Raw genomic sequence first — 63,557 nt, 5'->3', positions numbered from 1 at the left:
TCGAGATACATGGGCCTATGGGAGGTCATGTGACACTTTTTTCATCGCACGGTCGCCGGCTTTGGCATGTTTATTCTTCATGTCAGGCCAAGCAAGAAAGCTTATCGTGTCCCGGTCGTGTGACCAGCAGGAAGTCCACCAGCTGGGAGTTTATCTCGAGGTCACTGAGTTCGTTGACTTTGCTCACCTCGTATTCTTTCGAACTGCTCCTTGGGCTTTTGTCCGATTGAGCTCATCTTTGGCCGGCGTCACCGAGACCCATGGGGCTGCAAAAGTTATCCAAATTCTTTGAATAAGTATTACGGTTTTCCTTTGGCAGGCGCTGCAAGTTGGCCCGGGTTTTTGGCTCGCCGCCAGTTCTTCAACTTGTAATAACTCTCACACGCATGGTCGGATTGGAATCGGACCAATTGATGAATTGTAGACCCCGGGGGCCTGAGTCCAGGTGATTGAACAAAATCACTGTAGGCCCTATAGCGCCCCCTATATAACAATGTGAATATTTTTACACATTTGTATTGAGAAATACACATTTAGTTTGTCAGAAATGGACCAAAGTTTGCACACAAATCCTTTAGGCCATTCTGAGCAAAAAGCCAATGAGAGCCATGCTCTATTTTCCATGCTGTTGCCTTGGAGATGACACACACCCACCATTCATTTCCTAAGGCTGTTTTACACTTAAAGATGCAAATGCTGCAGCAAGATCTGCAGCTGCTGTGTTGTCACATTTGAATCAATTACACTCCCCGCAGGCCTGAACCCACGTGACCGATCAAAGTCACAGCGGCAGTGGCGCTGCCTTTGTAAGGGCCTTCAAGTTTGAATGTGTGTCTGTATGTGCCTGTATCACTGTGGCCACAGAGATGTGACCTTTGCAGCAGTGAAAATCCCACACACACCTCACCTTTCCAGGAGACTGCTGCCTTCCTGCATTTCTGTGTGTCTGTATGTGTGTCTGTATGTGTCTGTATCACTGTTGCCGTAGAGATGTGACCTCTGCAGTGGTTAAAATCCCACGCACCTCACCTTTCCGGGTGCAAATTGTCCTCTCACTTAAAAGGCTCCCAGTGGATCCACAGTTTGACTTTGGCATTGAATAAATCTTGTGTTTTCTGAGAGACAATACTCTTTTCACTGTGATGTTGTGGCATGTGAGCTATTCATTTGTACTGTGGCCTTGGGATTATTCTGTTAATGTCTTAATATGTGTGTCAGTGTGTTTTTGTGTCTCAGGACATCTGGAAATGTGTGTTTACAACTGTTTAACTGTAAGTTTCTGTGCAGCGGTTTCACTGTTTTGAACAACAGACTTTTGACTTGAGTGTTGTTTGGGAGCACGTCCTCTGTTTTGCCAAAAGATGGCAGTAGAGCTCCATGTACCACATTCTTTCTGTGACAATGAATCAACAGACTTGACTTGAGTGTTGTTTGGGAGCACATCCTCAGTTCTGCCACCAGATGGCAGCAGAGCTCTATTTTCCACACTTTCTGTGACATCCAGCATTGCTTTTCAAAGGGAGTTTTAAACCAATGGACCAAATTTGGCACAGACATCCTTTAGGGCATCCTAATCATAAAAGCCAATCGGACCCATGCCTTCTGAAATCAGCCATTGGCCACTCAGGATCACAGTTTGGTCTTGCTATTAAATAAATCTTGTGGTTTTATAAGAGACAAGACTCTTTTCACTGTGATGAGGTGAAACATTTCACTTTTTCATCTGAACTGTGGCCTCTGCATCCTGTGACTTAAAGTGACACAGTAGAAGGCAATACGGCCAATATGCAACATTGTACAATATCAAAATGATTTCATGTTAAAAATGACAGACTCCACAACAAGTTCAACTGTTTCACTAACTCAACTTTATTATGTACAAAATACAGAAACAAAAGTAACTCATTTATTCCTTCAGCAGAGACTACTGGTGTAGAGGAAAAACTCCCTTTTACAGAAGAAAATCTCTGAGAAACCCAGGCTCAGGAGATGGGCTCCGATGCTGTGTTGTCACATTTGAATCAATTACACTCCCCGCAGGCCTGAACCCACGTGACCGATCAAAGTCACGATAGGCTGCCCTTGTAAGGGCAATCAAGTTTGAATGTGTGTCTGTATGTGCCTGTATCACTGATGTGACCTCTGCAGCGGTTAAGATCCCACACACCTCGCCTCCGTGTCTCGGTACGTCTGGAAATGTGCAACTGTGCTTTCAACTGCTGCTGTTTCAGGTCGGCTGCGCGGTTTGAGCTCGGCTTCGGCCGCGGGTCGCTCGCGGGGGCGGCGGGCCGGGGGAGGCGTTTCGTTCGGGGGGGCCGTTCGCCGGGGGAGGCGGTTCGTTCGTGGACGCGGCTCGCCGGGGGACGCGGTTCGCTCAAGGGGGCGGCGCGCCGGGGGGGGCGGTCCGCTCGAGGCGAGGGCCGATCATCGCCGCTTGCGGCTATATTTAGGCCCGAGCAGGGACCAAGGTCCCAGCGCAGGGACTATTATAATCGCTGAATGGGCAAGGGACGAATAAGCGGGGGGGGCGGTTTCTGGCATCATTTTCTGTCTCCCCGCACCCCACCATGACGTTACTGGGCGTTAGACGTTTCCGAAAATGTATAGTGTGTCGCTGTCGCGCGGCCGTGGGCCTGGAAACTGCTAGGATTATTATTATTTTTTTTTTTTTTTTGTTATTATTCTTCTTTGACCTTTACGGCCTTATTTGACCCCCTGAACGTGTGTGAAAACTCACCAAACTTTGCACCCCCCTCAGAATCGCGTCACAATTTGATATTTTATGGGTTTCATGAACGACCTCAAAAGAATGGCTCTGCGGCGCCCCCGACAGAGGTCGAGATACATTGGGCCTATGGGAGGTCATGTGACACTTTTTTCATCGCACGGTCGCCGGCTTTGGCATGTTTATTCTTCATGTCAGGCCAAGCAAGAAAGCTTATCGTGTCCCGGTCGTGTGACCGACAGGAAGTCCACCAGCTGGGGGTTTATCTGGAGGTCATTGAGTTCGTTGATTTTGCTCACCTCGTATTCTTTCGAACTGCTCCTTGGGCTTTTGTCCGATTGAGCTCATCTTTGGCCGGCGTCACCGAGACCCATGGGGCTGCAAAAGTTATCCAAATTCTTTGAATAAGTATTACGGTTTTCCTTTGGCAGGCGCTGCAGGTTGGCCCGGGTTTTTGGCTCGCCGCCAGTTCTTCAACTTGTAATAACTCTCACACGCATGGTCGGATTGGAATCGGACCAATTGATGAATTGTAGACCCCGGGGGCCTGAGTCCAGGTGATTGAACAAAATCACTGTAGGCCCTATAGCGCCCCCTATATAACAATGTGAATATTTTTACACATTTGTATTGAGAAATACACATTTAGTTTGTCAGAAATGGACCAAAGTTTGCACACAAATCCTTTAGGCCATTCTGAGCAAAAAGCCAATGAGAGCCATGCTCTATTTTCCATGCTGTTGCCTTGGAGATGACACACACCCACCATTCATTTCCTAAGGCTGTTTTACACTTAAAGATGCAAATGCTGTGTTGTCACATTTGAATCAATTACACTCCCCGCAGGCCTGAACCCACGTGACCGATCAAAGTCACAGCGGCAGTGGCGCTGCCTTTGTAAGGGCCTTCAAGTTTGAATGTGTGTCTGTATGTGCCTGTATCACTGTGGCCACAGAGATGTGACCTTTGCAGCAGTGAAAATCCCACACACACCTCACCTTTCCAGGAGACTGCTGCCTTCCTGCATTTCTGTGTGTCTGTATGTGTGTCTGTATGTGTCTGTATCACTGTTGCCGTAGAGATGTGACCTCTGCAGTGGTTAAAATCCCACGCACCTCACCTTTCCGGGTGCAAATTGTCCTCTCACTTAAAAGGCTCCCAGTGGATCCACAGTTTGACTTTGGCATTGAATAAATCTTGTGTTTTCTGAGAGACAATACTCTTTTCACTGTGATGTTGTGGCATGTGAGCTATTCATTTGTACTGTGGCCTTGGGATTATTCTGTTAATGTCTTAATATGTGTGTCAGTGTGTTTTTGTGTCTCAGGACATCTGGAAATGTGTGTTTACAACTGTTTAACTGTAAGTTTCAGTGCAGCGGTTTCACTGTTTTGAACAACAGACTTTTGACTTGTGTTGTTTGGGAGCACGTCCTCTGTTTTGCCAAAAGATGGCAGTAGAGCTCCATGTACCACATTCTTTCTGTGACAATGAATCAACAGACTTGACTTGAGTGTTGTTTGGGAGCACATCCTCAGTTCTGCCACCAGATGGCAGCAGAGCTCTATTTTCCACACTTTCTGTGACATCCAGCATTGCTTTTCAAAGGGAGTTTTAAACCAATGGACCAAATTTGGCACAGACATCCTTTAGGGCATCCTAATCATAAAAGCCAATCGGACCCATGCCTTCTGAAATCAGCCATTGGCCACTCAGGATCACAGTTTGGTCTTGCTATTAAATAAATCTTGTGGTTTTATAAGAGACAAGACTCTTTTCACTGTGATGAGGTGAAACATTTCACTTTTTCATCTGAACTGTGGCCTCTGCATCCTGTGACTTAAAGTGACACAGTAGAAGGCAATACGGCCAATATGCAACATTGTACAATATCAAAATGATTTCATGTTAAAAATGACAGACTCCACAACAAGTTCAACTGTTTCACTAACTCAACTTTATTATGTACAAAATACAGAAACAAAAGTAACTCATTTATTCCTTCAGCAGAGACTACTGGTGTAGAGGAAAAACTCCCTTTTACAGAAGAAAATCTCTGAGAAACCCAGGCTCAGGAGATGGGCTCCGATGCTGTGTTGTCACATTTGAATCAATTACACTCCCCGCAGGCCTGAACCCACGTGACCGATCAAAGTCACGATAGGCTGCCCTTGTAAGGGCCTTCAAGTTTGAATGTGTGTCTATATGTGCCTGTATCACTGTGGCTGCAGAGATGTGACCTCTGCAGAGGTTAAAATCCCACACACCTCACCTTTCCGGGTGCAAATTCTCTAAATAAATGTCTCATGCTGCTGCCGTCCTGCATTTCTGTGTCTGTATGTGTGTCTGTATGTGTCTGTATCACTGTGGCCGTAGAGATGTGACCTCTGCAGCGGTTAAAATCCCACACACCTCACCTTTCCGGGTGCAAATTGTCCTCTCACTTAAAAGGCTCCCAGTGGATCCACAGTTTCACTTTGGCATTGAATAAATCTTGTGTTTTCTGAGAGACAATACTCTTTTCACCGTGATGTTGTGACACGTGAGCTTTTCATCTCTTCTGTGGCCTGGGGACTTATTCTGTTAATGTCTTAATATGTGTGTCAGTGTGTTTTTGTGTCTCAGGACATCTGGAAATGTGTGTTTACAACTGTTGCACTTTGGTTTCACTCTTTTGAACAACAGACTTTTGACTTGAGTGTTGTTTGGGAGCACGTCCTCTATTTTGCCAAAAGATGGCAGTAGAGCTCCATGTACCACATTCTTTCTGTGACAATGAATCAACAGACTTGACTTGAGTGTTGTTTGGGAGCACATCCTCAGTTCTGCCATTAGGTGGCCGTGGAGCTCTATTTTCCACACTTTCTGTGGCAATGGCTCACATCAGCATTGGATGTTTTAAAATTAAAAGTGTTTTAAACTTAAGGCCTTCTACTTTTGCTCCTGCATTCATGTGTCTCTGTACGTGTGTCTGTATGTGTGCCTGTATGTGTGGTTGTATGTGGTCTGAATTCTGCATCCAGTCAAATGAACTTTTACAATGATAAATTTGGAGCTTTGCTGCTCTGTCTGTGTCCAGGGGTGTATGTGACGTTTTGTGTGGCTGAATATGTTTGTTGATGTGTTAATATGTGCCTCTGTGTGCTTTTGTGTCTCCGTACGTCTGGAAATGTGCAGCTGTGTTTTCAACTGCTGCTGTTTCAGGTCGGCCGCGCGGTTTGAGCTCGGCTTCGGCCGCGGGTCGCTCGCGGGGGCGGTGTGCCGGGGGAGGCGGTCCGCTCGAGGCGAGGGCCGATCATCGCCGCTTGCGGCTATATTTATTATTCTATTTTTACCGAAATAACCTCAAATTTGACCCCCTGAACGTGTGTGAAAACTCACCAAAATTTGCAGGGCCCTCAGAATCGCGTGAAAATTTGATATTTCATGGGTTTCATAAACGACCTCAAAAGAATGGCTCTTCACCGCCCCCGACAAAGGTCAAAATACATTGGGCCTATGGGAGGTCATGTGACACTTTTTTCATCGTACAGTCGGAAAAACCTGGCACACATCTTCTTCATGTCAGGCCAGGCAAAAAAGCTTATCGTGTCCAGGTCGTGTGACCGACAGGAAGTCCACCAGCTGGGGGTTTATCTGGAGGTCATTGAGTTCGTTGATTTTGCTCACCTCGTATTCTTTCGAACTCCTCCTTGGGCTTTTGACCGATCGAGCTCATCTTTGGCCGGCGTCACCGAGACCCATGGGGCTGCAAAAGTTATCCAAAATCTTTGAATAAGTATTACGGTTTTCCTTTGGCGGGCGCTGCAAGTTGGCCCAGGTTTTTGGCTCGCCGCCAGTTCTTCAACTTGTAATAACTCTCACACGCATGGTCGGATTGGAATCGGACCAATTGATGAATTGTAGACCCCGGGGGCCTGAGTCCAGGTGATTGAACAAAATCACTGTAGGCCCTATAGCGCCCCCTATATAACAATGTGAATATTTGCAGAAATTTGTATTAGGAAATACACATTTAGTTTGTCAGAAATGGACCAAAGTTTGCACACAAATCCTTTAGGGCATTCTGAGCAAAAAAGCCAATGACAGCCATGCTCTATTTTCCACGCTCTTGCCGTGGAGATGACACACACCCACCATTCATTTCCTAAGGGTGTTTTACATTTAAAGATGCAAATGCTGCAGCAAGATCTGCAGCTGCTGTGTTGTCACATTTGAATCAATTACACTCCCCGCAGGCCTGAACCCACATGACCGATCAAAGTCACAGCGGCAGTGGCGCTGCCTTTGTAAGGGCCTTCAAGTTTGAATGTGTGTCTGTATGTGCCTGTATCACTGTGGCCGCAGAGATGTGACCTTTGCAGCAGTGAAAATCCCACACACACCTCACCTTTCCAGGAGACTGCTGCCGTCCTGCATTTCTGTGTGTCTGTATGTGTGTCTGTATGTGTCTGTATCACTGTGGCCGTAGAGATGTGACCTCTGCAGCGGTTAAAATCCCACACACCTCACCTTTCCGGGTGCAAATTGTCCTGTCACTTAAAAGGCTCCCAGTGGATCCACAGTTTGACTTTGGCATTGAATAAATCTTGTGTTTTCTGAGAGACAATACTCTTTTCACTGTGATGTTGTGACATGTGAGCTTTTCATTTGTACTGTGGCCTTGGGATTATTCTGTTAATGTCTTAATATGTGTGTCAGTGTGTTTTTGTGTCTCAGGACATCTGGAAATGTGTGTTTACAACTGTTTAACTGTAAGTTTCTGTGCAGCGGTTTCACTGTTTTGAACAACAGACTTTTGACTTGAGTGTTGTTTGGGAGCACGTCCTCTGTTTTGCCAAAAGATGGCAGTAGAGCTCCATGTACCACATTCTTTCTGTGACAATGAATCAACAGACTTGACTTGAGTGTTGTTTGGGAGCACATCCTCAGTTCTGCCACCAGATGGCAGCAGAGCTCTATTTTCCACACTCTTTCTGTGACATCCAGCATTGCTTTTCAAAGGGAGTTTTAAACCAAAAGATGCACATGTTGTGTACTTCCACTTACTTTGTCAGAAATGGACCAAATTTGGCACAGACATCCTTTAGGGCATCCTAATCATAAAAGCCAATCGGACCCATGCCTTCTGAAATCAGCCATTGGCCACTCAGAATCACAGTTTGGTCTTGGTATTAAATAAATCTTGTGGTTTTATAAGAGACAAGACTTTTCACTGGAAATGGAAAATGGAAAATTTCACTTTTTCATCTGAACTGTGGCCTCTGCATCCTGTGACTTAAAGTGACACAGTAGAAGGCAATACGGCCAATATGCAACATTGTAAAATATCAAAATGATTTCATGTTAAAAATGACAGACTCCACAACAAGTTCAACTGTTTCACTAACTCAACTTTATTATGTACAAAATACAGAAACAAAAGTAACTCATTTATTCCTTCAGCAGAGACTACTGGTGTAGAGGAAAAACTCCCTTTTACAGAAGAAAATCTCTGAGAAACCCAGGCTCAGGAGATGGGCACTATATGCCTCAACAAGACAAAGAAAAACACTGTAAATGACAGAGTCCACAACAATTTCAACTATTTCATTAAGTCAACTTCATTATGTACAAATACAGAAACTAAAGTAACCAATTCATTCCTTGAGCACTGACTATTGGTGTAGAGGAAAAACTCCCTTTAATGGAAGAAAACCTCTGACAAAGTAGAGGAAAAACTCCCTTTAACGGAAGAAAACCTCTTGACAAAGTACAGGAAAAACTCCCTTTAACGGAAGAAAACCTCTTGGCAAAGCAGAGGAAAAACTCCCTTTAACGGAAGAAAACCTCTGACAAACCCAGGCTCAGGAGATGGGCTCTGATGCTGTGTTGTCACATTTGAATCAATTACACTCCCCGCAGGCCTGAACCCACGTGACCGATCAAAGTCACGATAGGCTGCCTTTGTAAGGGCAATCAAGTTTGAATGTGTGTCTGTATGTGCCTGTATCACTGATGTGACCTCTGCAGCGGTTAAGATCCCACACACCTCACCTCTGTGTCTCGGTACGTCTGGAAATGTGCAACTGTGCTTTCAACTGCTGCTGTTTCAGGTCGGCTGCGCGGTTTGAGCTCGGCTTCGGCCGCGGGTCGCTCGCGGGGGCGGCGGGCCGGGGGAGGCGTTTCGTTCGGGGAGGCCGTTCGCTGGGGGAGGCGGTTCGTTCGTGGACGCGGCTCGCTGGGGGACGCGGTTCGCTCGCGGGGGCGCCGCGCCGGGGGGGGCGGTCCGCTCGAGGCGAGGGCCGATCATCGCCGCTTGCGGCTATATTTTTTTATTCTTATTGTACTTCAGCTGCAGAACGTATGAGATTATTAACTTAGTAAAGAACACATGTTTCCATGTCTTATCCATTAGGCCACTGGGGTTACATAGCACCCAGTTTGAATATTGTAACCATAAAGTTCCATTACATTGTCAGCCTGGATTGAATTCAGAGCCTCTGAATCTCAAATGATTTAAGAACATTAGCAAAATATTTTGTGGTTTGACTATTACAGAGATGCATTTTTACTGGAGAATCTAGTATAAACAGTTTACTGCAACGGTAACTCCGTCTACTTACATTCTAATGTTACTGCACTGATTCATAATCTGTCACCATTTAACCACCACATGAACATAATTCAAGTTAAACTGAGCTCTGCCCTATAACTGTGTATATAACTGTTGTATGACCTGCATAAAATCTAAATCTCAGTATTTCCTGTTTGACATAGATTTGTGTCCATGATGGTCCATGATGGTGTTGATTGTTCTGGTCACTGAATCAATGGCACTGACCCTACATCATTTTGTACCTTTTTTATTTTGGAACAGATTTTTAGAGATTGACTTTTACTGGAGAATTTAGTTCACTGAACAGGAGCTGACAAACATGAATCCTTTATGAAACAGGAGAATGGAGAGAGGAGACAGGAAGGAAACAGAGACAGTCCTTCTAAACTTTCCAGACTCAAGACCTAAAATTTGTTCTTACATGTTCCTGTCTATATGAAATATAAATATAATAGAAATAAAAATATATATAAAAACTCAGACAATGTAGAAAAATGCTATTTTAACTTTATTTTGCCACAGGTGGTGCTTAGTTGGTTAAAGTGTCTGTCTAGTAAACAGGAGACCTTGGCTTCAAATCCCAGCAGTGCCTCAATGTTAACAAATGATAAACAGGTTAATGCCTAATTTTCTGTTACCATGCACTGACATAACACTGCAAGTAGGAAATGCTGCAAAACATGTTTACAGAAATAGTTCCTGTTGCTAGCTTGTGACATCTGAGCAAATCCAGCTTTTTCTAAATAGCCATGTTACTGCTCTTTTGTCCCTCTAGACACTCTTTTTTATACTAATATACTTACACATTTTTATAGTTATTTTATAGTCCTGACAAGACAACTTTGTTGTGGAGCAGTGTCTGTACTGTACTCTATCACCATGTCTTTCATCAGAGGTGGAGTCACATACAGTCATGTGAATCCCCTAAAGAAAGGGTTAGGTGTTAGAAGGTGTTTCTGTGTCATTAAATAAACATAGATCAGTGACTGTATCATAAATGACTATTGTCAGTTGTTTCCAAATTGAAACAGCATTGACAAAGTGGAACTTCCACATATACATTATTAACCTTAAACACCAGCTGTTCTGGTATTTGCTGAACACACTCCACAGCATTTGGGTAGTCTAAGGAGATGCTTGGCTCTAGAGTAATGTTAGGCTTATTGCTCCTGTCTGTCCATAGTGACACCTCAGAACATGGTCAGAGGCAAAGTAAATCTTACTATTGAGTTCAACGTTCTGATTAAGCGTCAAGTTTCTATTTTGAAACAGGTACCACCCAACATAGGGCTGAAACCCATGGCCCTGAGATTACCAGAGAGAATCATGCTCTACCACCTGAGATAATCAGGCATAAGACATGTGCTTTGCGCACTGTAATCAAGGTCATGACTTAACACTGTCATCCAGACTTGGAAATAATTTTGTATTTTAAAAAACAGCTAAAATGAAGAGCAGAGTGGTGCAGCAGAAGCGTGCTGGGCCCATAACCCAGAGGTTGATGGATAGAAATCATCTCTTGCTACACCTCAATGTTGCAAATGTGCTGCTGCATATCTCTGTTGAACTTGTTAAGTATGATGGGCTCTTCATCCTCTCTGGTCCGTCCTTGTAACTAAACAAGCACATTACTCAGTATACAGTATTGTTCAAAATAATAGCAGTACAATGTGACTAACCAGAATAATCCAGGTTTTTAGTATATTTTTTATTGCTACATGGCACACAAGTTACCAGTAGGTGCAGCAGATTCTCAGAAAACAAACAAGACCCAGCATTCATGATATGCACGCTCTTAAGGCTGTGCAATTGGGCAATTAGTTGAAAGGGGTGTGTTTAGGTTAGTCAAATTGTACTGCTATTATTTTGAACAATAATGTACGTGAATTCTGCATTAATGTTGAAACTGTAAAATGAGTATTCAATGTGTAGTTTGTGTCTTCACTTTAACCTCATAACTATAACCATTTAAGACTAAATAACAACTTTCTCGATGAGAATGTGATTCCAACCCACGATGCAGAGCATAGTGGATTAGGAGTCCATCACCTTAACCACTTGGTCACCTCATCAGAGTGCTGCTGCTCAAAGTAAATTATCTGTGCAGAACTCCTAGAAGAACTTCCAGCTGATCTTACTATGGTTGGGATCTGTTCAAGAACCCAGCTTTAAGGACATAGTTATTGTGCCAAAGGACTTCACTAGTCTCTTTTGGTTTCACACTGACTGTCTAAACAAAGCACAATACATATGACTGCACATAATTTCATATGAACATTAACAGGAAGACCTGTGTGAGGTTTGAACTCACACCCTTCAAATTATGATACTGACACAATGACACACAGATGGGAAGAAACTACTACTTACTTTAAGGTGTTTGGGGGACTGTCTCTGTAGATTTAACTGTGGCGAGACCATCAGGCTGTTTATTCTTGGGTTGGGTCACAGCCAACATTGGTAAGCTCAGGCTGTTTTCTGCAACTGAGATGCACTTTAATGTTTTGTATCAATTCTAAAATACTGCAGGTTCTACCATGGAACTAGCACGTCAGACAGCAAAGAAACAGCTACTTACCTGTCCCTGCCATCAGAGGGCAAGAGGTAAATCCTTCTAGAACTGGTGCCATTGAAGTTATAGGACCTCCATGCTCTAACCATAACCCTAAGTGTGTGGCAGTGGAGCAGATTCTAGAGCAACTGGTTGGGCAGAGCTGGAGAGAGACTGGAGCAGTTTACTGTTGATAAGCTGCTTTGGAGTTACAGTTAAGTCTCTATGTCCAGTTGTTCCTTGTACCTGGAGACATAACTGTACCATTAATAAACAAGTGGACCTCCATCATCAAGCTTTCAGACCATGATCAGCTACCTTCATCTTTTTCATAGAAATCACAAAAACACTTGACTCTTCTTAGCTTCAGTCCATGTCAAGTTTTCCACTCACTCCAAATTTTCCTTCTGCTGCAGTTTAAAAGACAGGTACTTTAACCTTAACTAAATTAACTAAACTTGACCTTAACCTAATTCTAATGTGTAAAGCGAATCACTTTGTCTTGCAAGCGTATCGTGTTGTGTGTGTTGCATAGTTCGTCTACAGACTAGCAACAGACTAGCTATAGTTTAACACACCTAAAAACTAACTAAACTCTAAACAATTCATTAACTGCTACATTCCGGTACTAGTCAAGTACCTTTCTATTTTGACCGGTATTTAGTGCTATTTCCTGACTTAGCGTTCGTTAGCCTACCGGTTAGCTTAGCTAGCTAGTTAGCTTAGCTAACATGGCCTCTCCCTCTCTCTCTCTTTCTTGCTCAGTGTGCCACATGTTTAGTTATTCCTCTGCCTCCTTTAGCGATAATGATACCTGTAATAAGTGTAAGGTTCTGTTAGCCTTGGAGGCGAGGATCACTGATTTGGAAGCGCGCCTCCGCACCTTCGAACAAAAGCCAGCTAGCCTAGCCCCGTTAGCTGGTGTGGAGCCACCGAGCTCAGGGTCTGTTAGCGGTCCAAGGGCAGCTCCGGAGCAGCCTGGAGAATTAGCCTGGGCGACGGTCCGATGGAAACGTACTCCTAAGCAGAAGCCCACGGCTCATCACCTGCCTGTTCATGTTTCTAATAGATTTTCCCTGCTCAGCGACACACCCGCTGAGAAACCGACTCTGATAATTGGCGATTCCATAGTCAGGAACGTGAAAATAGAGACACCAGCGACCATAGTCAAATGTATTCCTGGGGCCAGAGCGGGCGACATCGAGTCAAATCTGAAGCTGCTGGCTAAGGCTAATCGTAAATATGGGAAAATTGTTATTCACGTCGGCAGCAATGACACCCGATTACGCCAATCGGAGGTCACTAAAATTAATGTTGAGTCGGTGTGTAACTTGGCTAAATTAATGTCGGACTCCGTAGTTTTCTCTGGACCCCTCCCCAATCTGACCAGCGATGACATGCTTAGCCGCATGTCGTCGTTCCGTCGTTGGCTGTCTAGGTGGTGTCCAGCAAACGATGTGGGCTTCATAGACAATTGGGCCACTTTCTGGGGAAAACCCGGTCTGGTAGCGAGAGACGGCATCCATCCCACTTTGAATGGTGCAGCTCTCATCTCTAGAAATTTGGCCGAGTTTATTAGCCGACCTAAAGCCTGACAATCCAGGGTGGGGACCGGGACGCAGAGACTCAGTCTAAAACGCCTCTCTGCAGTTTCCTTAGAGCCGCCGCCCCCCTCAAACCACATAGAGACTGTGTCTGCCCCTCGAACATATAAATCAAATAAATCAGAAGTTAACAGAAGAGGAGTTATTCATAAAAACTTAATAAAAATTAAGACCACTCCTCTTATTGAACAGAAAAACAGAACTGTCAAATGTGGACTATTAAATATTAGGTCCCTTTCATCTAAATCTTTGTTAGTAAATGATTTGATAACTGATCACCAAATTGACCTACTTTACTGAAACCTGGTTACAGCAGGATGAATATGTCAGTCTGAATGAATCAACCCCCCTCAGTCATAAAAATTATCATGTTCCTCGAAGCACAGGTCGAGGTGGAGGAGTAGCTGCAATCTTCCAGTCAAACTTATTATTAAACTTTCATCCTCAGAACAGTTATAACTCATTTGAGAGCCTCATTCTTAGTCTCTCACATCCAAACTGGAAAACACAAAAACCAGTTCTACTTGTCATTGTGTACCGTCCACCTGTCCCTTACTCAGAGTTTTTAACTGAATTCCCTGACTTTCTGTCTGATTTAGTGCTTAGATCAGATAAAGTCATTATAGTGGGAGATTTTAACATTCATGTAGATGTTGAAAATAACAGCCTCAGCATTGCATTTAATTCTATATTAGATTCAATTGGTTTCATTCAAAATGTTAATAAACCCACCCACTGTTTCAATCACACCCTTGATCTTGTTCTGACCTATGGCATCGAAATTGAACATCTAATAGTTTTTCCCCCAAATCCTGTTTTGTCAGATCATTCTTTAATAACTTTTGAATTTAAGATGATGGATCATGCAGCTTTTGGAAGAAAATTCCACTACAGCAGATGTTTATCCGACAACGCTGTTAATAAATTTAAGAAAATGATTCCATCTTTATTTACATCTATGCCAAGTATAAACATAGTGGAGGGCAGCTGCTTCAATCCCATTCCCTACCAAATTGATCATGTTGTTGACAGCGCTGTAACCTCACTGCGTGAAATGCTTGATTCTGTAGCCCCTCTGAAAAAGAAGTTAGTGAATCAGAGAAGACTAAGCCCATGGTATAATTTACATATTCGTACCTTAAAGCAGGCATCACGAAGGCTGGAAAGGAAGTGGCGTTCCACAAACTTAGAGGAAATTTTTCTAGCCTGTCTACTAACATATAACAAAAGCTCTCCGTAAAGCCAGAACTGCATACTATTCATCACTAATCGAGGAAAATAAGAACAATCCCAGGTTTCTTTTCAGCACTGTAGCCAGGCTGACAAAAAGTCACAGCTCTGTTGAGCCCAGTGTTCCCTTAGCTGTCAGCAGTGATGAATTTATGAGTTTCTTTACAAATAAAATCACAACTATTAGAGATAAAATTCAGCAGATGCTTCCTATACCTGCAACAAATGAATCTTCTACTACAGTAGCTCTTGAATCATCTGTAGGACCTCAGTTATGTTTAGACTGCTTCTCTCCCATAGATCTCTCTGAATTTACATCAGTAGTTGCTTCATCGAAATCATGAACGTGTCTCTTAGACCCCATCCCGACTAGACTGCTTAAAGACACCCTGCCATTAATCAATTCATCTTTATTGGACTTGGTAAATTTATCTCTAGTATCAGGCTACGTACCACAGGCCTTTAAGACTGCAGTAATCAAACCTTTATTCAAAAAGCCTAGTCTTGATCCAGGAGTCTTAGCTAATTATAGACCAATATCCAACCTGCCATTTATTTCTAAAATCCTAGAAAAAGCTGTTGCTAAGCAGCTATCAGACCACTTACAAAGGAATGAAGTATTTGAAGATTTTCAATCAGGATTTAGAGCACATCATAGTACAGAAACAGCACTGTTGAAAGTTACCAACGATCTTCTCTTAGCCTCAGATAATGGACTTGTTTCAATACTTGTCCTCCTAGACCTTAGTGCAGCATTCGACACCATTGACCACAACATCTTATTACAGAGACTGGAGCATGTGATTGGTATCAGAGGAACAGCGTTAAAGTGGTTCCAATCCTATTTATCGGACAGATTCCAGTTTGTTCATGTCCATGATGAACCTTCCACACGAACAAAAGTTAGTTATGGAGTTCCACAAGGCTCCGTGCTAGGACCGATTCTGTTCACCCTGTACATGCTTCCTTTATAATATATATTATTAGGAAGCACTCTATTAATTACCACTGCTATGCAGATGACACTCAGTTATATCTATCTATGAAACCTGTTAACACAAACCAGTTAACCAGACTTCAAGCCTGTCTAACTGACATAAAGGCCTGGATGACCAGTAACTTTTTACTTTTAAACTCGGAGAAAACAGAAGTCATTATATTTGGGCCAAAAAATCTCAGAAATAACTTTTCTCAAATAATAGCTACTCTAGATGGCATAACCCTGGCCTCTAGCACTACTGTAAAAAACCTTGGAGTTATTTTTGACCAGGACATGTCCTTTAACTCACACATAAAACAAATCTCTAGAACTGCATTCTTTCACCTGCGCAACATTTACAAAATTAGGAACATCCTGTCTCAAAATGATGCAGAAAAACTAGTCCATGCATTTGTTACCTCAAGGCTAGATTACTGTAACTCATTACTATCTGGATGTCCCAATATCTCCATAAAAAGCCTCCAATTAATCCAGAATGCCGCAGCTAGAGTCCTGACAGGAACTAGCAGGAGAGATCATATTTCTCCTATATTGGCTTCTCTTCATTGGCTCCCTGTAAAATACAGAATAGAATTTAAAATCCTTCTTCTCACAATCAAATCCCTTCATAATCAAGCTCCTTCATACCTTAAAGACCTCATAGTACCATATTATCCCAATAGACCACTTCGCTCTCAGAGTGCAGGTCTACTTGTGGTTCCCAGAGTTTCCAAAAGCAGAATGGGAGGCAGAGCCTTTAGTTATCAAGCTCTTCTCCTATGGAACCAGCTCCCAGCCTGGGTTCAGGAGGCAGACACTCTCTATACTTTTAAGGCTAGACTTAAAACCTTCCTCTTTGACAAAGCGTATAGTTACGGCTGGCTTCAGGCAACCCTGAACCATCCCTTAGTTATGCTGCTATAGGCCTAGACTGCCCGAGGACCATCAGTGCACTGAGCTCCCCTACCCTAACCCCCCCCCCCTTTCCCTTCCCCTCCCCTCCCCTCTCTTCTCTCCTCCCACCTCATGTATATTCCACCATTGAATCTTACTAACCTTGTGCTCTCTCTCTCCCCTAGTTTGTGCTCTCTCCCTCTCTCTCTATTCTCTCTGTACCTTCTGCAGGTGTCCCTGGTCCTGGACCTGTATATCGCTGATGTGCAGTTACTGGTCCCACCAACCTGCAGTGTCTATTTGTTGTTTATTGTTGCTGTTCTTTTCTCTCTCCTCTGGAGGTTTTTTCTTCCGTTAAAGGGAGTTTTTTCCTCTCCACTGTCGCCAAGTGCTTGCTCATAAGGGAATTGTTGGGTTTTTAGTTTTAGTTTTTGTAAAGTGCCTTGAGATGATTTGTATTGTGATTTGGCGCTATACAAATAAAATTGAATTGAATTGAATTAAATTACCCTAGATCTAGGTTTTTGCAGCTAGTAAGTCGCTATTAACACACTTTAACCTGCACTTATGTGCTAGGAAATAATTTTTTAAGTAAACTTTTTAAAAACATTTTTTTTGTTTCAAATATATCAAAATAAACTGATCAACTGCTGTACAGGCAAGTTGTTGTGACTGAGTGGTTACGGTGATGGATTAGAAATCCAGTGGGTTCTCCCTGTGCAGGTTTGAAACCTGCTGACAATAAGTTGTTGTGGGTAACTCATCCCACCAGTGCTTGATACACTTGGTGGACTATGAGGATTAAACAACTGTGCTGTTTGTTCAGGTAGGAAAGTTTACTGTTGACATTATGTTTGCTCCAAATTGAAGGGAACACACTCTCAGGTTACATCAGTGTAAACAGCACCATCATGTGGCCACATTATAGTATTGACATATACGTTATTAAAAAAGGGAAAAAACGAGCTGGATTTGTTCAGGATGTCTGCCATCAAAGGACTCACAGAGCAGCCAGGTGTTCAACTACTACATAGATCCAGAAACTGACACCATACCACACATCATGTATCATCAGAGCTTGTTTTTACATTCATCCATCCAATGTCAGTAGATACATAGGACACCAAACCAAAACCACATTCCTTCAAGCCAGAGTTGAACCAGCAACCTAAGGATAACTGATACACTAACTTACAGTCCTCCGCTCTACCAATTGAGCTATTGAAAGAAGCACACAGTGGTTTGGTGTTGAACTTTTCCACACACTTACAATACATATGACCACATTATTTCAGATGAACATTAACAAGACCTGTGTCAGGTTTCAAGTCTCAGTTGAGGTGTGGGTTCAAATCCCACCACTGCCATTATGCTGTCCTAGTTCTTCCAGCATTAGTGTGAGCTTTAAGACAATGACACCAACTTGTGAAAACTCAATAGAAACATCGTTGTTTGAAGCTCCAAAGCATAAAATCCAAAAAGTCATGTCATCATGCTGTACACATAACCATTAGGTTGATAGGTCCATCTGTGTCCATCTTCTGCTACTGCTGGATGAAGTGAAGTGTAAGATACTCGGTCAGTACAGCTGCACTAGTCTATGTTGATGTAAGTAAGTAAGTAAGTTTTCTGTATGATGGGCTTCATGTACAACAAATGTAATTATTAGAATAGAGTTGTCCCTACACCTTGTTCAGTCAACCGGGTGCCTGTGTCAGACTGATCTGCATGTAGGTTTTTCTGAATGTAACAGTTCGTATATATAAATATAAACCTAAATATAAATACAAACACTGTGAAACAGGATTTGTGAGATTTTATATGAAAGACAGCAGGCCCCTATGTTACTGCTATGTTGATACTTGTTGGTGTTTCTTGGTTAGTGTGTAAGAAGTTCTGGGTTCAAATCTCAGATGAGCCCTTTCTTGTTGGAACAGTAGCAAATGTTGTAAGGACCTTGGAATCTTTGTATCTTTTCTTGTGGTGCCCTGCACATCTAGTCTCTGTTAAAAAGCAGGACATAAAATAAGTTTTTATGGCAAATCATCTTGTAAAGCTTATGGTGTTGCACTTGTTCCTTGGACCTGGAGACGTAACTGAGCCATTAATAAAACAGGTGGACTGGTTTCTCCAGTTTACATCAGTGTAAACAGCACCATCCTGTCGCCAAATTACAGTATTGACAAATAAATTATAAAAACAACGAAAAAAGATAAACACAAATAAAACACAGCCCTGAACATAAAATCAGTAAAAATTTAACAATTCAATTAAAGATATTTTAATATTGAAATTGAAAAAAATTCCACTATGATTAACCACAAACTGTGAGCTCTGCAGCCAGAAAGCAGCAGGAGCTACAGAACACGTATGCTTCAAGATCTCTGTGGCTTTATTTGTCATGTGAAAATGAGCGGTCATTGAAGTCTGCCTCTGTGGCAATACTTGTCTATACATCTGTTGTTAAACAGACCATGGAGCTGGATGAGGAGAGGACAAGTTTTCTCTCGTGCTCGTGCTCGTGCTCGTGCAAAGTGCTGGTGTTGCTGTGCTATGTCAACAAAACGTACAGCTCTCTGAAAAACGTTTATACTGAACCTCTTCCACAAACGAGTCTTTTCCAACTTTGCTATAGCTGCTATGATTTTATGAAACTGTAGTATTCGGCAGGGCAGCACGGTAGCTGAGTGGTTAGCACTGTTGCCTCACAGCAAGAAGGTTGTGGGTTTGCAACCCAGCCTTTTTGTGTGGAGTTTGCATGTTCTCCCTGTGCTTGCAGGGGTTTACTCGAGGTACTCCGGTTTCCTCCCAGAGTCCAAAAACATGCATGTTAGGTTGATTGGTGAATCTAAATTGCCCGTAGGAGTGAATGTGTGAGGTTGTCTGTCTTTGTGTGTCTCTATGTGGCCCTGTGATGGACTGGTGACCTGTCGAGGGTGTACCCCTGCCTTCCACTGGTTCATGTCCCTGGTTCATGAAAAAGTGGGTATAGAAAATGGATGTAGTAGACCAATTAAGGAGCCAAATATGACTGTTGAAAGCACACAGTGGATACATAGCAATATAGACAGAAACATTTGAATTAAGGAACTGACCCCCTGTTATAAAACAACCATAGGTAACACATCCGTTGATGTAAAATGTTGATGCATATTTGTCATCAGTGTCATCAATGAAACAAAGTAAATGCAGCAGCCCTAAGATTTTATCCATGATGACTGCAAGTGTTGAGCAAAACCAGTTTGTGTGCCTCTAACTAAGAAAGTAGAAGGAATATATAAATAGTTTATGAACCCAGAAACACCAGGGTTCTAAAACTAATTTTCTATTAGTAAAAATGTGGAGGCAGTTTGTGTTAATAAAGACTCACACACCAGAGAAATGTCTTTCTGAATTTTATTTACACACTTACTGACATCCAGCTACATCAAGTGAGGAAGATCATGTCAGAGTGGGATTTTTACACCACATTTCCCCTTTGAGCATTTCAGTGAATTTTGTAATACATCATCCATGACCTGAATAACTATTTAAGACAAACTGAACAACCACCACCAGTTTGAACAAGTGACTTAATCCATTATAACCACATCATCAATTAATACTTCAAATCAGAACAAGAATTGAAACAGAGAAATATACTAGATAAAACTCACAATAGCAAATAATTATATAAAGTAAGAATAAAAGTTTAGAAAATATCACATTACATGTCTGCATGTCACAGCATTCAAAGGTAATAAAACAGTAAATAAACTAAACTTATTTTCATTAGTAGATTAAAGGAATTTATGAAACAGTGATAATGAGTCTTAAGTTAAAAAATAACAAATTGGTAAATGGTCTTAAACTTGTAGTGGACCTAAGGCAGGAGTGTGTTCATATTCCAGGACAGAGAAAGGAACATTATTCTTTATCACTGTCAGATGAACTCCCTACCCAGTGCAGCAAGACAAAAAGACAGAGAGACAGACCTAGTTTTTATTCTTTATTGCTCGCAAACTACAGTGTGATATAGAAGCTGTGCTATTGTTTATCTCTCACTCATCCTTGTATGTCTGTGTAGATTCTCACTAAGTGCTTAGCCCACACACCTAGTTTTTGTAGAGTTTTTGAGGATTTACAGATTCGCTGACTCCTCAAGACCCTCTCGCTCTGAGGAGAAAGACCCTAAGAAAGAGAGCACCTACAGAACAGTGAGGCAGAAATTGCTTTTATTGCCTATGTGGAGGAGAGTCCCAAACACATCCGCCCGATATGTGGTTGCCCTGTAGCCAACAGCTCACCTCCAGCTGACCATCTCACATCAAAAAACTCTATGGGACAGCCCTGCAGCAACCAGACGGAGAGCGACGAAAGGCGAACGGATTCCAGGCCTGCAGCCGAGAACTTCGGGGAATGCCAATGCTGGTTGTCTCACACTAATCTCAGTTGGTCTCTGTAGATACTTACAGTTTCCTCCTAAACTGCTGTTTAGACCTCAGACTCAAACACAGAACATGAACTAATTTCAAGATTTCTTTTTCTCCACTGCAAACAACCTATGGTTATACTGTTACAATATTTTGTTAATTCATCTAGTTTCTCTGACCAGTTCTCCCTCTGTTTCCCCCTATGTAAATAGCATGTATCTACCATGTAAATAGTTGAATAAATCTTAAAAAGGCATCTGTGACTGGCATCATCTATGTTATTTCACACAGTAAATATGTCACTGAATCAGGGAACTCTCACTGACTGTAGACTGATATCCTGTAGTACTCATTAATTGACTGGTTGATCTGCCATCAAAGGATCTGGTGCTCCAAAATTAGGATTAACAAATTAGCTCCAAAAGTATTCAGCCCCCCTGAGTCAATACTTTGTGGAACCCCCTTTTGCTGCAATTACAGCTGCAAGTCTTTTGGGGTATGTCTCTACCAGAGTCACCATGGGTCTATTGGCTGCATCTCTGCTCAGTGCTCTCCTTGTTCGGCCTGTTAGTTTAGGTGGACGACCATGTCTCGGTAGGTTTGCAGTTGTGCCATACTCTTTCCATTTGTGGATGATGGACTGAACAGTGAGATGTTCAAAGCTTGGGAAATCTTTTTATAGCCTAACCCTGCTTTAAATTTCTCCACAACTTTATCCCTGACCTGTCTGGTGTGTTCCTTGCACTTCATGATGCTGTTTGCTCCCCAATATTCTCTTAACAAACCACAGAGGCTGTCACAGAACAGCTGTATTTGTACTGAGATTAAATTACACACAGGTGGACTCTATTTAGTCATTAGGTCAACATTCGATCAGTCAGCAATCATCAGGCAACTTCTGAAGGCAATTGGATGCGCTCAGAGAAAAGGGGGCTGAACACTTTTGCACACTGCACTTTTCAGTTTTTTATCTGTAAAAAAAAAAAAAAAAAAAAATTGAACTCATGTATAATTTTCTTTCTACTTTACAATTGTATGCCACTTTTTGTTGGTCTTTCACTTAACATTCCAATAAAATATATTTATGTTTGTGGTCATAATGTGAGAAAATGTGGAAAAGTTCAAGGGGTATGAATACTTTTGCAAGCCACTGTATATTTAATTTCACTACATTGTAGAGAGCTTTTAAACTTTGCCAATTCGCCCATCCGCTCACACACCGATGGAACTGCCGCCAGGGGCAACTTGGGTTGGGTTTTCTTGACCAAAGACACTAAAATAATAATAATAATAATACATTTTATTTCATGGCACCTTTCACAGTCTCAAGGTCACCTTACAGAGAGAAAAAGGAAGCATACAGCATGAAATACATAGAGTGCATTAAAACAATGATAACAACAATACATAAACAGAGGGCCAAAATGTAAAAGCAAAAGTGTAGAGTATCTAGGAAGTGGGCGATGTACAGTAAAAGTAAATTGAAACACAGAAACCCAGATGACAGAACAACAAATATGAAACAATATGAAATAGGTGGAGGGTGGTAGAACATCACGGGCTGCTTTGAGAGAGTTAGGTGGAAAACGCTATACGGAACAGATGCGTTTTGAGTGATGATTTAAAAGTTGATAAGTCTGGAGGCGACCAGATGCGATGAGGGAGAATGTTCCAAAGGCAGGGCGCAGTGTGGCTGAAGGATCTAGCGCCCATGGTGGCCAGGCGCGCTGTAGGGGTGCAGAGGAGAGTGGAACTGGATGAGCAGAGAGTACGAGGCGGAGAATAGATATGAAGTAGATCAGTGATGTATGGTGGGGCAATAGAGTGGAGGGCTTTGTAGGTGAGAAGGAGGATTTTATAGTTTATACGGAAGGGCACAGAGCCAGTGAAGTTGTTTAAGGACAAGGATGATATGATGTGAGGATGGAGTTCTGATGATGATTCGGGCAGCAGAGTTCTGGACAAGTTGGAGTTTGAGAAGTGATTTGAGAGGAAGACCAGTGAGGAGTGAGTTACAGTAATCCAAACGAGAGGTGACAAAGGCATTAACGAGTATGGCCGCGCTATCGGTGGAGAGTGAAGAACGGATGCGGTTTGTGTTACGGAGATGGGAGTAGGCCGACCGGGTAGTGGTATTGATATGCTGAGTGAAGGAGAGAGTACCGTCTAGGATGACACCCAGGCTTTTAACTTGGGGGGGGGGGGGAGGACAGTATTGTTATCAAGTTGAATGGAGAAGGTGCTGGTTTTAGAAAGGATGGATGTGGTACCCACGAGAATTTCAGTTTTATTGGGGTTGAGTTTCAAGAAGTTATGGGTGAACCAGGATTTGATATTATGTAAGCAGGTAAGAAGGGAGGGAGGGGGGAGGGTAGAAGATGGAGCAGCAGAGAGGTAGAGCTGGGTGTCATCTGCATAACAGTGGAAAGTGGTGTTACGTTGCCTAAATATATTACCGAAGGAGAAAAATAATAAAGAGGAGGGGCCCCAGGACAGAGCCCTGAGGCACGCCACAACTGACAGTAGAGGGCTGGGAGTGGACGTTCTGGAGATGGACGGACTGGGTGCGGTCAGAGAGGTAGGAGGTGAAACCATGAGAGGACCGAGCCAGCTATGCCGATGGAAGCAAGGTGATGGAGGAGAATATTGTGTGAGATGGTGTCAAAAGCTGCAGTTAGGTCAAGGAGGATGAGGATGGAGACAAGGCCAGAGTCTGTGGCTAATAGGAGATCATTGGTAATTTTGACCAGGGCAGTTTCAGTGCTGTGAAGTTGGCGAAAACCAGATCGGAAGTGTTCGTATAGGCTATTGGCGGAAAGGTGGGTATGGACCTGGTGGTGAACAACTTTTTCGAGAATTTTGGAAAGGAACGGGAGATTGGAGATAGGGTGGAAGTTGTTAAGGTCGGCAGGATCGAGACCAGGTTTTTTTAGAATTGGTGTGATGATGGCTGTCTTGAGTGATGGGGGTACGATACCAGAATTGAGGGAAGTGTGAATAATGTGGGTAAGATGAGGAAGGAGAGAGGGGAGACAGAGCTTGACAAGGTTGGTTGGTAGGGGGTCGAATTTGCAGGTTGAGGGTTTGGATTTGAGGATCAGAGAAGAGATAACCGTGATGGGTGGAATAATAAAACTCGAAAGCAGGGAGGATACTGATAGACAGGGTAGGGTACAGTGGAGACAGTTCGCAGTATCACAGATGGGGGGAAATTGCTGGTGTATATTTTTGATTTTTGATGAGAAGAAATCCAGGAAGTTATTGCACAAGGTGGTGGAGAGTGAGGGGAAGAGAGGAGTATCGGGAGGGCCCAATAAATTTTTGACAGTGGAGAAGAGGGAACGCTTGGAGCCAGAGGCGGATGCAATAAGAGAGGCATAGAAGTCAGATTTTGTTTGAGTAATGGTTTGCTTGTACTTCAGTATATGGTTTAGGTATAAGTCCTTGTGGGTGGATGAACCGGTTTTTTTTGAAGAGACGTTCAAGGGTTTGAGGAGGCGGAGTTCGGGTGTGTACCATGGAGCAGAGTGCGAAAAGGAGACAGCTCTAGTTTTGAGTGGGGCGAAGGTGTCGAGTAGATTACGTAGCTCACGGTTGAAATTGGATAACATGTTGGAGAGGGACGGTGTATAATTAGTACATGAAAGGTTACTGAGAGCAGCAGAGAAGGAGGGGAGGTCGATGTTCTTTAAGTTACGGAAGGTGATGGTGCGGGAGAGGTGGGTTTTGAAGAGAGGTAGTTTGGAGTTAAAGCAGACTAGTTTGTGGTCTAAGAATAAGGTGTCGAGGGTAGTACATGACTGAGCTGTGATGCCAGAGCAGCAGACTAAGTCGAGGGTGTGTTGGGGAGGTGATATATTGTTGGAGCCCAAAGCTGTCCAGACAGGAAATGAAGTCTTTTGTTGTGGTGTTGTTGGGATTCTCGAAGTGGATGTTAAAATCACCAAGAAGAATTATGTTGGCTGACAGAGAGATGAGGTTAGCTAGAAGATCAGACAGTTCGTCCAGGAAGGTCGGGTTAGGTTTAGGTGGGCGGTAGATGGTGGCCAGGAAGGTTGATGTGTGACCGTGAATACGTGCTATGAGAGCTTCAAAGGACTGGAAGGTGACAGTGGGGTGGATGGATATTTTGTATTTAAGGTTGAACAGTATGGCGAGGCCACCGCCGCGTCCCAAGAGGCATGGATGAGTGAGATATGTGAAACCAGGAGGAATAGATTGATTAAGTTCAGTGAAGTCGTTGGGCTGCTGCCAGGTTTCAGTTAAGCACAGGATGTCGAGATTGTGTTTAAGAATAATGTCAAGGATGAGGAATGCTTTTTGAGAGAGGGAGCGAACGTTAAGTAGCCCAAAATGAGTGTTATGGAAAGGTGTACAGTCCATGTATCTGGGGATGTTAGTTAGAACAGAGTGGTTGATCAGGCGTATACCTGATTTCCTCGACTGGGGTCGGGAGGATGACCAGATGGAGGGGATTGGTAGAATGGAGTCAGATAGTCAGGCATGTGGGACAGAATGGACAAGTTGTCCAGTGTTAGCGTGTGGGGTACAGTGAACTGCATGTTGAATGTTGGTGGAAAGCATATGGGAGCCCAGGCGGTTAGGATGCAGACCATCTCCTGCAAAGAAGGCAGGCCGGTTCCAGAAGAGGTTGAAGTTGTCGATGAATTGAAGATTGTAGGACAGGGAGACTTGAGCCAGGTGTTGAGACTGAAAATTCTACTGAAGCGGCCAGAGCCTCTTCCAAACGTGGGGATGGGACCAGACATGAAAATAGTCTTACCACAGTTGCTTAGGAGGTGGAGGAGAGAGAGAAAAATCTTTTTAGTTAGTTCAGACCGGTGGAGTGACGTGTCACAAGTTCCAATATGAACAATCACTCTAATGATGGAAGACGGAAGTTTTGGCAGTAATCCAGGAAGCATGGCCAAGATGTCTGAGGCCGTAGCTCCAGGGAGACAGTGAGTAGTGGCGTTGAAAAAGCGTACATTCCTTATAATCCTTTTTAGTTAGTTCAGACCGGTGGAGTGACGTGTCACAAGTTCCAATATGAACAATCACTCTAATGATGGAAGACGGAAGTTTTGGCAGTAATCCAGGAAGCATGGCCAAGATGTCTGAGGCCGTAGCTCCAGGGAGACAGTGAGTAGTGGCGTTGAAAAAGCGTACATTCCTTATAATCCTTTTTAGTTAGTTCAGACCGGTGGAGTGACGTGTCACAAGTTCCAATATGAACAATCACTCTAATGATGGAAGACGGAAGTTTTGGCAGTAATCCAGGAAACATGGCCAAGATGTCTGAGGCCGTAGCTCCAGGGAGACAGTGAGTAGTGGCGTTGAAAAAGCGTACATTCCTTATAATTGAGTCTCCAATGATTAACGTGGTTGGGGGAAAAAGGGGGCGTGGAGAAGACGCGCCACAAAAAATATGTGGACTAGTGAAGCCAGGGATTGAATCACCAACACTGGTTCATGATTGACCTGCTCTACCTCCTAAGACACAGCCTCTTATTTCATAGCAATAGGGAAGCAAAGACAAAAGCCAGTGTTAGACCCATCTCCCACAGTTTCCACCAGCAATTAAGAGGTCCTTAACTATCAAAATGCTGGACATTTTCAAGCGTTTTGGACCTGTGGGCATGTTCTGTTTACAGCAGTTTAATGTCTTGGTGGGTCCTCAGGCTATTTGATATAGACCTCAACCACAGTGGTCAGTTTTGACATTTCTTCTTGGTGTGAATGTGCTGATGGGCTGTTAGAGCACTTGAACAAGTGAAAGTTTTTCCATATTGCTCACACCACTATGGCTTCTCTCCAGAGTGAATACGCTGATGTCTTTTGAGGGAGCCTAACTCTGTGAAGGCTTTTCCACACTGGTCACACCAGTATGGCTTCTCTCCAGAGTGAATACGCTGATGCCTTTTGAGGGAGCCTAAGTGGGAGCAGGCTTTTCCACACTGGTCACACGAGAACAGCTTCTGTCCAGAGTGAATACGCTGATGCCTTTTGAGGGAGCCTGAGTGTGAGAAGGCTTTTCCACACTGGTCACAGCTGTACAGCTTTTCTCCAGAGTGAATACGCTGATGTCTTTTGAGGGAGCCTAACTGTGAGAAGGCTTTTCCGCACTGGTCACACCAGTATGGCTTCTCTCCAGAGTGAATACGCTGATGTGTTTTCAGGTGGCCTAAGTGGGAGAAGGCTTTTCCACACTGGTTACAGCAGTATGGCTTCTCTCCAGAGTGAATACGCTGATGTGTTTTCAGGGGCCCAAAATGGGAGTAGGCTTTTCCACACTGGTCACAGCTGAATGGCTTCTCTCCAGAGTGAATACGCTGATGAGTTTTCAGGTTGCCTAACTGTGAGAAGCCTTTTCCACACTGGTCACACCAGTACGGCTTCTCTCCAGAGTGAATACGCTGATGACTTTTGAGGGAGCCTGACTGTGAGAAGGCTTTTCCACACTGGTCACAGCTGTATGGCTTCTGTCCAGAGTGAACACGCTGATGTGTTTTCAGGTTGACTAACACTGTGAAGGCTTTTCCACACTGGTCACACCAGTACGGCTTCTCTCCAGAGTGAATACGCTGATGAGTTTTCAGGTTGCCTAACTGTGAGAAGCCTTTTCCACACTGGTCACACCAGTACGGCTTCTGTCCAAAGTGAATACGCTTATGGTTTTTGAGAGATTCTGAGACGGTGAAGGCTTTTCCACACTGGTCACACCAGTATGGCTTCTCTCCAGAGTGAATACGCTGATGCCTTTTGAGGGAGCCTAAGTGGGAGCAGGCTTTTCCACACTGGTCACACGAGAACAGCTTCTGTCCAGAGTGAATACGCTGATGCCTTTTGAGGGAGCCTGAGTGTGAGAAGGCTTTTCCACACTGGTCAAAGCTGTACAGCTTTTCTCCAGAGTGAATACGCTGATGTCTTTTGAGGGAGCCTAAACGTGAGAAGGCTTTTCCACACTGGTCACACCAGTATGGCTTCTCTCCAGAGTGAATACGCTGATGTCTTTTCAGGTTGCCTAAGTGGGAGAAGGCTTTTCCACACTGGTCACAGCTGTATGTTTTCTTTGCAGTGTGAACATGTTGATTAATCTCCAAACTCTGCATTGTTATGAAGGTCTTGATGACTCCCTTTCTTCTTTTCTGTTTGTAAAAAAGAAGAAAAAAGCAAAATGGAGAGAAGATATGAAATTACATGATGGAACAATCTAAAACCATAAATGACATTTACAACATGTCTATGAATCATGAACATCATGAAAACTCTATTTCCTTGGAGTCCTATTTTATTCCAAAGTTAATTAAACTGATTGGACTTGATTAGGAAAGGCACACACCTGTCTATATAAGACCTTACAGCTCATAGTGCATGTCAGAGCAAATGAGAATCATGAGGTCGAAGGAACTGCCCAAGGAGCTCAGAGATAGAATTGTGGCAAGGCACAGCTCTGGCCAAGGTTACAAAAGAATTTCTGCAGCACTCAAGGTTCCTAAGAGCACAGTGGCCTCCATAATCCTCAAATGGAAAAAGTTTGGGACGACCAGAACTCTTCCAAGACCTGGCCGTCCAGCAAAACTGAGCAATCGTGGGAGAAGAGCCTTGGTGAGAGAGGTAAAGAAGAACCCAAAGATCACTGTGGCTGAGCTCCAGAAATGCAGTAGGGAGATGGGAGAAAGTTCCACAAAGTCAACTATCACTGCAGCCCTCCACCAGTCGGGGCTTTATGGCAGAGTGGCCCGACGGAAGCTTCTCCACAGTGCAAGACACATGAAAGCCCTCATAGAGTTTGCCAAAAAACACATGAAGGACTCCCAGACTATGAGAAATAAGATTCTCTGGTCTGATGAGACCAAGATTGAACTTTTTGGTGTTAATTCTAAGCGGTATGTGTGGAGAAAACCAGGCACTGCTCATCACCTGCCCAATACAATCCCTACAGTTTTGAAACATGGTGGTGGGCGCATCATGTTGTGGGGGTGTTTTTCAGCTGCAGGGACAGGACGACTGGTTGCAATTGAAGGGAAGATGAATGCGGCCAAGTACAGAGATATCCTGGAAGAAAACCTCTTCCAGAGTGCTCAGGACCTCAGACTGGGCCGAAGGTTCACCTTTCAACAGGACAATGACCCTAAGCACACAGCTAAAATAACAAAGGAGTGGCTTTGGAACAACTCTTTGACCGTTCTTGACTGGCCCAGCCAGAGCCCTGACCTAAACCCAATTGAGCATCTCTGGAGAGACCTGAAAATGGCTGCCCACCAACATTCACCATCCAACCTGACAGAACTGGAGAGGATCTGCAAGGAAGAATGGCAGAGGATCCCCAAATCCAGGTGTGAAAAACTTGTTGCATCATTCCCAAGAAGACTCATGGCTGTACTAGCTCAAAAGGGTGCTTCTACTCAATACTGAGCACAGGGTCTGAATACTTATGACTATGTGATATTTCCGTTTTTCTTTTTTAATAAATTTGCAAAAATTTCTACATTTCTGTTTTTTTCTGTCAAGATGGGGGTGCTGAGTGTACATTAATGAGAAATAAAATGAACTTTTTTGATTTTGGCAAATGGCTGCAATGACACAAAGAGTGAAAAATTTAAAGGGGTCTGAATACTTTCCGTACCCACTGTATATCGGATGGACGAAATAAAAAGTCTATCATTCCATATTATGCTCTATCATTTATTCGTGGTGTCCCCAAAATACATTAATACATTAATTTTTCATCATTTGGATGACCGCAATCTTACACGCCACCACGGGGATGCACACAGAAACAGCATGGCAAGTGAAGCGTAGACAGAACCAGGTGGCTCCGTGCAGGAGACGCACCAACCAGGACAAATCGAGAAGCTCGTTCCTAAACATGGAGCCACCTCTGTAGCATGGAGATGGTTTGGTTATGAAAAGTCTGACACAGACTACAAAAATGTACTTTGCAAAAGAGCAGGCTTTTGCCCGCTGCACTCTATATAACAGAGACTTAAAGGTGTGGTTTGTTTTCTTGTTATATTTTATTTATGTTGTGAGTCTTGTATTGCTGCTACAAAGTTTACATTTTGCATTTTATTTAGCAATATTTTATTTTGGGCCTGTAATAATTAGTTTTCGAAAAGTGTTTTATATTTCATTAACATTTATTTTATATTTCCACATTCTTTATCAAACATTTGCCTAGAAGTTCTAAATAAAGTGAGAAAAATAATATGAATGAGTACATTTGAGTATATACTGTACTTTAAAATGTAAAAAAGAAATAGTCCTTTCCATATGGTCAATATGTATAAACTATTAAATGATTGAATTTACAGAAAATGCACTATATGGTGACATATATCGTTATCGGGATATGAGATTTTTGTCATATCGCTCAGCCCTATATAGAGCTACACACTGAGCCTGCATCCTAGAGAAGTCTTGGAACTCCGATCGATTCCACTCTGAAGACCAAATGGCCACAGAAGCAGACTTTCTTGCCCTGCTTGCATAGTAATCATAGTAAGCTCAGCAAGCTCCAGGTGATGGCTTGCAGCTAAGTACTGTGTGGTGAACAGCTGATGTCTCAAACTGCAAAAACATAGAAATATTTTTCCCCAAATCTTCCTTTAAACTATAGAACTTAGTACCAAACTCTAACATGATGTAACAAATTTCAACCATCGTCACTGACAAGTTCAGTCCATAAATTCCATGAATCTATTCCATTGTTCATCATGTATCATGTTCATCATGTATCATTTTAATCAGTGTTCTTTCCCATGTCCTCTTTTCCTGTGTACCTATGGAAATAAATGTATTTAGATTTACAAACCTGGTAATTTTGTTATTGTTTAGAAGAGTATATAAGTCTCTATTTGGTATGATCCCCACCTTCAGATTTGAGATTTCATTTTAATAATTGTTCATTATTTTTATTGTAACTCACTTGAGAAAAGCCTGGTGGTCCAATTGAAATTATTATTACAATATAAAGTAATAAACCACAAATGTAGACCCTCTAAACTAAAAGCAAACCTACAGTGGGTACGGAAAATGTTCAGACCCCTTTAAATTTTTCACTCTTTGTGTCATTGCAGCCATTTGCCAAAATCAAAAAAGTTCATTTTATTTCTCATTAATGTACACTCAGCACCCCATCTTGACAGAAAAAAACAGAAATGTAGAAATTTTTGCAAATTTATTAAAAAAGAAAAACTGAAATATCACATGGTCATAAGTATTCAGACCCTGTGCTCAGTATTGAGTAGAAGCACCCTTTTGAGCTAGTACAGCCATGAGTCTTCTTGGGAATGATGCAACAAGTTTTTCACACCTGGATTTGGGGATCCTCTGCCACTCTTCCTTGCAGATCCTCTCCAGTTCTGTCAGGTTGGATGGTGAATGTTGGTGTACAGCCATTTTCAGGTCTCTCCAGAGATGCTCAATTGGGTTTAGGTCAGGGCTCTGGCTGGGCCAGTCAAGAACGGTCAAAGAGTTGTTCCGAAGCCACTCCTTTGTTATTTTAGCTGTGTGCTTAGGGTCATTGTCCTGTTGAAAGGTGAACCTTCGGCCCAGTCTGAGGTCCTGAGCACTCTGGAAGAGGTTTTTCTTCCAGGATATTTCTGTACTTGGCCGCATTCATCTTCCCTTCAATTGCAACCAGTCGTCCTGTCCCTGCAGCTGAAAAACACCCCCACAACATGATGCTCCTACCACCATGTTTCAAAACTGTAGGGATTGTATTGGGCAGGAGATGAGCAGTGCCTGGTTTTCTCCACACATACCGCTTAGAATTAACGCCAAAAAGTTCAATCTTGGTCTCATCAGACCAGAGAATCTTATTTCTCATAGTCTGGGAGTCCTTCATGTGTTTTTTGGCAAACTCTATGCGGGCTTTCATGTGTCTTGCACTGAGGAGAGGCTTACGTCGGGCCACTCTGCCGTAATGCCCCAACTGGTGGAGGGCTACAGTGATAGTTGACTTTGTGGAACTTTCTCCCATCTCCCTACTGCATCTCTGGAGCTCAGCCACAGTGATCTTTGGGTTCTTCTTTACCTCTCTCACCAAGGCTTTTCTCACATGATTGCTCAGTTTTGCTGGACGGCCAGGTCTAGGAAGAGTTCTGGTCGTCCCAAACTTTTTCCATTTGAGGATTATGGAGGCCACTGTGCTCTTAGGAACCTTGAGTGCTGCAGAAATTCTTTTGTAACCTTGGCCAGAGCTGTGCCTTGCCACAATTCTATCTCTGAGCTCCTTGGGCAGTTCCTTCGACCTCATGATTCTCATTTGCTCTGACATGCACTATGAGCTGTAAGGTCTTATATAGACAGGTGTGTGCCTTTCCTAATCAAGTCCAATCAGTTTAATTAAACACAGTTGGACTCCAATGAAGGAGCAGAATGATCTCAAGGAGGATCAGAAGAAATGGACAGCATGTGAGTTAACCCTCTGGGGTCGACGCACGCGCCGGCGCGTTTTGACGCATCTTTTTCTGATAAGGCCGAAACAAACTTAAATTACTCCGTCAATTCTGATCGTACAGATAAAAGAAGTATATCATTCAAATCTGTAAAGGGTCTAGTTTTAGTGGCATACCATCATAATAACAACAAAACGTTGTGCTTTTTTTAAATAAAGAAAGCCAACAGGGTGCGCTCTCGGACTTTTCTGTCTCTGCCATTTCTCTTCACAGACGCGTAAATAAAACAACCAGAATCTCAGTGAATACTTGGCTCATAAAAATAAGAATTATATGGCTAGAAAGCTTGAAATGTTTTCTTTTGAGTGAAACAATTCAAGTCAAAAACAAATCATCACTTTTTATTTAATCCGTATGAAGGAGAAGTCCGTTTTTTCCTGTCTCACCTCATTACAGGTAATGCGGTCCCGCCTTGTACACTGTCCACTGTTCACATGTAAATAATCTCAGGTGAACCAGGTAAATATGTGTGAAATGACACAAAATATCAAACTTCATCATAGAATTTACTCACTTTTTCGGCGCGTTTGGATGATGGCGCGTTACGCACGTGAAGCGGTGCTCCTTACATTCCTCACAGAGACAAATAGTTTAGCTTGTCCTCAGAGTAAAAACACTGATTTTAACTCAAATGAGGATCGTTTGGCTCCTCATTGTGTTGTATTGTACAGCACTAATCCGTCCCATCTACATTGACTGAAAGGCTCATTATGCGCGGCTTTGTCTGGTTGTTCAGTGCGTCTTTTGTCTTCTCAGGTAAATCACATGACTATTCATCCTCAGACACACCCTCTTGCATATGGCCTTTCTGGACAAAAAGTGTCTTAGAAAATTTAAATCAGTGTATTGTTTACTGTGAATGTGTGAACAAGATGACATTCACAGCACTCTGAAGTAAACACTTTAGCCTACAACATGCTGGTCTCCAAAATCTTGTGAACCAATGTTCTGTTTGTGTTTTATGGTCTTATTTCAGTGAGTAAAAAATTGTAGTTTTTCACTAGTCATGCATAAACACTTTTTTCTCAAAAACACAATAATGTATAAACTTGCTGCTCACATATTATTGTAGCCAATTTTGTGCTGATTACAGTGTTATCAGACTTTAGACATTAATATGTTTAAAAGACACTGAAAAAAGCACAAATGTCAGGACATGTCAAAATTTGTCCAGGCCCCAGAAACCCCCTCAGACCCCAGAGGGTTAAAATTCAGGCCTGAGTCAATGATTACACCAAGGTTTCAAGCAGCTTAAAGATCGTCTGTGTCTCTCTCCCTCCCTCCAGGACATCTACAGCACCTTTCTCACCCGCAAAGCCATCAGCATTGCAGGTGATCCCACCCACCTGTCACACAGCTTCTTTAGTCTGTTGCCATCAGGGAGGAGGCTGAGGAGTCTCTGGGCCAGGATCAGCAAACTGAAGGACAGCTTCATCCATCAGGATGTCAGGAAATTGAACACACTCCCAGCTCTGCCCTCCTTTCCCCCTGCAGCCTGCATGTACAAACTTTGACCTCTGACCTCTAACCTCTATCCTCCAACCCCCCTCCCCAATAAACACACTGCCCTCAGCAGCTGTACCAGTCACATTATGCAGAATTCGGACTGCTCTCTGTGCACCACAGTCACTTTATCAAGACTGATAAGCTCATTTAATTGCACCACCATCCAGTACATATGTGCCTTATATATATTTGTACTTGTTTATCTTATCTAAGTTTATTTTCACGCCCTTATTGTAATTTTTACATTGCACTATTTAGTGTTTAGAGTTTATCTGTATGCACCAAGGGTCAGAGTAATGAAATGTTGATTCTCTGCATGTGCTCTACATGTAGCAGAACTGACAATAAAGCAGACTTTGACTTTGAAATATATGGATGATATTTTTACAGTTAATAAACAAACATTCAATGCCATAGTGTGAAGACTTTCAATTTGGTGTTATTTTGTGGAAATAAAACGTCTTAGGTAACACTTTACCACTTTGAGGTAAATACGTAAATATGTCAAGTGTAGTGTAAAATAAAGTGTTAACTACTCTTATTATTTATATTTTACCCTACTGGTTATTGTTAAACTGTAAAATCAAGGACTGTCATAGGGCATTTTAAAATGTTTTACATGTTAATTCAATATGCCCCTCTTCTATAGTCTATGCCCCTTTCTGGCCCCCCAAGAAGGAAATCCTAGAACCGCCCCTGCATATATGAAATAATAAAATTATAATAAACTGTCAAGTGGGAGCAAACTGACCAAATCACTACATTCAAAATGAAAACTTTACCACAAATAAATTATGACTTATTTTGAAAGCTTCCCGTAACACCCTGAGGCAAATGATTTAAGGCACTTGATTCATTAATGTCACAATTTCAATGGACACACTAGAATCTCCCTATGAAAACTCCAAAGAATAAAGATCCAATGGTGGACTTGAAATGTCAAACTGATAAAGTACTGGTCACATAAAGAACAGAGTAGCATAAGTAGCATATCAGAGTATCAACACTCATCCTTAGTAAACTGGCTGGGTAATGGCTCAGACCTGCTTCTAAGCTGTTTTATTCAGGACTGGGTGAAACCAGGAAAACACACACCCGGAAATACGGATTTTAGACGCTTCCAGACTTAAACTAAAATTAGAAAGAACAGATGTCACACGGACCATTGACTCTGGCCTCTTTATGAAGCCTTTTCTATCGATTAAGTCCTGAACACTGACCTGTTGATCGCTGGGAATAGGGGATTGGACCTCCTCGTTCCTGTTGGCGGAGTCGTTGCTTCTGTGGTCCGGGTCGGTTAAATCTTGATCTTGATTCTCCTCTTTTATTCCGCTCTTCCACTGGTCGTGGTCAATAAATTCCGGGTCCTGATCCCCCTCTTTAATTTCGGTTTTGTTGTGGTTGTAGTAGACAAAGTCTGGCTGCTGTTTCTCCTCCTTTATTCCCCACATGTAGCCGTCCTGGTCGAAGAATCCCGGGTCATCTTCCCCCTCTTTCAGTCCGGTTTTATAGTGGTACTGGTCGATATAACCCGATTCCTGCTTCTCTACCTTCATCCCGCTGTTGTAGTGGTCCTGATCGATTAAATTCATGTTCTGATTCTATGTTTTACGCTACCACGTTGCTGCTCAGAAGTTATTTCATTGTTGTTCTAATTTTTCTTTGCTTCTCCTTCTTCTTCTTCTTCTTCTTCTTCTTTCTTTCTTTTTAATGACGATTGCCCATCCATCTTAAAGGTGCATTAGCGCCACCAACTGGCCTGGAGTGTGGAACAGCGGTCTGAACCCATTTCTATTCAAAAATCAATGATATATTTCTAAGTTCTACTAACCTTCCCAAGAAGACCCTCTAATGAAAAATCATTCTGTTTTATCTTCTTAAGTGCTGTTAATACACATAGGCTCTGCACTCTAACAACACATGTTTAACTGTTTCTGACTTATTGCAATTCCTCCATAATCCTGTTGGATGCTTCCCAATGTTATGTAGTGTGTCATTTAATCATGTATGTCCTATTCTTAATACAGTTATGATGCTTTCTTCCTGTTGATTCCAGCCCCCAATTTTTCCTTTTCCTTCCTGTGTCTGTATACTGTATAAACATCTTCCTGTTTCACTTCTATCCCAATGTTCTTGCCAAATTTTGTTCATTTCTGAACAGATAAATCACTTCAGTCTTACAAAGAGGTGCCTGTAATCCTATATCCTGTCTTTTCAAGACTTGTTTAGCCAGTGCATCCACCTTCTCATTTCCTTCTACACCTACATGAGCTGGAACCCAACTGGAGTTTATGTTTTAGATGTTGCACCTTTAGCTTGTTGTATGTGGCCATTTAACTGCTCATTGTTTGAATTTTGTTCAGTTTCCCTAAAATTAGTTTTGATGAGCTTTTAGCTGACTTTCTGCTGATTATGTGGATGTATTGAATGTGTATATTGCTACAAACGTCTCATGTCTAGTGTCGTACAAAACACAACACGCAAACTTCGGACCAGGAGTCAGACACACAACCACTGTGCTAGACAGCCTGCTGCTATGTAGTCCTTCTTTACTTTAAATCAGTGAGACCAAACAGGACATGCTACAGACGTGCATGCTCCTAATGATCAATACACCACTGGTAACTTCTACAGACTCCTATGATGATAGCAGCAAGTTAAGGTAAGGCCTTAGTCTACTTAGCCTTCCATTGTAAAAGATCACTGTGTGAATTTCAGTGTGTTCACTGGTCATCTAAAGCAGTGAGTTCTACATACTCCTATAGTTTTGGTAACAGCTTGGCTAAGGCTTCAGGCTACTGAACCGTCTGTTTTGGTGATTTCCTCAATGTGGAATAACCTGTGGTTAACAAGCCACATAACATGTCATACACAGAGGATATCCAGTATGACTTGAATATACAACCTTCTGATCTGAAGTCAGACACTAACAAAACAAATTTATACAGCTTTATTTCTATTACACATCACTGCACAAAAAAGCTTTTATGCTCCAATTCTCATATCAAACCTGTGATGCTTCATAACATGCTGCTCTACAACAAATATCCTCATCTGGATAGAAAACAGTCCCAACTTGAGACATGAGACCAGCGTGTTAAAGAAGTGCAGCTCTGAAAAGGAGTTGACAAACATGAATCTTCTTTATGAAACAGGAGCACGTAGGGAGGAGACAAGAAGAGAATCTAAACAGGAAAAGCCCTTACTATTCTTCTATTTCTATACCTTCACTTCTCCAGACTATCCAGGCTCAACCTTTTTAAAACATGGATCTAAGAAAAGCCTTTGACAAGGCAGAACATTTGCTCCAAGTTGTAGGCAAGTTTGGTTTTGGGATCTTTTCATAAAGTGGACTGAGTGTGCAGATGATATCAGCATAAAAATAAATGTTATATGAAAGCTGGAATATAGAAACTGTAACCATCAGCTTTTCCACAGGTATGGTTACAGCATGCAGTGTCAGGATGGCTGAGCGGTCTAAGTTGTCAGACTTAAGGTTTCATTCCTTCTTATGAACATGGTATTCTGGTCTCCAGATGGAGGCGTGGCTTCAAATCCCACTCCTGGCAGGTGTTTTCATGCATTGATTTCTACCCTGTACTTTGATAACATTCAATGTCTCTCTCTTTGTAAAGTCATTTTCTACTTGAAGATGTACATGTAACAGTAACAACACTGAATCAACTGCAAAGATATTCTGCATTAACCTGATAGTCAATTGGCAGAACATAGGTGGATCCAAGTATACCACATTTACAGTTAAATGTGTGTTATACACAGTCTGGCTAGCTCAGTCAGTAGAGCATGATATTCTTAATCTCAGGGTTAGGGTTAGGTTTGAGCCCCACTTTGGGTGGTGGTGATTCTACAGGAGAGCTCCATGTGTTGAGAAGAGGTGATGTGACTTCAGGGGGGTAATAGGAGAAGGTGTTTCAGTGTCATTGCATAAACATAGATGAGTGACTGTATCATAAATTACTACAGAACTGTTTCCAAATTGAAACCCAGACTAAGTGGAATTTCCTCACATAGAACATTATGTCTTAACACCTGCTGATCTGTTCTTTGTTGAACAGATAACAGACACTGAGCATTTGAGCAGTCTAAGGAGGATGCTTGGTTTTTACAGAACCTTGGACTTATATTGTCCTTTTCCTTCCACTGTCACAGCTCAGAATATGCTCATAGAGATATGAATTTCCATGTTTAAGAGACACTGCTCAACATGAGGCTCGAACCCACAACCCTGACATTAAAAGCATCATATTCTACCGACTGAGCTAGGCAGGCTTGGACATTAACTGGTTTATAGTTTACAAATCAGCATGACACTGACTTATGGGACTTAGACTACTCACCTCTCTTATCTGTGTCTCCAGTGCAGAGATGCTCACAAGTCACTTTTTGGAAGTCCAAGTCAGGTCTCATGTTTCCAGTCACAACTGCAATTCAACAAACTGGACCACACTGGCTGGGACATTTGCCATGTTCACGACACTAACTCAGTTTACTGCAGTTTACAGTCACCAGTGGCAAGGTGTGCCACTGGGTTGTACCCACTAGGGCAGTAATATGACTTTAATTTGTCTATTCTGTCACTCAGAAGAATAAAAAGGAGTCCTTTTTAGTTCATGAGTCCCAAACATCAAGTCCAAGTCAAGTCTCAAATCTTTGACATTACATAACACAATAACACACAGTTGCATAGTATTGTCATCACAAACTGTCCATAACAAGTTGCACAAGTTCCACAAGTTCCTGTGACATGAACAGAAATAATCCAACCAAGTCAATAGATTTCCCACTGACTGTCTAAACAAAGCACAATACATATGCCTGCACATAATTTCAGATGGACATTAAGAAGAAGCCCTCTTTGATTTTTTAAAGCTAGATGTCACTGAGATTTAAACTCACATCACTGGAGTCAAAGTCCAAAGTGCTAAACATTACACTATTGAAACAAGGATTTCTGTCCACACAACTGACAATCAACTTGGACCAAAACTGTTTTTTTAGTTCTCATAGTCCACCAACTCTATGAGACACTAACAGGATGAGTTACAAATAACAGCTTGTTGTCAGCAGGATTCAAACCTGCACAGGGAGACCACAATGGAATCCATCTAATCCATCACCCATCCTTATTGAGAAACATCACAACAGCAGCAGGACTGGTTTGTCAGGAGTGGGATTTGAACCCACGCCTCCAAAAGAGACTACAACCTGAACACAGCACCTTAGACAACTCAGGCATCCTGACCGTTAGAAACAGCTAGTATACATAAATTTTGAATGACAACAGTCATTCACTACCATACATACGGTACTGCGGAGGGGGCAGAAAAGAAATGAATAAATGATGCATATCTACGCTACTGGCAGAAAAGTCACCAGTGACATTGATTGATTTCTTTTCTGCCCCTTATCCATTCATCCATCCATTATCTATACCCACTTATTCTTAATTAGGGTCACAGGGAACTGCTGGAGCCTATTTGAGTTTTACATCATCTCAAAATAATTTTATTTAGTATTGATACAAAACATTAAAGTGGTCACATCTGACTGAATGGGTTGATATCGTATATGATTCCACTTGTCATTACTGTCATTTGGGTATGTTTGGGTGTCACCTCTCAGTAGCTGGTAGTGGTAAGTGACCAGGGCACAGAGCTAAAGACAGTCTCAACTTATGTTTGAGCCAGTATATCTATGGCCAGGAAGTTAGCCAGGATACTAAAGGAGTGAGGACTGAAGACCATGGACTGTAAATTCTATCAGCAGTGATGTGGATATGTTTGATCTGGTAAGTAACAGGAAGACACTGGACAAACTGCTCTCCATCAAATTGGACATGTAGAAAATGACACACATTTGGATCATTTGAATTTAGCTTCTCAAACATATATTTGACTTCTCAAACATAGGTGGATCCAAATATACCTTTGGTTTTCTATTTACAACCAAAGGGGGGTAAATAGAGAAGGAATTTCAGTCTCATTAAATAAACTTAGATGAGTGACTGTATCATAAATGACTACAGAATTGTTTCCAATTTGAACCACACATATACTCCTGAACAAAATCTTAAGACCAAGGGAAACTTTACAAGTATTCACATTTCGCATGAGGTTTGATTACCCTCTCTTGACACAGAATTCTGCAAAGCAATTGTGCTTCTGTATCAATGGGTTCCTCAACACAAGGGCATTCCATGTCTCCAGCCTCGTCTTCAGTCCTAATGCCGATTGGCTCAGAAACAACTCAGGGTTTATAAAACCTGCCAGCAAGCAGGTTTGGTTCACAGAATAAGGTACCATCAGTTACTGACTCAGAGTCAATCTGAACACGCTTTGTGGAACCAAAAACCTTGACTATCCCTCATCTCAGGTTTAACAAACTCTGGGTTTTCACTAAATCCACTTTCTGAAACAGGCCCTGTTCTCTGTGCTACGCTGAACCATAACCTAACCTCTGTTACTATGGAAACACCATCTTAAGGCAGAACTGACATCAACACAAGACTGACAACACACTGTGTGAATAAAACACATTAATGTAGTGAGTTTCTAAATAACATGTCACTGCTGACAGGAATAGAACTGGGGCAGACAGACCCCAAAGGAATTCAAGCCCATTACTTTGACCACTCAGCCACAACAACTTGCTCAGTTGCTTAATTAGATATAAGATATAATAAGAATTGAAATATTTCATTTTAAAAAGCAATATTTAATATTAATGTTGTGATGAACTGGTGACATGTCCAGGGTGTACCCTGCCTTTCACCCAAAGAGAGTTGGGGTAGGCTCCAGTAGATACTTGTGACCCTGGCTTTTCAGGAAAAAGCGGGTATAGAAAATGGATGGATGGAGATACAGTATGGGGCTTAAACCCAGGACCTTGATGTTATAGGTAAATTCTTTAACAAATAGACTCAGAGGATGAACTTCAGTAAGATTATATAGAGGTTTTACTTGCAAGGAGTAACAGTCACACAGCACCTTGGTACAGCATGAGGGTCACTGGCTGCTTGCAGCCTAACACATCAGTTTTCATGGAAATACAAAAGGGAGGGGATTTCTCACAGAAAGACATCTGGGCCCTTATCAAATAGTCAAGGTTAGAGCAAACTGTTCTCACTGAGAGCAACAATTATATTTCCACAATACACAATAGGCCCTATTCAGAAGTGTTTCAGTTCTACTAAAGTAAGGTGGATCAGGTCACAGGAGGGTAAACATTTAAATTTCTCTAACACATCCCTCCTGTTTAGGCTTAGCATAACTATTATATAGAAATGTTTAGCAAATCACAAATAATAATTAACACAGAAAGATCATAAATCATAACTACTGTGATTAAACAAACAACCAAGATCACAATCACAAATCTAAAATGATTAGCATACTGAAATATAACTTGTAGAAGTGAGAAATAAATGTCATAACTTTCTGTCTTTATTGGCAAACAGTCATCACAACATCACTTTCTGTAGGAATTTTCAGTGTTGGAGTCATTTGTGCCTTAAAGTTCAGAAGTTAAGACAAATCTATCACTGTCTTCCTTCATTGGCTCTGGAGAAGTTTCAGGGTCCTGGTCATCCTGTGAAATGGACTGATACATTTGTTTGTTAATCGCTGTATCAATAAGGATTTGACAAAGGCCTCTAATACATGGAATGTAACAGCAACCACAGGTAACCAAAATAGCAGTCATCACAGCCATTGAGATGAGTATGGACTGGATCAGGCCGCTCCAGTTACCAAACATTACCTCCAGCCAAGAAGTGAAGTTGTTACCAGCATTCTCAACGAGCTCTGCAGATAAGGCTTGGAGTCCTTGTAAAGCTTGAGTGACAGATCCATCTGGGGAAGTGTTGACAGCATCTCTAGTGTAGTTAATGAAACTCTGCTGGTTATAATACAAATTATTTATCCAATCAACATTTTTGTTAGTGGTTGACCACCAAAACAGAAAAGATTCAAACCCTGCTGCAACTTGGTTTCTAGCTTTGTACTCGTCGGGGACTACCCTGGGCTCCGATGGCATCAATGTACACTCTGTTATCGGCTGCTGCAGTGTCTCTTTTCACACGGTGTGGGCTGTCTAGGGAAGAACCAGACAGAGGTAACACATAAAATGGCATCACCAATTGTATAAGAGCGCAGGTTCCCTGCCAATCAGGTGGGAGCACTGGTCTCAGTTGGTTTCCCCCACAACACCACCACAGGTCAGCACGTGCAGTAACATGGTTCATGAACCAGGAAGGGTCATAGCCTGCCCCAGGAGTGGTCACATTGGTGGTAGAGTTGCACCAGTGGAGATCACTGACCTTCCTCTGTGAAGTAGAATTTCTCAAAAACATATAGTTAGTAGTATAAGGTGTAAAGAAAGGTGGAGTAACAACAGGAGCAGGTGGCATCAAATAATGCAAAGACTGACATTGTTTACTGGCCGGAGGGCAGGTGGAGGTAAACAGCTGCAGTGTACAGATCAGGCCTGTTGGATCATTGTGTGGATTAAGTCTAAAGAGCATAGTCCCTAGTTGTGGTCGGGCTGCTGAACAGACAATACAATCAGAAACTCGCAGTTGCTGGGATGTGTAAGTGAAATTCAAATCCAATTCAACCATTCATTTTTATCAGTGTAGCCCGTATCAGTGGAGCAGTGCCGAGAGCAACTGGCCAGTTCCTCAATGAGGCTTTGTGAAAAACGGCGTGAATGGAGGTGATACTGGCTGAATGAAGAGAGAGCACAGACATAACACAGACATAACACCACCAACGAGACCAGGAGGTGGACTACACCAGTGGTCCCCAGCGCCCTTCCCTTCTAATGGGATGAACACACCTGATTCAGGTAAAAAATGTAAAGAAGTGTAAAAAATGTAGCCAGAGAACGAGCTGCTCAGTGTGAGCTTCCATTTTTCAAGTCCATTGGATTTAGGGTAGTCTGCCCTTGGGGAGACTCTCTGGACCCGTAACCCAGAGTTTGACACATAGAAACCATACCTGCTGTTGTTGCAACCTGTCACAAATTTCCAATCTTATCTTCCTCTTTGCTGCTGATGAGACATGTTCAGTAACAACCATTGTCCACATGTTGGATTCAGTGAAATCCCTTCAGTCATTTTTCCCTGTGTTGGCTCATTACATGCATTGTGTTTAAAGACAGGTTTCATTGTAGATACTTAAACTTTTATAGGTAAACTGTTGATAAAACCATGAGCTCAGCAGGGGTTAATATGCATTTGTGTGGTAGTGTGGTTAAGTGGTCCAAGGTGCTCAATTAAGGCTTCAGTCTCAGTTGAGGTGTGGGTTTAAATCCCACCACTGCCACTTCTTTGTTCTCATAGTGAAGTCTGTGAAAAGTTTTATCATTTCAGGAGCTTATCCTTAACTCAGTGTGATTTGAATATCAGTGAAAGACAATACAGTTAGACATAACTATGAAACTGTTTCTTTTTCTGCTTAGTGTCACATGACAGAACTCGTCCTTGTTGATGTTACAGTTGCAGAGGAATCAAAATGCTGCTCATCAGAAACATCACTTATATCTGAGAGATTATCCTGTTTACAGTGACTGAACCTGAGAATAAACCTGCTGCTGAGCTGGATTGAGATTGCAGATGTGTTACCAGGACAACAATTGCATCATCGTAACATCATGTGCGTTCATTGTAAAATAACTGGATAAGCAGTGAGGAGAAAGTGAGGAGGTTTAACTCAATAAACCAGCTTAGAGAAGGCAGCGCATGGTTTAGTGCTTAGTGAGCCTGACCACAAACATGGTGATGCTGGTCCCACTCCTGGATTTATCATCTTGAACAGCATATATTCCCTTGCTCTCCTTTCCACATTTTCTGTCTCTTTCTACTGTCCTATAAGACATAAAGGCACAAACTGCCCAAATAATAATAATTTAAAAAAAAACTTCTTAGGAGTAGGTCTGTGCCTTTACCCAACCAGTTTCAGAGACTAAACTTTCACCACGTCTGTTCAAAGTGACTTTCTATTGTTTTTATATATTGTTATCCATTAGGCCACCAGGATTTCAGTTTCTTGGTGACCAATTTTCTTAGTATCCAGGTAGTTCCATTACAAAGCAACACCATCAGTACGAGTTCTAATAGGCTGGCAATCTGTATAGTCTATACCCTGTCTGGGATTTTCTTACTTTGGTCTATACACCCTGAACTGGACTCGTTAGGTAAACAATAGAAGTGAGCACAGGTGAGGGTCATTAGGATCTAATGGTTGAGTCTTGGAAACCCTTTGATCCACAAGCTGGGTATGAAGTGTGTCCTCCCTGGAGGATATGTGAAGTGTTATTTAATTTCCTGGGAATACATGAAAGGGCAGCCTGGTATATTGAATATAAGTTATGTCTGAGCCCTCCACCCCTGTTAAGGGAGGGTTTTTCTACCTGAACATGTATGGCTTCTCTGATTCCTCTCTCAAACCGTCTATCCTCTCTGTCCAAAATATGTACATCACTGTCTTCAATGAGTGTCCTTTGTCCTTTACATGGATGTACACTCTATTTACACTCTGAATTCTGACTTTTCTTAGCAGTGTTGGGTGAAATCCATTTAAAATCAGCTTTCTGATTTTATTTTATGTTTTTAATCCAAGTAACTAAGCTGATAATAAAAAAAGAAAATACATCCATCATCTATAGTGTTTATTCTTATCAAGGGTAGCAGAGCTCTGAATCCAGTTTTAATGGAATACTTTTATAGATACCAAGACTGTTGGTTACCTCAGCTTCTGAAGCCCCAGTGGCCTAATGGATAAGCCACTCGGGCGCTACCTCAAGCTGGAGAACAATAGTCTTTCACAGGGTGGGAAGAAGGGGGAAGAGAAAAAAATTGAAATTTCAAAGAAAACGAAATTCATTCAGAGTTTTTATTACTCTTACAGAACGTCTGACCAAATTGACGCTGTCAGATGCAATTTTTATTGTGTTATTGTAAGATTTGAGCCAAAATTTAACACTTGGCCGCACTACAGCAGGGGGAGTTATAGATCCAAAGGTTAGCGGTTCAATCCCCCACCGCAGCATGTGTTTGTTTCACTCCAACTTGTTCTAAGTGTCATTAAACTTTGAAATTCCATATAATTAACTTTAGAAATATCAATTCCATCTATTCTATTACAGCCAGACGTTAAGAGTTTGCTGCTGAATGTTTGCATATTGTGTTAACATGTAACTAACATTAGTAAGAATGACTTTACATGTTTTAAAGGTTTTTCTAGTCATTGTAAACTATTAAATAAAAGTAATACTAAGATATAAAGGATTAGAGCACTTGAAAGATGCTTTAAAAATGTAATCCAAACTTTATTACAATCTAAAAATATGATATATAATTAAAATCAATATAGAACATAAATATATACAATATTATAATGTGAAAATGTAATATAATGATATCAATAATTTAATAGCCCAAAAAACTGTCATTACAACTGTATAGCACAACACATTCACTCATGTCAATAATAATAATAATATACCAAGCAGCATTTGCCACATGCTGCTTATTGTATGGCAGAAGTTTCTGCCAGAGGGACACACCTGCTGGTTGCTGAGCATCAGGCCAGTTTAGGTCCTCAGTTTCACCGAGTACTCTGCCAGACTGTCCACTCTACACCACGCTCATCCACAGCCTAGTGAACAAAGTAATGCAATGGAAATCAAAAGTAATCCTACCATCGTAAGTTGAAAAACAGCACACATGACACAGTACAACCTGCGGCAAAAAGACCTACCTGACGTTGTTCAGGGACTGCTGGGGTGACGGCCGGGGGTCCTGGGAGAGGAGGCCGAGGTGGCTGCCAGCACAGGAGAGGGAGGGAGAGACAGAGGAGAGGCCGTCTGAATAAAGTGGGCCTGAACAGTGTCTGTCCCGGTGTGGCTGTCTGTGCAGAAGAGGGTCCTGCTGATGTTCCTGGTTGTGGTGTGTGTGATGGAAGGGGGGCAGAGCTGGAAGACTACAGGTGCACAGAAAAGAAACAGTCATACAAAACACAACAGGAAAGCGTGATCATTTTGTGACATACATTTAGTGTGGTTAATATGGAAACCACAGCTGAATGTCTGCATTCCTCCAAACACTGACGTCTGTCCCCGTCTGACCCCTCAGCTGCATCAGACATTTCTCAGTCTGTAATACAGCGGAACAGCAAATCCAAAGAATGTGGCCCCTTTTCAGATGACTTATTATCTTTACACTTCATATCACTCTGTCCAGCTTTACCTTCTGATACAGATCATGACACTTATTTTGCTGTGGTGCTGGTCTGTTTCCAGGCTGAATAAAATAACATAACATCTGGTACAAAAGCTTGACTTCCAACTGCCTAGTTTGATTATGGATGCTGGTTTTTGACAACATAGTGTCTGTGATATTTCTGGTAACACACAAATGCACCAGTGGACTTTGGAAAATCAGCATGTTGTGACAAATGTCATCTCAGTGTGGGACATAAAGCTGTACAACTGTTTAACACAAATAGATTCAGTTCAGTCACATTTAGAGTATTAGAAGGAAGTAAACACACTGTAGTTAAGGTTAGACCTTGTGTAACAACAGGTGCACTAGACAATACAACACAAATCTCATTCCCAATGTGACTTGAAACAACATGAGAATATAATTTAACAGCATAATTTAGCAGCGTTATGATGTTACAGTAAATAGACTGAGGCTGCAGTTACAATAACATCATGGCTCTGCTTTGTTTTTGACCATCAGATCAGAGAAACAGCTGCAGTGGTTAACAATGTCTAGTCACCCCGCCCCCTTTTTTGCAAATGGCCGAACAACACGTAGCTAAATTAAACTAGCTGTTGTTCTTACATTTTGAGAGTTATATTGACGACCTCGGTGCCGTTTGAAGCAAAAGCGTCCCAGTTTTCTATCGGCGCGCTGTAAAATGTGAAACATGACTCCCCTCCCCCTCTAGCGTCGAGCGCTGCCTGCCCAGTGTTGTCAAGGCTACATTTACAGTAAGGAGGGGCCATTTAAAGCCCACTGTTGCATCATCTGGCACGACTTCCCATATATTGTTGGATAGGTCTCATCATTGGCTACAACATTCGTCAGTCACCATTTACGAACAATTTGCCTGGCTAATTCTCCTGTCAATCAAAGTTAGAATATGCCCCCTGACTGGGATTTTCTCTGAGGATGTGAATTCTATTGGTTTTACCATTAGTGACGCTGCGAAACATACAAACAGGTTTGATTGAGGCCTCATGTGATTCACAGAAGCTTGCTATGTCAAACTTTATTGAATAAACGGACAAAACAGCCGTAAAACGAAGCGGTTTACGGCTTTTTATGAGGAGGACGATGGATTTATGGATTTACTGTACATTATTACATCTTTTTGGACTAAAACATGGGTGCACTTTGTTCTATGGATTCTAACGAACAAAACGATATGCGACACTCCATGTTTGAGTACACATATGAAGTAACACGTGTGGGAATGCAGACACACTTTGTGTGACTAGTATGCAGCTTACTGTGTAAAGTGTACTCCTGTATGTGTTGGACACGTGATAGGGTCACCGCTCTTTCAGTGTCTTTACTATGAGGGGAGACAAAAGGGAATAACAACACCATATAAGGTAATGGTCTAAATTCCTTTTGTGGAAAAGTACTGGTATGTGGGGCGGGGGCCACCAGCTATATCTATCCTATAGTTTTCCCCTATAGTCCAGATCTCTTCGTGTGTCCCATGAGGGTTGATCTCCAGAGCGCACTGTATAGTTAAAATAAAACCTTTAATCAGCTGAACCACTCCAGACGTCTTTGTGTACTTCCTCATCAAACGGACCTGGGTAAGTTATATGCGGACTTAACAATTTGGTGGCCCGTACGGGGATGAGGAAAATTGGACTGACTGCCTGAGGAACGCATTGACAATATACGTGGCGCCACAGACAGGTGAGCAGAAGCCTTTTCATGAATTCTGCATAATTGGCATATTCTAAAGTTATAATTGTCAATGTGTGAATCGGGATAGTTATAAATTTGGACGGTTTGGGGTGGTAGGTCGTCATTTCGTGTTGGATCGATTGACGAAAAAATAAAATAAAACCGTGTTGGATCGGTAATAATAGAAAAACCGTGTAGGATCGGTTAACTTTGAGTGTTTATTTCCCGGCCGTGGCGGACCCACTAGTTCTCGACGGGGAACTGGTAGAGCTGGGTTGCAAGACCCGGGGAACTGGGAAACCCCGAAATAATAAGTCATGTCGGATTGACTCATAAACAAAGGATGCTGTGTTACATAGGTTGTGTAGAATTTTTGTGCAATTGTGTGGATGTCGAGGAAGTCTGAGTGAAACTATGACCGTGTGAATCAAAGAGTGGGGGGTGTGGACAGTAAGTGTGTGTGTATGTGTGGAAAGCGCCAGAGATAGAGAGAGACAGGAAGTGTAGGGGCGCAAGGTTTGTGAAGACTGAGAGAGAAAGGCGGAAGTGAGAGAAGGTAAGGTAAGTAAGTCTCCGCCTACATTGGGTTCCCTCTACTGGAGGAAGAGGGAATTGTATTACAATTTATTTGGCTCCCTCTGCTGAAATAACTAGGGATTGCAAGAACAATTATACATAGAATATATAGGAATAACTATAGATAAAATAAAATATATAAATAAATAATAATAAGAATAAGAATAGATAAGGAAAATAAAATAAATACGTAATGAGAATAAACGATAATAAATAAATATAAAAAGAACAATAAATAATAATAATAGTAAAAACATATAAAATAAAAATAGACATAGAAATTTGGAACACAGATTCGAATACAACAATGGAGAGATATCTAGACCAGCAGGTAAGTGATGAGGAATGGGGTCCACCTGAAAAATGGGTGAGCCTGGAAATTCAGGTGGCATCAACCCTGGCGGCAGGTCGGCTGAAGCAGGGGCAGAAGAATACAAAAGATGGAATGGAAGAACAATATAGGAAGAAGTTAATGGACTTGATTAAGGAAAAAGGAAGAAACCCACAGGATCGAGCTGCCCTGATCCCATGGATATGGGAGAAGGCACATGGACACGAGAAACGGGCCAAGGAAGCAGGAATGGAAGGAGAAAAAGCTTCCATTTTTCGTAAAGGTAAGTTCAGACAGAGAAAACAGGAAGAGGAGGCAGAGGCCAGTACCTGGATTAATATAGCCCTGCTGTGGCAGAGTACCCAGCATCTACATAAGGATAAGACATGGAAGGCCAAAGAGGGAGCTGACGAGAAATTGCCACCACCTTATTTCGTAAGTAGTCTATCGGCACCCTCGGTTCCTACCCTATATCCAGTGATAGAGATTAAAAAAGGAGAACTGCAAGTGCCTGATCTGCCTCAGCCTAGTCCACAGGCACCATCACAAAAATCAGGCTATAAAGAGTATATCGATTGGGAAGCTTTGAAGTTAACTCCCTCTGGAAGTGGACGAAGCTCCCCGGATCACGCGGTAGAACCTGTTCCTTTTGCAGACAGAGCACATAGAGAGGGAGGTTCCAGGAACGTTCATATTCGAACACCTCCTGAGACAAAGGTAAGTACGGATAGGTGGACGGACCCACAGATATTGGACCGGGAAGTTTTGCTGAAGTTCACCCCACAAAGACAACCAAAGACGGGACAGATAGTACTCTGGGCGGAAGGAACATGGCGTCCAGAGATAAAGGAGGCTGATCAAGATGAAATGAACAGTTCAGCTGGGAAGGTGATGGGTAAGCTAAAGGATTCAGGGTCTAGGGAGAATTACTGCCAAAAGCTCAGATCATGGGGACCCCCTAAGGGTCCCCCACCTCCCCCCGATCAGTCCATCCAATCCATGGAGGGCAGTGAGGACGAAAAGGACCGACTGGAGGACGGGGAGGCAAACCAACATCATTCTTTTCAACCACCCTTGTTGGCCTCGGAAGGAAGAGTGAAGTATCGGCCGTACGGGCTCGGGGATGTGCAGGCATTGGTGGATCAACTTCCCCCAGTGGCAGAGGGAGGAGGTTTGTGGCTTGGCAAGTTGGACAAGTTGACAGCAGGGCAGAGATTGGCTTTGGGAGACTTTAGGGCAGTTATTCAGAGGTGCCTGACCAGTATAGATGCACGAGACCTGGAGAGGGCAGCAGGGACTTTGTGCCGGCAGGATGAGGAGCCATTTGCGCAATGGGCTGGTGATCTGAGTAGGGTGATTAGAGAAAAATATCCATTACCCACTTCATCCGCCGTGCCCAAATTGGCATGGAACTCAAAAGAAAATCCAAGGACCTTTTTGGATCAGACTAAGGAATTGTGGGTGCGTCATACTGGGTGTCATCCTGGCAAACCAGGGCCCCAGAGGGAGTGGTATAGACAGGCGGTATTGGAGGGAGTACCGGAGAAGGTAAAAACTGCTATGTGTGACAATCCTGATTTACAGGGGGCCGACTCTGTAGTGTGGGAGAGACATCTGGTGCACCATCTGACTCGTGTTCAGCAACAATTGCAGAAGGAAGACGACCAGAATAAGGGCCTCCAAACTCAGCTTTTAAAAATACAGCTGTCAGAGGCCCGGCAAAGGGTGAATTCAGAAAAAAAGAAGGAGAAAAACGAGGAACCAAAGAAGTTGATGTGGCAATGGGGAATGGATGCTCCGGAATCCCCGGACCTGTTTCCCATACCGCCCTGGGAGCCGAATCGCCGTTTACCGGTGAATAGGGGGGGCTACAGGGGAGCTCCGAGGGGGGGAAATGGATGGAGAGGACGCGGGGGACGAGGGGGCCCACCTCGTGGGACTTCAAATGTATGTTTTCTATGTGGGGACACAGAACATTGGGTAAAAGACTGTCCTCACAGAGGTTATTTCGCCCGAGGAAGAGCCCGGGGGGGACAGGGTGCCGGTTCGTATCGTGGAAGAGGTGGCCCTCCATCTTACAATATGCCAGTGATGGATTGGGGATCTCCCGTGAATTGGGAGGATTCCTATCAAGAATGATACACCCCATCGAGAGGCCCGGACAGCAGTAAAACTACGGCAGATCCGCTGCTGCCTGTGATGGTCAATTATATGAAGTTGCCGTTTTTGGTCGACACTGGGGCAACATGCTCCACTTTGAACACCACCTCAGAATCTACGCTGTCGACGCAGACTACCACAGTTATGGGCTTCTCGGGGAAGAAACAGACTCTGCCGGTGACACTGCCATTACTCACACAAGTGGGCCATCAGTGTGTTCACCACACTTACATCTACTCTCCGGGCACTCCTGTTAACCTCCTGGGCAGGGACTTACTGATCAAACTGGGGGCGACTATTCTCTGCTCCCTTGAAGGACTGAGTGTGACCCTACCAGATGGTACATGTTTGCCTTGTACCCGGTATTCTACCGGGGAATGTGCGCAGTTCCTACTTAGACCCTTTGAGGAGGAGGGAGCAGATATATATTGGGCTAAACTTTGCCCTGAACCACCAGACCAGGGAGGCATCTGGTCAGCATATCAAAGGTGGCGCCCCTGGATCTCGCTCCTTGACCCCTACGTCCCTCCCCCGGACCCTCTCCATGTTACCCTCTTCTATGACAGGCTCCAAACCGATTGGTACAGGGAAGAGTTCGATCAGGTCATAGGAGATTCCTGGAGCATCGATACGGAAAATATTTATGTGGCACCAGAAGGGGTGGCGGCGGCGGTGAAGCTGCTTCCTGAACAACAACAGTGGTATCAAATGGAGGAGGACTCTGCACCTCATGTGTCTCTCGCACTACATCCGAGTCATGAGGCCAAAGAATTGGGAGGTATCGTTAAGAGGGCATTGACTCACTCAGATTGGAAGCCTACCTCAATACCGCAGGTCTCATACGCTCCCACTATACAGACTTTTTGCATCCAGCTTTCCGCAACAGACACGGCAATATTGGAGCATTGTGAGGTTTCTAGGTATCACGGGAGAGAAAAAACAGACCATCATTTGGCTGCCAGTATGCTTGCCACTCTGCCGGACTCACTCTGGGCGCATTCGCCCACGGATGTGGGATTGACAGATTGTGTGCCAGTTACTTTCCAGGTACAGGAAGGGCCCCCTTTGTGGGTTCGCCAGTACCCTCATAAACGGCAGGCAGCAGAGGGGATCCGGGACACCATTGAAGGCCTCTTACAGGCAGGCGTCTTGGAACCCTCCTATTCCAATTGGAATACTCCTATTCTCCCAGTTGAGAAGAAAGGTACCGGTAAATATCGCATGGCCCACGACCTGAGGGCAATTAATGATATTTTGCTCACGCCTACAGTGCCGGTGCCCAACCCCTACGTTGCTCTGGCTAATCTCGACCCAGCACAGAATTGGTTTACCTGTATTGATCTGGCCAATGCTTTTTTCTGTCTGCCCTTGGCAGAGAGTTGTAGGGATATCTTTTCCTTCACGTATCAGGGGGTTCAGTTGCGGTATACTAGATTACCTCAGGGTTTTGCTCTTTCACCCGGCATATTTAACCAGGTATTGAAGCAGGTGCTCTCCACTTGTCACTTGCCGGACCAGACCACACTTATTCAGTATGTAGATGATCTCTTGTTGGCGGCACCATCTGCGACTGCCTGTATACAGGCCACTAAGACAGTTTTGATGCTTCTGGCAGAGAGGGGTTTTAAGGTTAGTAAGCAGAAACTTCAAACTTGCAGAAGACAAGTCTCTTTTCTGGGGCGTTTGATTTCTCAAAAGGGGGCAGGATTGTCCCCTGCGCATAGATCCACCATACTGCATCACTCCAAGCCCCTCCTGGTAAAGGACATGCTCTCCTTCCTTGGTCTTACAGGGTACAGCCGTTCCTATGTCCCGGATTACACCAATCTTACGAGCCCCCTCCGACGGATGGTGAAAGACCAAGGTCTGAGGAATCTTTCTGCTCAACTTGTTTGGACGATGGAGGCAGAGCAAAACTTCATCCGCCTTAAACAAGAACTGGCTACAGCAGCTGATTTGGCCATTCCAGATTATTCACTTCCATTCTTTTTGGATGTTTCTGTCACAGACGCCGTAGCCAATGGCGTTCTGTTCCAGAAAAAAGGGGGAGAGAGAAGAATTTTGATGTATACCAGTGTAATGCTGGATACAATGGAGAAAAGACATCATGCTTGTACACAACATGCAGCAGCCGTGGCAAAGATTATCAAAAAAACCGCTCATATCGTGATGGGACACGCACTTCGAGTCCTCACGACACACAGTGTTGTGGCATATGTGAATTCTCAAACATTCACTCTGTCGCCACTTAGGCAACAAAGGTTGAGCAAGGTTCTGGAGGAACCACATATTTCGTACACCCATGAGGGAATTAATATGGCAGATAGAATTGTAACAGGGCAACCACATCAGTGTGTGGAAAAGGTCCTAAAGGAGGAGAGGGTGCGACCAGACCTACAAGTGACTCCCCTGTTGGAGGCCCGAGATCTCTATACGGATGGCTGCTGTTATAGAGACGAGAAGGAAGGACTGAAGGCAGCCTACTCGGTGGTGGAGGATATAGGGGATGGCTGGGAAATAAGAGTGGCCGAGAGATTGGAGGGACAACAGTCGGCCCAGAGAGCGGAGGTGATGGCAGTAATAGCAGCTTTGAAATTAGGGAAGGGACAAAGAGTTAATATTTACACTGATTCAGCATATGCGGCAGGAGCTGTACATGTGGAGTTAGGACAATGGCTTAGAGCAGGGTTCCTGACGGCGTCTAATCGGCCCATTAAACATGAGAAAGAGATGAGGGAACTAGCAGATGCCCTGTTGGAACCGTTAGCTGTGGCAGTGATCAAATGTAAGGGACACGATCGGTCTAACAGCATTACAGCAAAAGGAAATCGGGCGGCAGATCAAGCAGCCAAGGAAGCAGCGGGATACCAGGTTAAATTAATGCTCCTGGACGTGACACAAGAGATCAGAGAAAGACCTAATTTGGAAGAACTTAAGAGACTGCAAAAGGGGGCATCTCCCCAGGAAAGAAGTCTGTGGAAAGAGAGAGGGGCTACGGAGGTAGAAGGGTTCTGGAGGGGGCCGGATGGTCGTCCCATACTTCCTCCCGGAATCAGGAGGACAGCCCTCTTGGAAGCTCATGGGGTGGGGCATGTTGGGACAGCCCAAATGGTGAAGAACTTGGAGCAATGGTGGCATCCATATCTTAAAGATATGGCCAGGGAGTTGGTCAGGGAATGTGATATTTGTACTAAGTACAACCCTAGACCCACAGTGAAACCAGAGATTGGTAGGTATCCACTTATCACCAGGCCTGGACGAGAGATTGTTATTGATTTTACAGAAATGGGTACCACCGTTCGAGGGTACAGGTACGTACTGATGTGTGTGGATGTGTATTCAGGGTGGCCAGAAGCGTGGCCCTCTAAGAGGGAAGACAGTAACACGGTAATTAAATGTCTGATAAATTATTATATCCCCAACCATGGCTTCCCAGAGAAAATTAGGTCAGATAATGGGACACATTTTAAGAATCAAGATTTGCAGAGAGTGGAGGCCATGATGGGGTTGAAACATGGGTTTGGAACGGTGTATCATCCACAGTCTCAAGGAAAGGTGGAAAGGATGAATCAAACTGTAAAAACCAAATTGGCAAAAATCTGTGCACAGACCAAATTGAACTGGATTGATGCATTGCCATTGGCACTTATGTCCATCCGCTGTTCCGTTAACCAATCCACTGGGTTCACACCTTTCGAACTTCAAACAGGGAGACCCTTTCCAGGACCCCACACCACTAGCCCAGTAACCATGGTAGAGAATGAGGGTCTGTCAGCCAAAGCATATTTTAACTTTCTGCAAGCTCTCGTTTCAGCTTTCTCACATCAGGTGGCGGATCAGCAGGGAGACGGAACCCAAACTCCACCCGACATCGATTGGGTGCTGCTGAAAGTGATTAACCGGAAGTGGTCAGAGCCACGGTGGACAGGACCCTACCAGGTGATAGAAAGAACGTCACACGCAGTGAGGTTAAAGGGAAAAGGAGACACCTAGTACCACTGGTCGCAGTGTGCCCCAGGAGAACCGCCATCCAGATCTTTGACTGAGGTCCAGGAGGACCTGCTACAAAATACCTCTGTCTCGACTGAGGCAGAGAAGGACCCTCCTCAGAAAGGGGCAGAATAATCCCCGGGGAGCGAGTCAGGTACTGAGGTGGTCTACCCTCAGTCCGAAGAAAGAAGAAACTGTACGAGAAGGGAGGGGGTGAAAAAGAGTGCCCCTCTCCGACAAGGGGCGTGCCAAGCCTCCAGCCAACGAATAAGAGCGCCGAGGGAGGCAGCGTCGAGGGATCGTTTGGTTGTGTTTTTGTGTGGTAGTTTTAGTTGTTGATCAGTTTAGTTTATTGTGTATGTTTAGCCATTATTAGATAGTTTAGTTAATAATTGGGGAATTGAAGTGAAGATGGCTGGATATGGGAAGGTGTTGGGGGTCCTTACGACCCTCACGGTAATGATTTCTGTTTTGTGTTTGGTTATATTTTCTTTTTCCACTGACTCAACTATCATGTATAGGGATCGCCGTAGGTATGCGACAGGGTATCACTGCGTACCTAAGTTGACTCTCAATTACACACGACAGTCTGAGACGCTATTTAAATTTGACCTGTGCGCTGTCATAAATTGTGGCGGATATCCGGGTAGCTGGCGGGAGTACGATGTCTATTTATGTGCCCCCCCTACCGTAGTGCCGGATTGCGAGGAGAGAGGCGTGCGAATCTCAGGGGGACCCTGTGATTGGGGACAGATGACTAAGTATACAGGCCTTTGGGACCCCACTACGGTGGCATTTTCTTATTTGGATTCGACCCGCAGGAAGTGGTGGTCCAAAGTTAATTTTCAGAGAGATTTTAGTCCTAGTAGTAACCCTCTGTCCCTTTCTTTTGGTCAATTGAGTAACTCGTCATATAATTGGTCTGTCGCGTATTTCTTCTTGGGAGTAGATATCTCTGGAAAGGACCCCCTAGAGTTAATCAGGGTGAACTTCCTAGATCCTCCTCCCAACAAGAATACAAGTCTTTTATCCCTCCCTGTGCCTGCCCCGTCCAGTGAGCCTAATTCAACTATTATAGATAAAGTGATAGCAGTCGATTATTCCACTCTCAAACCCCTAGACATTATGGAATTGGCTACTGGATATTCAGAGGAGAATTTGTGGTTGTCTTGGATGGTACAAAATGCCAAAGAACAACACGTGGGGGACTGTGTGGCTTGTGCCTCCGCACGTCCCCACTTACGAACTGAACCAGCGCCACTTTTCCCAGAGGACGAGTGGGGTTATGGGTGTATGATAGGGTTAACTCGAGCTGCCACCCCCGCCAACTGTACTACCTTGGCTAGTATTTTTCCGCCGATTGATAATAAGACTAAAACTGGCCCCTTTACACCGGATAAGGGGAACGGTTCTTATGTATGTTTTACTATCACGCACCCGAGTCCCTCTGTTGCTCTGGGACAGATCCCGTGGGATTGGTGTAACCATACCCTGAGTGGATCTGTCCTCGGTTCATGGGCACGAGCAGGTTTATATTACTATTGTGGTGGTCGACGTCTTTTTGTTCGTCTTCCCCTGCTGGTGTAGGGATATGTGCAATGGTGCGACTAAGTGCGCCATTGGTGCTGGTGGAAATCGTTTGGTCTCTTCAGGGCCAGGGGTTAGCCCACCAGCATTGACCGCGCGACGCCGACGCCATGTTTTGTTTAAACGGGAGGTCACTTCTCAATATTTTGATCTATCTGTCGGTTCTCCTACGTATATTGATGCGATCGGAGTGCCCCGAGGGGTGCCTAACGAATATAAATTGGTGGACCAAATTGCGGCAGGTTTTGAAAATCTCCCGATTATTTCGGCTCTTTTTTCTATAACTCCGAGTAAAAACGTTGACCGCATTAATTATGTGCATTATAATGTACTCCGATTGGCTAATCTAACCAGGGATGCGGTAGAGGGGTTGGCGGAGCAAGCCGGTCCTACCTCCCTGATGGCAGTTCAAAATCGTATGGCGCTGGATATGTTGTTGGCCGAGAAGGGAGGTGTATGCGCAATGTTCGGTGACATGTGTTGCACTTTCATTCCCAACAATACGGCACCTGATGGGTCGGTTTCCAAGGCTTTGGAAGGGCTGCGCACACTTTCACAAACTATGCATGAACACTCGGGTATCAATAATCCATTGGAGGAATGGATGACGGGTATGTTCGGTCAGTGGAAAAATCTCATTATGTCATTATTGGTTTCGGTTTCTGTCTTTGTAGGCATCCTGGTCACATGTGGGTGTTGTTGCATTCCCTGTATGAGATCCCTGGCGCTTCGGGTGATTTCATCCGCGATAGAGAGGCAGGACCCGAAGGTCCTTATGCCCTTATTGGCTACGGATCCTGATGATCTCAGTGGTGCTGTTCCCATGCTGAGGCCTATTGATGTGTGATCTCCTAGGGGAGATCAAAAGGGGGATATCAAATTTTGACATTTCCGTAGTGGGGGTGGGCTCTTAGGAGAGCCCAAAAGGGGGAATTGTGGGAATGCAGACACACTTTGTGTGACTAGTATGCAGCTTACTGTGTAAAGTGTACTCCTGTATGTGTTGGACACGTGATAGGGTCACCGCTCTTTTAGTGTCTTTACTATGAGGGGAGACAAAAGGGAATAACAACACCATATAAGGTAATGGTCTAAATTCCTTTTGTGGAAAAGTACTGGTATGTGGGGCGGGGGCCACCAGCTATATCTATCCTATAGTTTTCCCCTATAGTCCAGATCTCTTCGTGTGTCCCATGAGGGTTGATCTCCAGAGCGCACTGTATAGTTAAAATAAAACCTTTAATCAGCTGAACCACTCCAGACGTCTTTGTGTACTTCCTCATCAAACGGACCTGGGTAAGTTATATGCGGACTTAACACACGACAGAAAGGTAAGGAACAGCGTATTGGACTGTATTTGTACTTTTGTTAAATATTAAGAAACTGTAGTCGCTGTGATTATTCAATCCAAAATTGCTTTATGTCATTTGAATCGTGAGACTTTAAGGTTTTATTAGACATAAATTTTTTTAGACTGTATACACATTTTCCGACGATCTTTTGAGACATATCTGGACATACAAAAATCGGGGCGGATCCGTTCTGGGGTAAGACTAAAAGGTTAAACACTGCTGTGTAACATAACGCTGCCACTCCTTGTGACCATTAACATTACAGTGTCATTAAGAATCCCTCATGAGTATTAGAAAATTAGCATATACACTATGGACAGAGATGAAAGTTTGTGATTTCTATTGTCATTACTTTCATTTGGGTATGTTTGGGTGTCACCTCTGTAGCTGGTAGTCTTAAGTGCCCAGGGCACAGTTCATGAGAGATGGTCACATGGTGGGTCACCAATATCTGCACTTTGTTCAAATATCCTTAATGAGATGGTCAGGAGCAGGAGTAGCAAAATCAAACTGAAACACAAAGTTGTCTGTTGAGAGACAACACACAAGCACAAGCACAGAACTGGTGATAACATAATAATGACAACATAATAGCATCATTCCCAGTCATTCACTAGCATCTCTACACTACTGCACACGTCATATTGTTTGTTTACTGATTGGTTTATTCTGCAACCATTGTCCCACCTCTTGGAAACTGATCTGTACTGAAGAGATTCCAGACTAATCCTTTGTATAGAAGAGAAAAAGAGTTAGTCTGGCTGGCCAGGATAGGTGATTGTACTAACTTGCAAAAAACAAATGATTCACTTTCTAGCTAGTACGAACCAGTCGGAGGAGTCTGTCAGCATCAAGCAATGATGCTTTCATCACAAGGTCTGTGGCCTACAGCCATACCAGCCTGCAAGAGCCTGGTCCTGTTGGATTTTAGTAGCTAAACAGGGCCTGACTTGGTCAGTATTTTAATGGCAGACTGCCTGGGAACACCAGGTTCTGTAGGCATTTTCTCTATTGCGCCTTAGCTTGAAAAAGGCGGTGCTAATAAGCCTCTTGTGTCAGTTTCTGTAGTGTAGTGATCATCACGTTCGCCTCACACGTGAAGGGGCCCTGTTTCAAAACCAGGCAGAAACATAGTTTATGCACTGACTGTTGCATGTCGGTCTGAGAAAACTCTGAGCCTGAGCCTACCAAAGGTAGCTGTCAATCAACCTTTTTGCGGCTTCATTTGATGTGCTGAATTACTAAAGGCTAAGCTGGAACCCTGCATCAATACAATCTGCACTTACTGACCTCACGAACGTGGTTGGTGGCCACTGTCTGAAAAACTGCACAGTGTGAGCTGTGCTTCCGTCTATACCTGCTCAGCCTCCTCAGAGAAGCTCATGTCGGTGGACCTGAAAGGAGTTGGAGTGCATTCAATTCAATTCAATTTTATTTGTATAGCGCCAAATCCCAATACAAATCATCTCAAGGCACTTTACAGAAACTAAAACTAAAAACCCAACAATTCCCTTATGAGCAAGCACTTGGCGACAGTGGAGAGGAAAAAAAAAAACTCCCTTTAACGGAAGAAAAAACCTCCAGCAGAACCGGGCTCAGTTTGGGCGGCCATCTGCTTCGACCGGTTGGGGTGAGTGGATAGAGCAGAGAGAAAAGAACAGCAACAATAAACAACAAATAGACACTGCAGGTTGGTGGGGCCAGTAACTGCACATCAGCGATATACAGCTCTAGGACCAGGGACACCTGCAGAAGGTACAGAGAGAGAACAGAGAGAGAGGGTGTTAGGTAAATTCTTTTTAACAAATAGACTCAGAGGACGAACTTTGGTAAGATTATATAGAAGTTTTACTTGCAAGGAGTAACAGTCACACAGCACCTTGGTACAGCATGAGGATCACTGGCCATGTGATAGAAGAAGAAAGAGGAGGCAGTTTCCCATGAAACTGCAAAACATCTGGGTTTCGATACTAAGTGTCTTATCAGAAAGTGAAGGTCAGAACAGACTGACCTTAGGAAGAGGCAAGAGGTAACAGGCCCTACTCAAAAGTGTTTTTGACTTAGATTAAAGTAAAGCAGATTAATAAACTTGAGAGTAACATTTTAATTTCTCTAACAGAGGGAGAGAGCACAAACTAGGGGAGAGAGAGAGGGAACACTGGGCTCAACAGAGCTGTGACTTTTTGTCAGCCTGGCTACAGTGCTGAAAAGAAACCTGGGATTGTTCTTATTTTCCTCTATTAGTGATGAATAGTATGCAGTTCTGGCTTTACGGAGAGCTTTTTTATATGTTAGTTGACTGTTTTTCCAGGCTAGAAAAATTTCCTCTAAGTTTGTGGAACGCCACTTCCTTTCCAGCCTTCGTGATGCCTGCTTTAAGGTACAAACATGTAAATTATACCATGGGGCTAGTCTTCTCTGACTCACTAACTTCTTTTTCAGAGGGGCTACAGAATCTAGCGTTTCACGCAGTGAGGTTACAGCGCTGTCAACAACATGATCAATTTGGTAGGGAGTGGGATTGAAGCAGCTGCCCTCCACTATGTTTATACTTGGCATAGATGTAAATAAAGATGGAATCATTTTCTTAAATTTATTAACAGCGTTGTCGGATAAACATCTGCTGTAGTGGAATTTTCTTCCAAACGCTGCATGATCCATCATCTTAAATTCAAAAGTTATTAAAGAATGATCTGACAAAACAGGATTTGGGGGAAAAACTATTAGATGTTCAATTTCGATGCCATAGGTCAGAACAAGATCAAGGGTGTGATTGAAACAGTGGGTGGGTTTATTAACGTTTTGAATGAAACCAATTGAATCTAATATAGAATTAAATGCAATGCTGAGGCTGTTATTTTCAACATCTACATGAATGTTAAAATCTCCCACTATAATGCCTTTATCTGATCTAAGCACTAAATCAGACAGGAAGTCTGGGAATTCAGTTAAAAACTCTGAGTAAGGGACAGGTGGACGGTACACAATGACAAGTAGAACTGGTTTTTGTGTTTTCCAGTTTGGATGCGAGAGGCTCAGAGTGAGGCTCTCAAATGAGTTATAACTGTTCCTAGGATGAAAGTTTAATAATAAGTTTGAGTGGAAGATTGCAGCTACTCCTCCACCTCGACCTGTGCTTTGAGGAACATGATAATTTTTATGACTGAGGGGGGTTGATTCATTCAGACTGACATATTCATCCTGCTGTAGCCAGGTTTCAGTAAGATAAAGTAGGTCAATTTGGTGATCAGTTATCAAATCATTTACTAACAGAGATTTAGATGAAAGAGACCTGATATTTATTAATCCACATCTGACTGTTCTGTTTTTCTGTTCAATAAGAGGAGTGGTCTTAATTTTTATTAAGTTTTTATGAATAACTCCTCTTCTGTTAACTTCTGATTTATTTGATTTATATGTTCGAGGGGCAGACACAGTCTCTATGTGGTTTGAGGGGGGTGGCGGCTCTAAGGAAACTGCAGAGAGGCGTGCATGACACTGACCAGAGACTTTGTGGAGTGGCCTCGGCCTAACCACCTGCTCCTGAACATAGATGAAGGAGCTCATCATAGACTTCAGGAGGAGGACACCTGTGGAGCCCATCACCATCCAGGGCCAGAGGGGGATGTAGTAGACCACTACAGGCAGAGTCTACTGGTCAGCCTGCTGTGAGGAATGACAGGGAAGAGAGTACCCAGTTTCTGGAATGGTTGGTAATAACCATCGATAGTGATAACCCATGGATTCTCGCACATAGTAGCTGGTACACTCTCTGAAGAGCACAGAGAGCAGCTGATGATAGTTATGTGTAGAGGACGAAGCCAAATCCACCTTCAGTGAGTGTGTTACTCCTCTGACCTCGTTTTCTCTGTGCTTTACAACAAATCATTAATCCCATGTTTCCTGTTTGAAATACATCAGTGGCCAGCATCAGCACGTCCATGTTATATATAAAACAGAAGTAAAACTATAGAAACTCACCACAGTAAATGAAAGTATCCACTGTACCTTGTTGTCTTGTGCTGATGGTAGTGAGAACAGACTCCTGTTGTTACAGTCAACACCAGAGCAGCTTTTGTGCTCAGCTTGTCTCCTGCTGTGTCTATCCTCTCTGTGCCAGAGCCAGTGTCCAATAATGGAGAACAGCAGAGTTCTGCTGAACTTTTCCGTGGGCTGTTTGGGCAGAGCCAGAGGATGGACTTGCCTCTTGTATACAAGAGAAAGAAGTGGAAAACCTATTGTTTCACAACTTCTCCTCAACAAAACAGAGAAAAGGAGAAAAAGGAGGTGCCTCTACCTGCTTTGTGTATCTCTACATACACCAGACAGCCATATACAGTAAGTGTACCAAAATGACCAGAAAGTCAAATTTGCATAATAGGGGACTTTTCAACTGTGCATCCACCATCGGTGGTGATTTCAGCTTCAACCTACCAAAGTCAGCTGTTGTTTAACCCACTGATGCATGAATTATGACAGTCTGAGTCAAGATTTTTTTCCTAAATATTTAGACAGATAGAAGAGCTGAAGGAAAGCCATTTCATTTTACTGGCTAACAGGTCAGTCCTTAGACAGACAGATATGGCTAAAAGTGTTGAAACCCATCCATCCATCCATTGTTAATACCTGCTTATTCCTTAACCAGAGTCACAGGGACCTGCTGGAGCCTATCCCAGCTCTCTTTGAGTGAAAGGCAGGGGTCTGTGGACAGGTCACCAATCCATCACAGGGCTACACAGAGAAAAACAACCTCACACACTCACACTCACTCCTATGGGCAACTTAGAGTCACCAATCAACCTGACATACATGTTTTTGGACTGTGGGAGGAAACTGGAGAACCTGGTGAAAACCCACGCAAGCACAGGGAGAACATACAAACTCCACACAGAAAGTTGCAAAAGGCACCTAACAGGTTGCGAACCCAGACCCTTCTTGTTGTGGGTGCTGACAGTGCTAACCACTTGTTGGACCCCTTCCATGTAAAAATCTTAATAATCATCTTTAAAATATGTTAAAACTGGCACAAGTCATTCAAATTCATTTTTCATTTTTGCCCATTTTCATTGTTGCAAAAGAAACCTGCCATACCCAAGACCTGGTCTGTCTTTTCTCATAGAGATGAACATTAGCAGCTCTGACCCACATTACTGTGGTTGAAGAAAAGCTAATTATCATGACTGTGATAACCTTAAAACACACCAGCAGAGACTGGATATAAATCAGACCTGGACTCAGGTGTTTCTGATCACCTGTTAAGGTGTAAGTCACTGTAACCACTGGAGGAAGAAGTACTAAGATCCTTTACTTAAGTAGAATGAAGATGTGAACAATAAGCTTTCCCTTGGCTATGAGCATGTCCTGAGCTGCAGGATGGAAAGAGAGGGGCAGTAAGCCCAAGGTTGCCTAAGAGCCAAGCATTCTCCTTAGACTGCTCAAATGCTCAGTGTGTTATCTGTCCTACAACGAACAGAGCAGCAGGTTTTAAAGATTAATGTTCTATGTGTGAAAATTCCACTTAGTCAACATTTCAAATTGGAAACAATTCTGTAGTCATTTATGATACAGTCACTCATCTATGTTTAATTAATGACAATGAAACACCTTCTCTGAAGCATACAGCCCCTCACTGTAGCGTGA

At 43.2% G+C, this 63,557-nt stretch overlaps 2 protein-coding genes and 1 non-coding gene across 3 annotated transcripts; 1 reads left to right on the top strand and 2 right to left on the bottom strand.

Annotated features, from left to right (window-relative positions):
• Positions 1 to 17,721: 17,721 nt before the first annotated feature.
• Positions 17,722 to 17,809, bottom strand: trnay-gua (transfer RNA tyrosine (anticodon GUA)). Its single transcript is given in 2 exon segments — positions 17,722 to 17,757; positions 17,773 to 17,809. It is a non-coding gene; the product is annotated as a tRNA-Tyr (tRNA).
• An 8,520-nt stretch (positions 17,810 to 26,329) lies between these two features.
• Positions 26,330 to 35,630, bottom strand: LOC113137771 (zinc finger protein 883-like). Its single transcript, XM_026319591.1, has 2 exons — positions 35,185 to 35,630; positions 26,330 to 28,141 (listed from the first exon to the last, which is right to left on the bottom strand). The coding sequence occupies exons 1-2, from the start codon at positions 35,554 to 35,556 to the stop codon at positions 26,795 to 26,797; spliced, it is 1,719 nt and encodes a 572-aa protein (XP_026175376.1). The 5' UTR covers positions 35,557 to 35,630; the 3' UTR covers positions 26,330 to 26,794.
• A 15,864-nt stretch (positions 35,631 to 51,494) lies between these two features.
• LOC113137770 (uncharacterized) lies at positions 51,495 to 54,981 on the top strand (the record flags this gene model as incomplete). Its single annotated transcript, XM_026319590.1, is given in 1 exon segment — positions 51,495 to 54,981. A coding segment is annotated over 1 exon segment (3,285 nt), but the record flags the coding sequence as incomplete, so codon positions are not given.
• Between the last annotated feature and the right edge of the window lie 8,576 nt (positions 54,982 to 63,557).

The sequence above is a fragment of the Mastacembelus armatus genome, unplaced genomic scaffold (genome assembly GCF_900324485.2).
Source record: "Mastacembelus armatus unplaced genomic scaffold, fMasArm1.2, whole genome shotgun sequence".
Classification (NCBI taxonomy): domain Eukaryota; kingdom Metazoa; phylum Chordata; class Actinopteri; order Synbranchiformes; family Mastacembelidae; genus Mastacembelus; species Mastacembelus armatus.
The sequence above is the reverse complement of the archived record's forward strand: the minus strand, read 5'-3'. Positions and strand labels throughout refer to the sequence as shown.

Coding starts and splice junctions, on each gene's coding strand:
- LOC113137771 (XM_026319591.1), bottom strand. CDS start 35,556: ATGAATTTAATCGATCAGGACCACTACAACAGCGGGATGAAGGTAGAG. Junction 28,142..35,184: donor CTATTCCCAGCGATCAACAG/GTCAGTGTTCAG, acceptor TTTTACAAACAG/AAAAGAAGAAAGGGAGTCAT.